This window comes from Aegilops tauschii, chromosome 2 (genome assembly GCF_002575655.3).
Source record: "Aegilops tauschii subsp. strangulata cultivar AL8/78 chromosome 2, Aet v6.0, whole genome shotgun sequence".
In the NCBI taxonomy this organism is placed as follows: domain Eukaryota; kingdom Viridiplantae; phylum Streptophyta; class Magnoliopsida; order Poales; family Poaceae; genus Aegilops; species Aegilops tauschii.
Window position 1 is genome coordinate 166234192 of NC_053036.3, and position 72089 is coordinate 166306280.

General features: G+C 45.7%; 1 long non-coding RNA gene across 2 annotated transcripts; it reads right to left on the bottom strand.

Moving 5' to 3' along the window:
- Positions 1-35552: 35552 nt before the first annotated feature.
- Positions 35553-44489, bottom strand: LOC109773589 (uncharacterized). Of its 2 annotated transcripts, XR_002235357.4 has the most exons (5): positions 43746-44489; positions 43555-43636; positions 40322-43446; positions 37998-38097; positions 35553-37342 (listed from the first exon to the last, which is right to left on the bottom strand). It is a non-coding gene; the product is annotated as an uncharacterized lncRNA (long non-coding RNA). The 2 variants fall into 2 exon arrangements; XR_006669666.2 differs by lacking the exon at positions 37998-38097.
- Positions 44490-72089: the final 27600 nt, after the last annotated feature.

The following is a 72089-nucleotide window of genomic DNA, read 5'->3' on the forward strand; positions in this document are numbered from 1 at the left end:
GAAAAGTATGATGCTACTCTTTACAAATATGAAATTTTTGCCATACTTAAATATTGTTATGATAATTATGCTTCTAATGCCTATGTTAAACCATATATTGAGGACTCCTCCGCTGTCCAAGAAGAGACTAATATTTTGCAGGAGTCTATGGAAGAAGGAATTGATGAAACCGTGGGCTCATTGGATGAAAATGATGATGAGGAGAGCAAAGAACAAAAGGAGGAAAAGCGGATTAGCTACCCATGCCCACCTTCTAATGAGAGTAACTCTTCAACTCATACGTTGTTTAATTTCCATTCGTGTTTACCGAAGGATGAATGCTATGATGATTGTTATGATCCCGTTGATTCTTTTAAAATATCCCTTTTCGATGATGCTTGCTATGCTTGTGGCCAAGATGCCAATATGAATTATGCTTATGGAGATGAACTTGCTATTGTTCCCTATGTTAAACATGAAATTGTTGCTATTGCACCCACACATGATACTCCTATTTTCTTTTTGAATTCTCCAAACTACACTATATCGGAGAAGTTTGCACTTATTAAGGATTATATTGATGGGTTGCTTTTTACCGTTGCACATGATGATTTTGATGAATATAATATGCATGTGCTTGCTGCTCCTACTTGCAATTATTATGAGAGAGGAACTACATCTCCGCCTCTTTATGTTTCCAACATGATAGAATTGCAAGAAACTGCTTATGCTATGTATTGGCCTTTACTTGATGTTCATGAATTGTTCTTTTATGACATGCCGATGCATAGGAAGAGAGTTAGACTTCGTTATTGCATGATATATGTTACTTTGTGCTCACTACTAAATCACAAATCATTGTTAATTAAAATTGACTTTGATATACCTTGGGATCCGGGTGGATCCATTACTTGAGCACTTTATGCCTCGCTTAATGGCTTTAAAGAAAACGCTGCCAGGGAGACAACCCGGAAGTTTTAGAAAGTCATTTATTTCTGTTGTGTGCTTTTATAAAGTTTAAAAATAAAAATAATGTGCCAAGATTTGCCTTTAGGATGTTTACATTGCTTGTTGGTTTGTGCGGTGCAAAACAGAAACTTTAGCTGTAGTGCGCGGTTTTACATTTTTTTACTAGAACGTCGAACGGTTCTGAAACTTTTTGCACTGTCTTTCTATACAAATGGTTTATTTTTTTCTAATTTTTTCAGAATTTTTGGAGTACCATAAGTATGGTGAATGTTCAGATTACTACATACTATCCTGTTTAAGACAGATTCTGTTTTTGATGCATAGTTTGCTTGTTTTGATGAAAATATCGATTTCTATCAGTGGATTAAGCCATGGAAAAGTTATATTACAGTAGCTATAATGCAAAAACAAAATATCAATTGGTTTGCAATAGTACTTACATTAGGATTTGCTTTATTATACTAACGGATCTTACCGAGCTTTCTGTTGAGTTTTGTGTGGATGAAGTGTTCGAAGATCGAGGATGTCTCGATATGAGGATAAGGAGGAGAGGGAAGAGCTCAAGCTCGGGGATGCCCAAGGCACCCCAAGTAAATATTCAAGGAGACTCAAGCGTCTAAGCTTGGGGATGCCCCGGAAGGCATCCCATCTTTCTTCAACAAGTATCAGTATGTTTTCGGATTTGTTTCGTTCATGTGATATGTGCAAATCTTGGAGCGTCTTTTGCATTTAGTTTTCACTTTTCTTTTATGAACCATGCTGGTATGAGATAGTCCATGGTTTATTTATAGAATGCTCTTTGCACTTCACTTATATCTTTTGAGTATGGCTTTATAGAATGCTTCATGTACTTCACTTATATCATTTGAAGTTTGGATTGCCTGTTTCTCTTCACATAGAAAACCGCCATTTGTAGAATGCTCTTTTGCTTTACGTATATTTGTTAGAGCATGGGCATATCTTTTTTAGAAAGAATTGAACTCTCTTGCTTCACTTATATCTATTTAGAGAGTTGACAGGAATCGGTCATTCACATGGTTAGTCATAAAATCCTGCATAAAACTTGTAGACCACTGAATATGATATGTTTGATTCCTTGCAATAGTTTTGCGATATAGAGATGATAATATGTGGGAGGTACTAGTAAATGGTTGTGTTTAGTAAGAACATTGGTGTTAAGGTTTGTGATTCCCGAAGCATGCACGTATAGTCTCTCGTTATGCTACGAAGTTGGAGCATGATTTATTATTGATTGTCCTCCTTATGAGTGGCGGTCGGGGACGAGCGATGGTCTTTTCCTACCAATCTATCCCCCAAGGGGCATGCGTAGTAGTACTTTGATTCGAGGGCTAATAAACTTTTGCAATAAGTATATGAGTTCTTTATGACTAATGTGAGTCCATGGATTATACACACTCTTACCTTTTCGCAATTTGCTAGCCTCTACGGTACCGTGCATTGCCCTTTCTCACCTCGAGAGTTGGTGCAAACTTCGCCGGTGCATCCAAACCCCGTGATACGATACGCTCTATCACACATAAGCCTCCTTATATCTTCCTCAAAACAGCCACCATACCTACCTGTCATGGCATTTCCATAGCCATTCCGAGATATATTGCCATGCAACTTCCGTCATCATCATATACATGACTTGAGCATTCATTGTCATATTGCTTTGGATGACCGTAAGGTAGCTAGCATGATATTTTCATTGCTTGTCCGCTTTTTGATGTCATTGCTACGCTAGATCACTGCACATCCCGGTACACTGCCGGAGGCATTCATATAGAGTCATATTTTTGTTCTAGTATCGAGTTGTAATATTGAGTTGTAAGTAAACAATAGTGTGATGATCATCATTATTAGAGCAATGCCCCAGTGAGGAAAGGATGATGGAGACTATGATTCCCCCACAAGTCGGGATGAGACTCCAGACTTAAAAAAATAAAAGAGGCCAAAGAAGCCCACCAAAACAAAAAAAACAAAAAATTGAGAGAAAAAGAGAGAAGGGGCAATGTTACTATCCTTTTACCACACTTGTGCTTCAGTGTAGCACCATGTTCTTCATATAGAGAGTCTCTTGAGTTATCACTTTCATATACTAGTGGGAATTTTCATTATAGAACTTGGCTTGTATATTCCGATGATGGGCTTCCTCAAATGCCTGAGGTCTTCATGAGAAAGCAAGTTGGATGCACACCCACTTAGTTTCCAGTTTGAGCTTTCATACGCTTATAGCTCTAGTGCATCCGTTGCATGGCAATCCCTACTCCTCGCATTGACATCAATTGATGGGCATCTCCACAGCCCGTTGATTAGCCGCGTCAATGTGAGACTTTCTCCTTTTTTGTCTTCTCACACAACCTCCATCATCATACTCTATTCCACCTGTAGTGCTATATCCATGGCTTGCGCTCATGTATTGCGTGAAGGTTGAAAAAGCTGAAGCGTGTTAAATAGTATGAACCAATTGCTCGGCTTGTCATCGGGGTTGTGCATGATAAATACTTTGTGTTAAGAAGACAGAGCATGACAAGATTATATGATTTTGTAGGGATAGCTTTCTTTACCGTTGATATTTTGAAAGACATGATTGTTTGTTGGGATGCCTAAGTATTGATGTCTTTATATCAAATTATAGACTATTGCTTTGAATCACTTATGTCTTAATATTCATGCCATGATTAGATATATGATCAAGTTTATGCTAGGTAGCATTCCACATCAAAAATTATCTTTTTATCATTTACCTACTCGGGGACGAGCTGGAATTAAGCTTGGGGATGCTGATACATCTCCGTCGTATCTATAATTTTTTATTGTTCCATGCCAATATTCTACAACTTTTACATACTTTTGGCAACTTTTTATACTATTTTTGGGACTAACATATTGATCTAGTGCCCAGTGCTAGTTCCTGTTTGTTGCATGTTTTTTGTTTCCCAGAAAATCCATATCAAACGGAATACAAACTAACGGAGATTTTTTTTGGAATATATGTGAATTTTGGGAAGTGGAATCAACACGAGACGATGCCCGAGGGGCCCACGAGGGTGAGGGGCGCGCCCCAGGGAGTCAGGCATGCCCTGGGCCCTCGTGGCCACTCCGTAAGGCGGTTGGTGCCCTTCTTTCGCCACAAGAAAGCCAATATCCGGATAAAAATCGTGTCCAAATTTCAGCCCAATCGGAGTTACGGATCTCCGGGAATATAAGAAACGGTGAAAGGGCAGAATCTGAACGCAGAAACAGAGACAGAGACAGAGAGACAGATCGAATCTCGGAGGGGCTCTCGCCCCTCCCATGCCATGGAAGCCAAGGACCAGAGGGGAAACCCTTCTCCCATCTAGGGTGAAGGTAAAGGAAGAAAAAGAAGAAGGGGGGCCTCTCCCCCTCTCTCCCGGTGGCGCCGGAACGCCGCACGGGCCATCATCGTCATCGCAATCTACACCAACACCTCCGTCATCTTCACCAACATCTTCATCACCTTCCCCCATCTATCTACAGCGGTCCACTCTCCCGCAACCCGTTGTACCCTCTACTTGAACATGGTGCTTTATGCTTCATATTATTATGCAATGATGTGTTGCCATCCTATGATGTCTGAGTAGATTTTCGTTGTCCTATCGGTAATTGGTGAATTGCTATGATTGGTTTAATTTGCTTGTGGTTATGTTGCTGTCCTTTGGTGCCCATCATATGAGCGCGCGCGTGGATCACACCATAGGGTTGGTTGTATGTTAATAGGACTATGTATTGGAGGGCAAGAGTGACAGAAGCTTCAACCTAGCATAGAAATTGATGCATATGGGATTGAAGGGGGGCCAATATATCTTAATGCTATGGATGGGTTTTACCTTAATGAACGTTAGTAGTTGCAGATGCTTGCTAATAGTTCCAATCATAAGTGCATAGAATTCCAAGTCAGGGATGACATGCTAGAAGTGGCCTCTCCCACATAAAACTTGCTATCGGTCTAGTAAAGTAGTCAATAGCTTAGGGACAATTTCGCAACTCCTACCTCCACTTTTCCACACTCGCTATTAAATTTATTGTGTCCTTATCTAAACAGCCCCTAGATTTTATTTACGTGCTCTTTACTATCTTGCAAACCTATCCAACAACACCTACAAAGTACCTCTAGTTTCATACTTGTTCTAGGTAAAGCGAACGTTAAAGCATGCGTAGAGTTGTATCGGTGGTCGATAGAACTTGAGGGAATATTTGTTCTACCTTTATCTCCTTGTTGGTTTCGACACTCTTACTTATCGAAAGAGGCTACAATTGATCCCCTATACTTGTGGGTTATCATGCTCCCAACCATTGATGACCTACATCAACCTTGAGCACTCCACGCAAGTTCAACTACATGATCAAGTTCAACACCACCACCCAAGGTATGGTATTCCATCTTAGAGAAGCTTTACCCCAAGATATGGGTCAAAGCAACACAACAAGATGTGAATACATCAAACTACTTAATCGAAAAACGGTAACCTCATTTTGAGCTTAAACGATGAGTATGACCTATGATCAAGTGTTATCACTTGACTCCTCGGTCAATATACTCAAACATAGGTGACTTTGTCGCCGCCCAATTCTAGATGAAGTTCTCTAGTGTTTCTCTGAGTTCTTGTATTTGTTCCTTGCATATTTTTCCCCTTCCTTTAATAAAAAAACTCCATCTAGATCTCTTTTTTTTGTTTTGTTCTGCATTTCCTGCATCCAATTCATTGCAAATCCTTCTGTTAATTCCTTGCAAATCTTTGTGAGATCTTATTTGCCTAGAGAGCTGAGGTGACAAACATTTTCTCTGTGTTGAACTCGGTTACACCGGATTGCCACTCTCGGTCAAACTGAAACATTTCGGTGCTACCGAAGAATATAACTCGGTGTCACCGATTTCACTGCAAAGAAGACAATTTGCCACTTGTTCCTGCACATTTGTTCCAGCTCCACTCGATGATTCTTGTCCTCTACCTGCATCAAATTCTACATACTGCTTTGTTATGTGACTCAAGGACCAAACCTATTTTGACTCACATCCCAGAAGGTCCCTTCTTGGAAATTGATGTCAAAGGGGGAGAGAGAGCTCACATCAAAGCTTGATCACATCGAAAGGGGGAGAGAGGTAATCACATCAAAGGCCCCAGATGCTTGGTATTCAAGAGGAGAGAAGACACATGTCTTTAAGAGAGGAAAGACATATTAGTTTGTGTTATGTCCTATGATCTGATCTGTTTTGGTGTGATTTTGTTTCCCTATTTTCTCCCATTATCCAATATAAGATTTAGGAGGAGAAAGACTTCTAGGGAAGGAAACCTTTGAATTCATTGCATATCTTTTACCTTTGGGGACATGTCTATATCCAATAGAGTACCTAGTACTCACTCTCTACATGTCATCCCAATCTTGGTACTCTTGTGGCTCTTTTGTTTGCTCTATCTAGTAGATGTATCTGTGTTATCTAACCCTGTTTACTCAGGCTCATCTCTTCCTAAGCCAGCTCAAGACCACAAGGTAAGTATATACATCACATTCATGTGCATGAAGATCTCTTGCTAAATGTACATATTGTTTGCAAGAAGGAATCATGAACATGAAGTTACAACTTCATATATTCACATCATTTGCTCTGATGCATATAGCCAAGATACATGTAACGCATTGCTTGCCTGTCATGATTATGCATTCACATGCTCCTAAATTCCTATTTACATGATTGCATACATGTAGGGGGAGCCTATGCATGTTACATGTCTATCCAAAGTTGTACTTGCTTTTCTCTATATATTTATCTAAAGCTTTGATGTATGTTGTCATCAATTACCAAAAAGGGGGAGACTGAAAGCACAAGTGCTCCCTGGGTGGTTTTGGTAATTAATGTCAACATATCTCTTGTTGGACTAATGTTTTCATCTAGTATATTTCAGACAAGTTCAACAGATGGAGTGGCGTGGACAAGAGGATGTGGAACCCCTTCAAGATGCTAAGGACAAAGGATTGGCTCAAGCTCAAAAGCTCAAGACTCACATTTTCATTTAGTGATCCAAGATCACATTGAGTCCATAGGAAAAGCCAATACTGTTAAAAGGGGATGTGATGTCTACTACACAACCTTCTTCTTGTAGACGTTGTTGGGCCTCCAAGTGCAGAGGTTTGTAGGATAGTAGCAAATTTCCCTCAAGTGGACGACCTAAGGTTTATCAATCCCTGGGAGGTGTAGGATGAAGATGGTCTCTCTCAAACAACCCTGCAACCAAATAACAAAGAGTCTCTTGTGTCCCCAACACACCCAATACAATGGTAAATTGTATAGGTGCACTAGTTCGGCGAAGAGATGGTGATACAAGTGCAATATGGATGGTAGATATAGGTTTTTGTAATCTGGAAGTATAAAAACAGCAAGGTAATTAATGATAAAAGTGAGCACAAACGGCATTGCAATGCGTTGAAACAAGGCCTAGGGTTCATACTTTCACTAGTGCAAGTTCTCTCAACAATAATAACATAATTGGATCATATAACTATCCCTCAACATGCAACAAAGAGTCACTCCAAAGTCACTAACAGCGGAGAACAAACGAAGAGATTATGGTAGGGTATGAAACCACCTCAAAGTTATTCTTTCTGATCGATCTATTCAAGAGTCTGTAGTAAAATAACACGAAGCTATTCTTTTCGTTCAATCTATCATAGAGTTCGTACTAGAATAACACATTAAGACACAAATCAACCAAAACCCTAATGTCACCTAGATACTCCAATGTCACCTCAAGTATCCGTGGGTATGATTATATGATATGCATCACACAATCTCAGATTCATCTATTCAAACCAACACAAAGTACTTCAAAGAGTGCCCCAAAGTTTCTACCGGAGAGTCAAGACAAAAACGTGTGCCAACCCCTATGCATAAGTTCACGAGGTCACGGAACCCGCAAGTTGATCACCAAAACATACATCAAGTGAATCACGTGAATATCCCATTGTCACCACACATAAGCACATGCAAGACATACATCATGTGTTCTCAAATCCTTAAAGACTCAATCCGATAAGATAACTTTGAAGGGAAAACTCAATCCATTACAAGAGAGTAGAGGGGGGAGAAACATCGTAAGATCCAACTATAATAGCAAAGCTCGCGATACATCAAGATCGTAACACCTCAAGAACACGAGAGAGAGAGAGAGAGAGAGATCAAACACATAGCTACTGGTACATACCCTCAGCCCCGAGGGTGAACTACTCCCTCCTCGTCATGGAGAGCGCCGGGATGATGAAGATGGCCACCGGTGAGGGATCCCCCCTCCGGCAGGGTGCCGAAACAGGGTCCCGATTGGTTTTTGGTGGCTACAGAGGCTTGCGGCGGCGGAACTCCCGATCTATTCTATTCCCTGATGTTTTTAGGGTATATGGATATATATATATAGGCGAAAGAAGTCGGTCAGGAGAGCCACGAGGGGCCCACGAGGGTGGGGGCGTGCCCAGGGGGTAGGGCGCGCCTCCCTGCCTCGTGGCTTCCTTGAAGCTTCCCTGACATCTACTCCAAGTCTCCTGGATTGCTTCCATTCCAAAAATAACTCTCCCGAAGGTTTCATTCCGTTTGGACTCCGTTTGATATTCCTTTTCTTCGAAACACTGAAATAGGCAAGAAAACAGCAATTTGGGCTGGGCCTCCGGTTAATAGGTTAGTCCCAAAAATATTATAGAAGTGTTTAGTAAAGCCCATAAACATCCAAAACAGATAATATAATAGCATGAATACATTATAATATATAGATACGTTGGTGACGTATCAGGATGAGGTGTTTCTTAATGGCTTGCTTGCTCAAAGTGCTTAGTGATATGCTCCAAAGCCCTCAACCACTTTCTCATATCCACTTTTGTCCCAAACCAAAAGTCAAACTCGGCCCCACCGATTTGATCTATCCGGCGCCACCGAGTTCATTTGACATAGCCACTGCCAGAAACCCTAGTCACTTCGATCTCACCGATAGGGATCTCGGTCTCACCGAGATGGGCTTGCAAACTCTCTGGTTCCTATTGCAATAAATTCGGTCTCACTAAGATTTGTAATCGGTCTCATCGAGTTTGCTTGACCAACTCTCTGGTTAGCTCATTACCAAAATCGGTTCCACCGAGTTTGTGTAATCAGTCAAACCGAGATGAGGTTTTACCCTAACCCTAGCACATCGGTCCCACCGAGTTGATCATATCGGTCCCACCGAAAAGCCCAACGTTCACATTTTGAACTGAATTGTTCTTACCGAGTTTTCTGATTCGGTCCCACCGAGTTTGGTGAATTGTGTGTAATGGTTAGATTTTGTGTGGATGCTATATATACCCCTCCACCCACTCTTCATTCGTGAGGAGAGCCATCAGAAAATGCCTATACTTCCAGCATACATTTTCTGAGAGAGAACCACCTACTCATGTGTTGAGGTCAAGATATTCCATTCCAACCACATAAATCTTGATCTCTAGCCTTCTCCATCTTGCTTTCCACTCAAATCATCTTTCCACCAAATCCAAATCCATGAGAGAGAGTTGAGTGTTCAGGAGACTATCATTTGAAGCACAAGAGCAAGGAGTTCATCATCAACATACCATCTATTACCTTTTGGAGAGTGGTGTCTCCTAGATTGGTTAGGTGTCACTTGGGAGCCTCCGTCAAGATTGTGGAGTTGAACCAAGGAGTTTGTACGGGCAAGGAGATCGCCTACTTCATGAAGATCTACCCTAGTGAGGCAAGTCCTTCGTGGGCGATGGCCATGGTGGGATAGACAACGTTGCTTCTTCATGGACCCTTCATGGGTGGAGCCCTCCGTGGACTCGCGCAACCGTTACCCTTCGTGGGTTGAAGTCTCCATCAACGTGGATGTACGATAGCACCACCTATCGGAACCACGCCAAAAATCTCCGTGTCTCCAATTGCGTTTGCACACTCCAATCCCATCCCTTTACATTCTCGTAAATTGCATGCTTTACTTTCCGCTGCTCATAAACACTTGTCATGCTTGCTTGATATGTATTGTGAATGTTTAAACTTGTGCTAAAACTCCACCTTAACTTAAAGAAATTCAAAACTGCTACTTTTCTTGGCTAAGAGTCTATTCACCCCCCTCTAGACACCTCTTCTCGATCCTTTCAATTGGTATCAGAGCATTGGTCTCCATTGCTTTGGTTTAAACACCTTTGGAGGAAGATGGATGAGTCTACGTTGGGGAGTCTTAGACATAGAGTTCCTATGCTTGATGGAGAGTACTTCCATGAGTGGAAAAATGAGATGCTTGTGATTTTCAATGAATATCAATTGAGCAAGTATATTACTAGCCCTTGTGCACCTCATGTTGATCCTTTGCATCCTACCCTTGATGAGTCCATTGACATGATCCGCAACCTTAGAACTGTTCATCTTATCACTAGAGGTTTGCCTAGAAACTTGATTGGTTGCTTGCCTACTCTTGATTGTGCCTACACTATATGGAGATTTCTTGAGGAACGATTTCCAAACTATTCTTTGAAAAACTTAGATGAGATCCTTCATAAGTCTATTGCTTTGACTAAAATAAGTCCTAATGATCCCAAGTATGGTGATTACTTGTTTGAGCTTCATGACCTTATGCGTGCCAAAGGAGATGTTGGAATCATTAGCAATATCATCTCCGAAGTCATTAGAATCCATAAAGATGCACATTGTCATGGTCATAAATCTAATGAATCACTCTCTCTAGGAATTGACCCATCACAAGACGATGTTGAACAAGGATACTATGATGAGGATGATGATAGTGACTTCGATCTCGATGAATCTATGAGACACTTTTGTCTTATGGCTAATCTTCACAGCTACATGGCTGGAGGAGACACTTCAAAAAAAAGACACATCCGTGACATTTTGGGCCGAACGAAATTTTTTTCTGTCATACTTATGACACTTCTATGACAATAATTGTGACAAAACACGGTATCATCATACATGTGGCGGGGTCCTACTTCTATGACAAAAAATCATGACAGAAAATGGGCTTTTCGCCCTGGGCGGGCCGGAGACGCAGCTGCATGACATTCTTTGGGCCGTCCATGATGGAAAAAACCATGGTAGAAGTGAGGGCGAGGAAAATATCGGGGTGTTCCCGGTTACGGTGGGTGGTAGGGGCCGAGCGATGCGCGTTTCTCTCGTACACGCGCGCGCGTGGGTGTGAGGCGTTGGGCTCTAACTGAACCAGAGCGAGGCGTTGGGCTTTGATAATCCCCAAGTGCAAGGAATCATCGTAGCAATTCCCAATGGTGGAAGTGATAAGTATGAGTGTCAAACCCACAAGGAGCTAAAGGTAACATCAATATTATCTCAAGTCCTATCTGCCACTGATACGACTCTACGTACACCGAATGTTTGCTTCCAACTAGAAACGAGAAATAAAACTACGTTGTGGGTATGAAGAGGATAACTTTGCATGATATCGGAGAGCTAAAACATAAAAGTAGGTGCTGTTATCATAAAGTTAGAATATATCACTAAATATTATAAATAGCGAGTGTGGAATAATGATGTCTTGGTGTGCGGAATTGTCCTAGGCAATTGTTAACAAGACCGATAGTCGTCATTGCAATTTCATCTGAGGGAGAGGCATAAGCTAACATACTTTCTCTTGTTGGATCATATGCACTTATGATTGGAACTCTAGCAAGCATCCGCAACTACTAAAGATCATTAAGGTAAAACCCAACCATAGCATTAAAGCATCAAGTCCTCTTTATTCCCATACGCAACAACCCCCTTACTCGGGTTTGTGTTTCAGTCACTCACCAACCCACTATAAACGAATCATGAACGTATTGCAACACCCTATAGCGGGAGTCCCTCATGCTTGCGCGACACGGAGAGCACCATAGGACAACACCAATAATAAAACATACAACTCATACCAATCTAGATCATCAATCAACCCAAAGACAAAGGATATCTACTCAAAACATCATAGGATGGCAACACATCATTGGATCACAATATGTGGCATAAAGCACCATGTTCAAGTAGGGATTACAGCGGGGTGCGGGAGAGTGAACCGCGTAAAATAGATGAGGATGGTGGTGATGATGGTGATGTTGATGAAGACGATCACCGCGGCGATGATTCCCCTCCCGATGGCACTCCGGCGCCACCAAGAGAGAGGAGGAGAGGTTCTCCCCCTTGTGCTTCCTCCTCCATGGCCTCCCCCCTAGATGGGGAGAGGTTCTCCCTCTGGTCCTTGGCCGTCATGGCGATGATGGCCCCTCCAGGGTCCTCCTCCATGGCCTCCGGTGATGATGGCCCCTTCGGCAGGGTGCCAGAGAGGGCCTAGATTGATTTCTCGTGGCTACAGAGGCTTGCGGCGGTGGAACTTCCGATCTAGGTTAATTTCTGGGGGTTTCTGTATTTATAGGAATTTTTGGCATTGGTTTCACGCAGGGGGGTCTCCAAGTCGTCCACGAGGCAGGGGCCCACGCCCAGGGGGGGTGGGCACGCCCCCCACCCTCATGGACAGCCCAAGACTCTTCTGGCCCAACTCTTTTGCTCCAGGGGCTTCTTTTGGTCCATCAAAAATAACAAAAATTGGCACGTCAATTGGACTCCATTTGATATTCCTTTTCTGTAAAACTAAAAAACAAGGAAAAAACAGAAACTGGCACTGGGCTCTAGGTTAATAGGTTAGTCCCAAAAATCATATAAAATAGCATATAAATGCATATAAAACATCCAAGGTTGATAATATAATAGCATGAATACTTCATAAATTATAGATACGTTGGAGACGTATCAGCATCCCCAAGCTTAATTCCTGCTCGTCCTCGAGTAGGTAAATGATAAAAGAAATAATTTATGAAGTGTGAATGCTAGCAGGTGCACAAGTTTGATCAATGATAATATCAATCACCTTTTCTAGCATCATTATATGTCATAACAGTAGCTCATCTCATAAAACTTTTCATGATCAAGTAACAAGCTATTCACATGTTAAAGTATAGATCATAAACTTTCTTGAAAACTAACAAACAATGCTCTTAGTCCTCAAACAATTGCAATTCATCTTATTTTCAGGAAGGGTCTATGTCAGAGCTTTGATTTAGCAAACTCCACATACTCAACTATCATTTAATCTTTCGCAATTGCTAACACTCACGTGATATTTATGGGTTCAAAGTTTTAATCGGACACAGAGAAAGATAGGGGCTTATAGATTCGCCTCCCAACCTTTTACCTCAAGGGTAATGTCAACAATAATAACTCATGATAACTTACATCCAATTGGATATATATATCAGGATCTTTCCAACACAATGTGCTTGCCAAAGGATAAACTATAAAAAGGAAAGGTGAAGATCACCATGACTATTGCATAAGGTAGAAGATAAAAGAAAAATATAGGCCCTTCGCAGAGGGAAGCAGAGGTTGCCATGCGCTTTTATGGTTGGATGCACAAAATCTTAATGCAAAAGAACGTCACTTTATATTGCCCCTTGTGATAAAGACCTTTATTATGCAGTCCGTCACTTTTATTACTTCCCTATCACAAGTTTGTATAAAGCTTATTTTCTTCGCACTAATAGATCATACATATTTAGAGAGCAATTTGTATTGCATGCACCGATGACAGCTTACTTGAAGGATCTTACTCAATCCATAGGTAGGTATGGTGGACTCTCATGGCAAAACTAGTTTAAGGGATATTTGGAAGCACAAGTAGTATTTCTATTTGGTGCAAAGAATTTGGCTAGCATGAGAGGGGAAGGCAAGCTCAGCATGTTGGATAATCCATGACAATATACTTTATTTCGGATATAAGAAAACATAACCCATTACGTTGTCTTCCTTGTCCAACATAAAACTTTTAGCATGTCATATTTTAATGAGTGCTCACAATTGCAAAAGATGTCCAAGATAGTATATTTATATGTGAAATCTCTCTTCCTTCAATATTCTTTCATGAATTGTTCAAGTGACCAATTCTACGTTTGCTAACTTTCAATAAGTTTACTACCTATACTTATTATGTGTGAAGTCATTACTCCCCATGCTATAAGCATATGAAACATATATGAATTCAGATTTATGATATTCAATTCATTCAACCATTTACTCCTAGGATATATCTGAAGCACGTGAGTAAATGACAAACTACTCCGAAAGATATAAGTGAAGAACACTGAGTAGTCAAATAATTAACTAGCCATGGGAGGATTCTTTTTCATTCAAGATTTCAGATCCAATGATTTTATTCAAACAGAAAGTAAAATTGAAAATACGCTCCAAGCAAAACACATATCATGTGACGAATAAAAATATAGCTCCGAGTAAGGTATACCGATAGTTTTGAAGACGAAAGAGGGGATGCCTTCCGGGGCATCCCCAAGCTTAGGCGCTTGAGTCTTCCTTGAATATTACCTTGAGGTGCCTTGGGCATCCCCAAGCTTAGGGTCTTTCCACTCCTTATTCTCCTCATATCGATATCTCACTCAAAGCTTGAAAACTTCAATCACACAAAACTTAACGGAACTTCGTGAGATAGGTTAGTATGATAAAGAGTAAACCATTCACTTTGGTACTGTCAAAGACAAGGTTCATAATTGTTCTCACACAATGCATACTGTACCATACCATTTCTATAATTTATATTGAGAAATATAAGCTATAGAAACTAGAAAACAAGTAAATTATGCAATGAAAACAGAATCTGTCAGAAACAGAACAGTCTGTAATGATCTGAACAGCAACCATACATCTGCTACTCCAAAAATTATGAGATAAATTGGTGGACGTGAGGAATTTGTCTATTAATATTTTTCAAAAAGAATCAACTCAAAATTACTCTTCTGTAAAAAATGGTAGCTAATCCCGTGAGCGCAAAGTTTCTGTTTTTTACAGCGAGATCACATTAACTCTCACCCAAGTCTTCCCAAAGGTCTTACTTGGCACTTTATTGAACAAAATCTATAAAACATGATTAATACAGTAGCTTAATCATGTAAACACACAAAAACAGTAAGGGTAAATATTGGGTTGTCTCCCAACAAGCGCTTTTCTTTAATGCCTTTTAGCTAGGCATGATGATTTCAATGATGCTCACATAAAAGATAAGAATTGAAACATAAAAAGAGCATCATGAATAATATGACTAGCACATTTAAATCTAACCCACTTCCTATGCCTAGGGATTTTGTGAGAACACAATTTATAGGAACAAGAATCAACTAGCATAGGAAGGCAAAACAAGTATAACTTCAAAACTTTAAGCACATAGAGAGGAAACTTGATATTATTGCAACTCCTACAAGCATATATTCCTCCCTCATAATAATTTTCAGTAGCCTCATGAATGAATTCAACAATATAACCATCACATAAAACATTCTTTTCATGATCTACAAGAATAGAAATTTTTCTACTCTCGACATAAGCAAAATTCTTCTCATTCGGAATAGTGGGATCACTAATTCCTAAAGTTGACACTTTTCCAAACCCGCTTTAGATGATAGTATTATTCATACTCCAAAAGATATAAGTGAAGTTCATGGAGCATTATTTAATTAATATAGACTAACCAATATCCAAGCTCAAAATATATAAGTGAAGCACACGAAGCATTCTATAAAACCATACTCAAATGATTTAAGTGAAGCACAAAGAGCAATTCTATAAGATCATACTTAAAAGATATAAGTGAAGCACATGAATTATTCTATAAATCAATGAAGGGATATATCATACTAGCTTGGTTCTTAAAGGAAAAACAAAAACACAACGGACACAAATCATGTGAACAAAACAAAAACCGAGGTATACCGATATTTGTTGAAGAAGAAAGATGGGATGCCAACCAGGGCATTCCCAAGCTTAGATTCTTGAGTATCCTTTGAAATATTTAATTGGGGTACCTTGGGCATCCCCAATCTTGAACTCTTGCCTCTCTTTATTCTTCTCATATTGATAGTTCCTCGATCTTCGAACACTTCATCCACACAAAATTTTAACAAAAACTTTGTGAGATCCGTTAGTGTAATAAAGCAAACTACCACTTTAAGGTACTGTAATGAACTCATTATTTATTTATAGTGTTAAACCTACTGTATTCCAACTTCTCTATGGTTCATACCCCCCGATACTAGCCATAGATTCATGAAAATAAGCAAACAACACGCGAAAAACAGAATCTGTCAAAAACAGGACAGTCTGTAGTAATCTGGAAATTTAGTAAACTTATGTAACTCCCAAAATTACGAAATAAATTTGACAATTAGAAACATTTGTACAGAAGTAATTTGCAAAAAGTTTCAGACCCATTTGACCTTCCAGTAAAAAATGTAAAATCATGTTTTTGTTCTGCACATAGTAAACAAGCAATCTAATCATCCTAAAACCAAAGCTTGGTACATTATTTTTATAATACAATGGATATACACAAGGGGATAATTATTTACAGAGAAACTTCCATGAAAAAATCTACATTGTTTCCGAGAGCATGAACACAAGTGCTCAAGGTCGACCCTCACTTCTTCAATGCATAACTTTCCAATCACTTCTCTTTTTGAAAAACTTTTTAGGCATGAGAGGCAAATATTTTTTTTTGTATTTTTATTCTCTAAAAAATTCTTTTTGTATGTTTCACCCACAACTAAACAAAAACAAAAAGGAAAAACGAAATCTCCTTAGTGGAGAAAGCAAACAAGCACACACGAGAATATCAACCCCATGCTATTGCTCCCTGGCAACGGCGCCAGAAAAGAGCTTGATAATCCCCAAATGCAAGGAATCATCGTAGCAATTCCCAATGGTGGAAGTGATAAGTATGGAGTGTTGAACCCACAAGGAGCTAAAGGTAAGATCAATATTCTCTCAAGTCCTATCTGCCACTGATACGACTCTACGTACACCGAACGTTTGCTTCCAACTAGAAACGAGAAATAAAACTACGGTGTGGGTATGAAGAGGATAACTTTGCATGATATCGGAGAGCTAAAACATAAAAGTAGGTGCTGTTATCATAAAGTTAGAATATATTACTAAATATTATAAATAGCGAGTGTGGAATAATGATGGATCGGTGTGCGGAATTGTCCTAGGCAATTGTTAACAAGACCGATAGTCGTCATTGCAATTTCATATGAGGGAGAGGCATAAGCTAACATACTTTCTCTTCTTGCATCATATGCACTTATGATTGGAACTCTAGCAAGCATCCGCAACTACTAAAGATTATTAAGGTAAAACCCAACCATAGCATTCAAGCATCAAGTCCTCTTTATTCCCATACGCAACAACCCCCTTACTCGGGTTTGTGTTTCAGTCACTCACCAACCCACTATAAGCGAATCATGAACGTATTGCAACACCCTACAACGGGAGTCCCTCACACTTGCGCGACACGGAGAGCACCATAGGACAGCACCAATGATAAAACATACAACTCATACCAATCTGGATCATCAATCAACCCAAAGACAAAGGATATCTACTCAAAACATCATAGGATGGCAACACATCATTGGATCATAATATGTGGCATAAAGCACCATGTTCAAGTAGGGATTACAGCGGGATGCGGGAGAGTGAACCGCGAAAAATAGATGAGAATGGTGATGTTGATGAAGACGATCACCGCGGCGATGATTCCCCTCCCGATGGCACTTCGGCGCCACCGAGAGAGAGGAGGAGAGGTTCTCCCCCTTGTGCTTCCTCCTCCATGGCCTCCCCCTAGATGGGGAGAGGTTCTCCCTCTAGTCCTTGGCCTTCATGGCGATGGTGTCCCCTCCGGGATCCTCCTCCATGGCCTCCGGTGATGATGGCCCCCTCCGGCAGGGTGCCAGAGAGGGCCTAGATTGATTTCTCGTGGCTACAGAGGCTTGCGGCGGCGGAACTTCCGATCTAGGTTAATTTCTGGGGGTTTCTGTATTTATAGGAATTTTTGGCGTTGGTTTCACGTCAGGGGGTCTCCGAGTCGTCCACGAGGTAGGGGCCCACGCCCCCCACCCTCGTGGACAGCCCGGGACTCTTCTGGCCCAACTCTTTTGCTCCAGGGGCTTCTTTTGGTCCATAATAATCAACAAAAATTGGCACATCAATTGGACTCGATTTGATATTCCTTTTCTATAAAACTCAAAAACAAGGAAAAAACATAAAACTGGCACTGGGCTCTAGGTTAATATGTTAGTCCCAAAAATCATATAAAATAGCATATAAATGCATATAAAACATCTAAGATGGATAATATAATAGCATGAATACTTCATAAATTATAGATACGCTGGAGACGTATCAGACTCTAACTGAACCCGAGCAGTTGCACTGCAGGCTACGCGTTATAAACCCGAGCGATCGATCGATGGCTGATAATTGAACCCGATCGAGCAATTGCTTCGCTACTGCTGCTAACTGAAGCCGATCGATGCTGCCTTTGGATGAACACTGAGCGTTGTGGGGGGTGGATGAACAGTTCCCGGTGGGGGTGGATGAACAGGACCCCGTGGTGTTGCCTCTGGATGAATAGTGAGCATTGCTGGGGGGTTGGATGAACAGGACCCCATGGTGTTGCCTCTGGATGAACAGGATCCCGATCGATCGAGCCAATTGGGGCTGGATGAACAGGACCCCGTGGAGGGCTGGATGAACAGGACCACCCCGTGGAGGGCAGGATGAACAGTAGACGGTGGAGGGCTGGATGAACAGTAGCCCGTGGAGGGGTGGTTGAACAGGAGCCCGTGGAGAGGGCTGGTTGAACAATAACTGGTGGAGTAGCGCACGGTGGAGGCTGGATGAACAGGAGCCCGTGGATGAACAGTCACATGTGGAGGCTGGAGGAGGTCGACGGTGGATGAACAGTAGCCCGTGGAGGCTGGAGGGGGTCGACGGTGGAGATGAACAGTATCCCGTGGAGTCCAGTTTTGCGGTACGCCACACCCCTCCCGATGAACAGGACCCCGTTTCGACCGTAGCGCTCCAACACAAGTCCGTTTCCTCCATTTTGTGGTACACCACATCCCTCCCGATCAACAGGACCCCCGTTTCGACCGTAGGAGGTCCGTTTCCTCCGTTTTGCGGTATGCCAGACCCCTCCCGATGAACAGGATCCCGTTTCGAACGTGGCCGGTCGAACACAAGGCCGTTTCCTCCGTTCTGCGGTACGCTAGGCCTCGTTTCCATCAGCTGTTCCGTCCAAGCCGGTTGGCTCCCACGCGTTCCGTTGCCTCCCGATGAACACGACGCATTCCGTTGCCTCCCCATGAACACGACAACGACACAGTTTCTCCGTTCCGACCCAGCCATGTACATGAGCCCTGGCCGTACGTATGCGCGAGTAGGTGTTCGAGACCCCGCCCGTATGTACGTACGTGGCCGTATTTTCTTTCTTGCACACTGGCGTTGTACGTACGTGTACATGCTACATGCGCGCCTCAACTACGACACGTGCGCGCTCTACATCGACCAGTATGTACGTACACGTTCGCGACCAGAATGACAACGCTACGTACGCTTCGACCAGGTGGGTCCTGACTATCAGGCACTTCCTTGCGTGCGAAGATATAGCTGGTGGGTCCCAGCAGTCAGGGGGGCGAATCATTTTTTTTTTGCCCGGACGTACTTCCTTGCGTGTGAAGATGTAGCTGGTGGGTCCCAGCAGTCAGGGGGGAAACGTTTTTTTCGTGAAATACGGTGGCCAGTCCGGTGAGTCCCCGCTGTCAGGTACAGGAATAATTATTTTGCGCGTAATAAGGAGGCACTTCCTTGCGGCTGTCGTGGACCTAGCTGTCAGCATCTCCATGTACAGTACTCTTCCGATGGAAGTTGGTCGTTGACCACATTGACCACGCCGCGCCGAGAGCACCAAGGCGGTGGACGATGATAACCCACAAGTATAGGGGATCAATTGTAGCCTCTTTCGATAAGTAAGAGTGTCGAACCCAACGAGGAGCTAAAGGTAGAACAAATATTCCCTCAAGTTCTATCGACCACCGATACAACTCTACGCATGCTTGACGTTCGCTTTACCTAGAACAAGTATGAAACTAGAAGTACTTTGTAGGTGTTGTTCGATAGGTTTGCAAGAATATAAAGAGCACGTAAATAAAAAACTAGGGGCTGTTTAGATAAAGACACAATAAAGATATAGCGAGTGTGGAAAAGTGGTGGTAGGAGTTGCGGAATTGTCCCTAAGTAATTGACTATTTTACTAGACCGATAGAAAGTATTATGTGGGAGAGGCCGCTGCTAGCATGTCATCCCTGACTTGGAATTCTATGCACTTATGATTGGAACTATTAGCAAGCATCCACAACTACTAACGTTCATTAAGGTAAAACCCAACCATAGCATTAATATATATTGGTCCCCCTTCAATCCCGCATGCATCAATTTCTATGTTAGGTTGAAGCTTCTATCACTCTTGCCCTCCAATACATAGTCCTATCAACATACAACTAACCCTATGGTGTGATCCACGCGCGCGCTCATATGATGGGCACCAAAGGACAGCAACATAACCACAAGCAAATTAAATCAAACATGCAATTCATCAACCACCGATAGGACAACGAAAATCTACTCAGACATCATAGGATGGCAACACATCATTGGATAATAATATGAAGCATAAAGCACCATGTTCAAGTAGAGGGTACAGCGGGTTGCGGGAGAGTGGACTGCCGTAGATAGAGGGGGGAAGGTGATGGAGATGTTGGTGAAGATGGCGGAGGTGTTGGTGTAGATCGCGGTGATGATGATGGCCCCCGGCGGCGTTCCGGCGCCAGCGGAAGCGAGAGGGAGAGAGCCCCCTCCTTCTTATTCTTCCTTGACCCTCTCCCTAGATGGGAGAAGGGTTTCCCCTCTGGTCCATGGTCTCCATGGCGTGGGAGGGGCGAGAGACCCTCCGAGATTGGATCTGTCTCTCTGTCTCTCTCTGTTTCTGCGCTCTCGTCTCCTGCCCTTTCACCGTTTCGTGTATATATGGAGATCCGTAACTCCGATTGGACTGAAACCTTCGCCGTGATTTTTTACCAAAAATTAGCTTTCTTGCGGCCGAAGAAGGGCATCAACCGCCTTATGGGTGGCCCACGAGGGTCAGGGGCACGCCCAGGGGGCAGGCGCGCCCCCCTGCCTCGTGGCCACCTCGGGCACCGTCTCGCGTTTCTTTTTCTTCCGGAATTCTCCAAATATTCCAAAAATATTCTCCGTCCGTTTTTATCCCGTTTGGATTCCGTTTGATATGGATATTCTGCGAAACATAAAACATGCAACAAACAGGAACTGGCACTGGGCACTGGATCAATATGTTAGTCCCAAAAATAGTATAAAAAGTTGCCAAAAGTATATGAAAGTTGTAGAATATTGGCATGGAACAGTCAAAAATTATAGATACGACGGAGACGTATCAGCATCCCCAAGCTTAATTCCTGCTCGTCCTCGAGTAGGTAAATGATAAAAAAGATAATTTTTGATGTGGAATGCTACCTAGCATAATCTTTATCATATGTCTAATCATGGCATGAATATTAAGATACGAGTGATTCAAAGCAATAGTCTATCATTTGACATAAAAACAATAATACTTCAAGCCTACTAATAAAGCAATCATGTCTTTTCAAAATAACAAGGCCAAATAAAGTTATCCCTACAAAATCATATAGTCTGGCTATGCTCCATCTTCACCACACAAAATATTCACATCATGCACAACCCCGATGACAAGCCGAGCAATTGGTTCACACTTTTGACGTTCTCAAACCTTTTCAACTTTCACGCAATACATGAGCGTGAGCCATGGACATAGCACTATAGGTGGAATAGAATGGTGGTCGTGGAGAAGACAAAAAGGAGAAGATAGTCTCACATCAACTAGGCGTATCAACGGGCTATGGAGATGCCCATCAATAGATATCAATGTGAGGAGTAGGGATTGCCATGCAATGGATGCACTAAGAGCTATAAGTATATGAAAGCTCAAACTGAAACTAAGTGGGTGTGCATCCAACTTGCTTGCTCATGAAGACCTAGGGCATTTGAGGAAGCCCATCGTTGGAATATACAAGCCAAGTTCTATAATGAAAATTCCCACTAGTATATGAAAGTGATAACTCAAGAGACTCTCTATATGAAGAACATGGTGCTACTTTGAAGCACAAGTGTGGTAAAAGGATAGTAACATTGCCCCTTCTCTCTTTTTCTCTCATTTTTTTCTTTTTTTTCTTTTTTTTGGGCCTTCTCTTTTTTTTCGTCCGGAGTCTCATCCCGACTTGTGGGGGAATCATAGTCTCCATCATCCTTTCCTCACTGGGGCAATGCTCTAATGATGATCATCACACTTTTATTTACTTACAACTCAATATTACAACTCGATATCTAGAACAAAGATATGACTCTATATGAATGCCTCCGGCGGTGTACCGGGATGTGCAATGATCTAGCATAGCAATGACATCAAAAAAGGACCATGAAAACATCATGCTAGCTATCTTATGATCATGCAAAGAAATATGACAATAAATGCTCAAGTCATGTATATGATGATGATGGAAGTTGCATGGCAATATATCTCGGAGTGGCTATGGAAATGCCATAATAGGTAGGTATGGTGGCTGTTTTGAGGAAGATATAATGAGGCTTATGTGTGACAGAGCGTATCATATCACGGGGTTTGGATGCACCGGCGAAGTTTGCACCAACTCTCGAGGTGAGAAAGGGCAATGCACGGTACCGAAGAGGCTAGCAATGATGGAAGGGTGAGAGTGCGTATAATCCATGGACTCAACATTAGTCATAAAGAACTCACATACTTATTGAAAAAATCTATTAGTCATCGAAGCAAAGTACTACTATGCATGCCCCTAGGGGGATAGATTGGTAGGAAAAGACCATCGCTCGTCCCCGACCGCCACTCATAAGGAAGACAATCAATAAATACCTCATGCTCCAACTTCGTTACATAACGGTTCACCATACGTGCATGCTACGGGAATCACAAACCTCAACACAAGTATTTCTACAATCCACAACCACCCACTAGCATGACTCTAATATCACCATCTTTATATCGCAAAACTATTGCAAGGAATCAAACATGTCATATTCAGTGATCTACAAGTTTTATGTAGGATTTTATGACTAACCATGTGAATGACCAATTCCTGTCAACTCTCTAAATAGATATAAGTGAAGCAAGAGAGTTTAATTCTTTCTACAAAAGATATGCCCACGCTCTAACAAATATAAGTGAAGCAAAAGAGCATTCTACAAATGGCGGTTTTCTATGTGAAGAGAAACAGGCAATCCAAACTTCAAATGATATAAGTGAAGCACATGAAGCATTCTATAAAGCCATACTCAAAAGATATAAGTGAAGTGCAAAGAGCATTCTTATAAATCAACCAAGGACTATCTCATACCAGCATGGTGCATAAAAGAAAAGAGAAAACTAAATGCAAAAGACGCTCCAAGATTTGCACATATCACATGAATGAAACGAATCCGAAAACATACAGATACTTGTTGAAGAAAGAGGGGATGCCTTCCAGGGCATCCCCAAGCTTAGACGCTTGAGTCTCCTTGAATTTTTTACTTGGGGTGCCTCGGGCATCCCCAAGCTTGAGCTCTTGCCTCTCTTCCTTCTTCTCACATCGAGACCTTCTCGATCATCGAACACTTCATCCACACAAAACTGCAACAGAAAACTCGGTAAGATCCGTTAGTATAATAAAGCAAATTACTACTCAAAGTACTGTTGCAAACCAATTCATATTTTGTTTTTGCATTATGTCTACTGTAATATAACTTTTTCATGGCTTAATCCACTGATATAAATTGATAGTTTCATCAAACAAGCAAACTATGCATCAAAAACAGAATCTGTCTAAAACAGAACAGTCTGTAATAATCTGAACATTCACCATACTTCTGATACTTGAAAAATTATACCAAAATTAGGAAACATAAAAAATTTGTAAAGAAAGACATTGCAAAAAGAATCAGAACCATATGACGTCTAGTAAAAAATGAAAAATCGCGCACTACAGCCAAAGTTTCTGTCCTGCACCGTACAAACCAACAAGCATTGTAAACATCCTAAAGGCAAACCTTGGCACATTATTTTTATTTCTAAAATTTATAAAAGCACACAACATAAATAAATGACTCTCTAAAACTCCGGGTTGTCTCCCTGGCAGCGCTTTCTTTAAAGCCATTAAGCTAGGCATATAGTGCTCAAGTGATGGATCCACCCGGATCCCAAGGTATATCAAAGTCAATTTTAATTAGCAATGATTTGGCATTTAGTAGTGAGCACAAAGTAACATATATCATGCAACAACGAAGTCTAACTCTCTTCCTATGCATCAGCATGTCATAAAAGAACAATTCATGCACACATAGTAAAGGCTAATGCATAGTATAAATAGTTTCTTGCAATTTTATCGTGTTGAAAACATAGAGAGGTGGAGATATAGTTCCTCTCTCATAATAATTGCAAGTAGGAGCAGCAAGCACATGCATATTATATTCATCAAAATCATCATGTGCAACGGTAAAAGAAAACCCATCAATATAATCCTTAATAAGTGCAAACTTGTCCGATATAGTATAGTTGGGAGAATTCAAAAAGATAATAGGACTATCATGCGTGGGTGCAATAGCAACAATTTCATGTTTAACATAAGGAACTATAGCAAGTTCATCTCCATAAGCATAATTCATATTGGCATCTTCGCCACAAGCATAGCAAGCATCATCAAAAAGGGATATCTCAAGAGAATCAACGGGATCATAACAATCATCATAGCAATCATCCTTCGGTAAGCACGAAGGGAAATTAAACAATGTATGAGTTGAAGAGTTACTCTAATTAGAAGGTGGGAACGGGTAGCTAATCCACTCTTCCTCCTTTTGTTCTTCGCTCTCCTCATCATCTTTTTCATCCAATGAGCTCATAGTTTCATCAATTTCTTCTTCCATAGACTCCTGCAAAATATTAGTCTCTTCTTGGACAGCGGAGTAGCCCTCAATATATGGTTCAACATAGGCATTAGAAGCATAATTATCATAACAATATTTAAGTATGGCAAAATTTCCAGATTTGTAAAGAGTAGCATCATACTTTTCAATCAAAGAAGCAATTTCGTAAGCACCCTTAAAAGCAACAAATTCTTCAATTTGTTGAACATCATAGTAATTATAAACACCCTTAGCATACGAAGATACGATTCCATTATCACTAAACTCACATTGATAGGGAAGGTGTTTCTTAGGGTTTTCAGAACAACAAGTAAAATCAGATATATAACATAAATTCCAAGCATAGCATTGCAAACGATGAATTTGACCCAGCAAAAGTTTCCCTTATTCAGATATACGGTGTCGCACATAACAAGCATGCTCATCTAAAGATTTGCCCTCAACTAAGCTAGTTGGGGTTTCAGCACGAGCACATAGGGATCGAAGATGATCCAAGTAATAAGTTTCAGGAGTGTGATAGATTTTGAGTGGTTCTTCAACCATTGGTTCAGTAGGTACAACTATTTTTTTTGGTATTTTGCGTTTCCTACCCATAACAAAAGATAGAAAACAACTAAGAACAGCAAATAAAAATTACTTAGTGATAAAGCAAACAAGCACACACGAGAATATTCACCCCACGCTATTGCTCCCCAGCAACGGCGCCAGAAAAAGGTCTTGATAACCCACAAGTATAGGGGATCAATTGTAGCCTCTTTCGATAAGTAAGAGTGTCGAACCCAACGAGGAGCTAAAGGTAGAACAAATATTCCCTCAAGTTCTATCGACCACCGATACAACTCTACGCACGCTTGACGTTCGCTTTACCTAGAACAAGTATGAAACTAGAAGTGCTTTGTAGGTGTTGTTGGATAGGTTTGCAAGAATATAAAGAGCACGTAAATAAAAACTAGGGGCTATTTAGATAAAGACACAATAAAGTAAATATAGCGAGTGTGGAAAAGTGGTGGTAGGATTTGCGGAATTGTCCCTAAGCAGTTGACTACTTTACTAGACCGATAGCAAGTATTATGTGAGAGAGGCCACTGCTAGCATGTCATCCCTGACTTGGAATTCTATGCACTTATGATTGGAACTATTAGCAAGCATCCGCAACTACTAACGTTCATTAAGGTAAAACCCAACCATAGCATTAATATATATTGGGCCCCCTTCAATCCCGTATGCATCAATTTCTATGCTAGGTTGAAGCTTCTGTCACTCTTGCCCTCCAATACATAGTCCTATCAACATACAACTAACCCTATGGTGTGATCCACGCGCGCGCTCATATGATGGGCACCAAAGGACAGCAACATAACCACAAGCAAATTAAATCAATCATAGCAATTCATCAACCACCAATAGGACAACGAAAATCTACTCAGACGTCATAGGATGGCAACACATCATTGAATAATAATAATATGAAGCATAAAGCACCATGTTCAAGTAGAGGGTACATCGGGTTGCGGGAGAGTGGACCGCTGTAGATAGAGGGGGAAGGTGATGGAGATGTTGGTGAAGATGGCGGAGGTGTTGGTGTAGATCGCGATGATGATGATGATGGCCCCCGGCGGCGTTCCGGCGGCACCGGAAGCGAGGGGGAGAGAGCCCCCCTCCTTCTTCTTCTTCCTTGACCTTCTCCCTAGATGGGAGAAGGGTTTCCCATCTGGTCCATGGTCTCCATGGCGTGGGAGGGGCGAGAGCCCCTCCGGGATAGGATCTGTCTCTCTGTCTCTCTCTGTTTCTGCGCTCTCCTCTCCTGCCCTTTCACCGTTTCGTGTATATATGGAGATCCGTAACTCCGATCGGACTGAAACCTTCGCCATGATTTTTTACCAAAAATTAGCTTTCTTGCGGCCGAAGAAGGGCATCAACCGCCTTACGGGTGGCCCACGAGGGTCAGGGGCGCACCCAGGGGGCAGGCGCGCCCCCTGCCTCGTGGCCACCTCGGGCACCGTCTCGCGTTGCTTTTTCTTCCGGAATTCTCCAAATATTCCAAAAATATTCTCCGTCCGTTTTTACCCCGTTTGGATTCTGTTTGATATGGATATTCTTCGAAACATAAAACATGCAACAAACAGGAACTGGCACTGGGCACTGGATCAATATGTTAGTCCCAAAAATAGTATAAAAAGTTGCCAAAAGTATATGAAAGTTGTAGAATATTGGCATGGAACAATCAAAAATTATAGATACGAAGGAGACGTATCAGACGACGGCGAGGCCTAGGAAGGTGACGACGCGGAGCCAGGGAAGACGCGGCAATGGATGCCCGTGCGTAGAGGAGTATGGGGGTTCACTGGTTCGTTGCGGTGTGAGGCTGCCGTTGCCGCAGAATAACAGGGGGTGTGGGTGAGTAGAGGGATGGCATGGCCGGTGGTGGGAGTAGTAGGGGACGGTGAGGCCTCCGCCGCATCGCAGCCGGCCACGGAGGCAGGAGCACGAGGCACGACCGGCGCTGGTTTGGGCGGCTGGAGCAAGAAGACCAGAGGTTGAAGAAGCACTACGGCCGTTGGATGGACTTCGTACGGTCACTGGAGCTAGAATCGTGCATATTGACTAAGTTGACAAAGCCCTCCGTCCCCGTCAACTTAGTAGGCGCACAAGTCAGCCTGCCACTATACTGGGTCCCAGCTAGCAGGGGGAGTATTCATTTTTTTGTGCGTAATAAGGAGGCACTTCCTTGCGTGCGAAGATATAGCTGGTGGGTCCGAGCTGTCAGTGGCGGTAATGTTTTTTTCACGAAATACAAAGGCCCTTCCGGTGGGTCCCAGATTTCAGGTGGAGGAATCATTATTTTGCGCGTAATAAGGAGGCATTTCCTTGTGTGCGGCCGTGGACCCAGCTGTCAGCCTCTCCACGTACAGTCCACTTCAGATGCACGTCGGTCGTTGACCACGTTGACCAGGCCGCGCCGAGAGCACTAGGGCGATGGACGACGGCGAGGCCTAGGAAGGGAACGACACGGAGCCAGGGAAGACTCGGCAGTTGTTTCCCACGCGGAGGGGAGTACGACTGTACGAGGGTTTACTAGTTCGTCTGCCGTCGCCGGAGAATAACAGCAGGTGTGGGTGAGTAGAGGGATGGCTAGGCCAGCGATGGGAGTACGGAAGGGCGGTGAGGCCTGCGCGGCAGCACAGCCGGCCGCGGGGAGAAGGGAGCAGGCAGTCTCGCCGGCGCTTGTTTGAGCAGCTGGAGCAGGAAGAGTAGAGATTGAAGAAGCACGATGGCCGTTGGATGGAAATCCAACAGTCACTGCTTGTGCATCAACCTTTTTTTAGGAAAGCCTCAAATCTGTGGAAAACAGCATACAACCCATCTGCCATTATTTCTAATAATTTACAGCCCATTTGCTAATTCTTAAGGTTTTTTTGGAGCCCATATTCTTTTTGTTAGCATTACAGCCCATATTGTGGCCATGGTTAAAAAATTATACGAAATTTTGCATATTTCGGTGCGGTCCGAACTGTTTTTAATCCCAAAATTTCGAGTCACTTTCAAACTGATTTTAAAAATAAATGTATATCAATGTAAAATCCAACAAATTGTCCACGCATAAAAATCAATGCAATTTAAAATCTTGAAATGAAAAAAAAAAGAAATTTGAAACTAATTGCCGGTTTTATGTGTTTTAAAAATGTACAACCCATTTCTCATTATTGATAGGCCATTTTCTCGGCCAGCTGAATGAATCTCTCCTCGTCTTGAAAGATTTGCAGCCCAACAGGCCTGACAAAGCGACTTACTTGGCAAATCACAAAAAAACTGGGTTGTGGCCGTGGACCCAGCTGCGGCCGTGGACCCAGCTGCCAGCCTCTCCACATACAGTACTCTTCCGATGGAAGTCGGTCGTTGACCACATTGACCACGCCGCGCCGAGAGCACCAAGGTGGTGGACGACGGCGAGGCCTAGTAAGGGGACGACGCGGAGCCGGGGAAGACGCGGCAGTGGATGCCCACGGAGAGAGGAGTATGAGGGTTCACTGGTTCGGCTGCGGTGTGAGGCTGCCGTTGCCGCAGAATAACAGGGGGTGTGGGTGAGTGGAGGGATGGCCTGGCCAGTGGTGGGAGTAGTATGGGGGCAGTGAGGCCTCCGCAGCAGCACAGCCGACCACGGGAGGCAAGAGCAGGCGGCACGACCGGCGCTGCTTTGGGCGGCTGGAGCAAGAAGACCAGAGGTTGAAGAAGCACTATGGCCATTGGATGGACATCGTACGGTCACTAGAGCTAGAATCGTTCATATTGACTAAATTGACAAAGCCCTCTGTCCCCGTCAACTTAGTAGGCCCACAAGTCAGCCACCCACTATGGTGGGTCCCAGCTAGCAGGGGGTATTCATTTTTTTGTGCGTCATAAGGACGCACTTCCTTGTGTGCGAAGAAATAGCTGGTGGGTCCGACCTGTCAGCGGGGGGAACGTTTTTTTCATGAAATACAGAAGCCCTTCCCGTGGGTCCTAGCTGTCAGGTGGAGGAATCATTATTTTGCGCGTAATAAGGAGGCAGTTCCTTGCGTGCGGCCGTGGACCCAGCTGTCAGCCTCTCCACGTACAGTTCACTTCCGATGGATGTCGTTCATTGACCACGTTGACCAGGCCGCGCCGAGAGCACCAGGGCGGTGGACGACGGCGAGGCCTAGGAAGGGAACGAGACGGAGCCAGGGAAGACTCGGCAGTTGTTTTCCACTCGGAGGAGTACGAGGGTTTACTGGTTCGTCTGCCGTCCCCGGAGAATAACAGCAGGTGTGGGTGAGTAGAGGGATGGCTAGGCCAGCGATGGGAGTACGGTGGGGCGGTGAGGCCTGCGCGGCAGCATAGCCGGCCGCGGGAGGATGGAGCAGGCAGTCCCGCCGGCGCTTGTTTGAGCGGCTGGAGCAGGAAAAGCAGAGATTGAAGAAGCACGACAGCCGTTGGATGGACATCCAACAGTCAATGCTCTCGTGTGCATTATTTCTAATAATGTACAGCCCATTTGCTAATTCTTAAGAATTTTTTTGGAGCCCATCTTCTTTTTGTTAGCATTACACCCCATATTTTGGCCACTGTTAAAAAGTATACGAATTTTTGCATATTTCGGCGCGGTCAACTGTTTTTAATCCCGAAATATCGATACACATTCAAACTAATCCAAATAATTGTCCACGCATAAAAATCAATGGAATTTAAAATCTTGTAATGAAAAAAATTGAAGCTAATTCCCGGTTTGATGTGTTTTAAAAATGTACAGCCCATTTTTGGGCAAACCGAATGAAACTCTCCTCGTCTTGAAAGATTTGCAGCCCAGTAGGGCAGATAAAGCAAGTAGGCCTCGTTTGGGTATTTCTTAAAAAAATAGAACTGGGCTAGCCATTTTCAGCAAGAAAAAAACACAACTGAGCTCATGATGTGGTAAACATAAATAAAACCCTGGCTAGACGGGCCACAGCCCCCGCACAGCCCCGTTGTTACCCTGATCCGTCGCTAAAACTAGTATAAATAACAACTACTTGTTCCTCAAAAAAATAAACTGCGCGACCTGCTGGGTCCCTGGTGTCAGCCGCTCGTAGTGTAATTCTCTCGTTTATTGACTACGTTGACAATGGCGTGAGCCCCAGATGTCCAACCATTAGGAGGAACCATATTTTTGGGCTTGTAATATAGAGGCACTTGCTTGCGTACTACCATGACGCTGGTGGGTCCCTACTGTCATCCTCTCCACGTATAGTCATCTCCTTGTTCCTCTCGGTTGTTGACGACGTTGACAACGCAGGGTGGCGCACCACGCATGGCGAGCGAACCAAGGCCGCAAGGCGGAGGACGACGACGAGGCCTCGGACGGAACAAACAGGAGCCGTGGAAGATGCGCCGGTCCAGTCGCAGGCGGAGGGGAGTACGAGGGTTGACTGGTTCGCGTGCGGGTGCGTGTTGGGGCTGACGTCGCCGGAGAATAACAGGACGTGTGGGGGAATAGAGGGAGGGACCGGCCAACGTTGGAGGGTACGTACGGTAGGGCGGCGGAGGCGCAGCTAGCCATGGGAGGCGGGAGCAGGCAGAGCCGACAGGGTGGTTTGGTTTGGGTGGCTGGAGGAAGAAGAAGACAAGAGATAGAAAATACACGACAGATGTTGGATGTCAATCCAACGGCTGGTAGGCAGAATCATTTGTTGACTGGCTAGTAAGTCCACACTGTTGGGGAACGTAGCAGAAATTCAAAATTTTCCTACGTGTCACCAAGATCAATCTAGGAGATGCTAGCAACGAGAGGGGAGGAGTGCATCTACATACCCTTGTAGATCGCGAGCGGAAGCGTTCAAGAGAACGGGGTTGATGGAGTCGTACTCGTCGTGATCCAAATCACCGAACATCCTAGCGCCGAACGGACGGCACCTCCGCGTTCAACACACGTACGGAGCAGCGACGTCTCCTCCTTTTTGATCCAGCAAGGGGGGAGGAGAGGTTGATGGAGATCCAGCAGCACGACGGCGTGGTGGTGGAAGTAGCGGGATCCCGGCAGGGCTTCGCCAAGCGCAAGCGGGGAGGAAGAGGTGTCACGGGAGGGAGGGAGGCGCCAGGGCTTGGGGTGCTGCTCCCATGCGCCTCCCCACTATATATAGGGGTGGAGGGGGCTGGTTTCTTGCCCTCCAAGTCCATTGGGGCGTTGGCAAAGGTGGGGGAAAGAAATCCCATCATTTCCCTTCCCCGCCGATTGTTATCCCCCTTTTTTAGGGATCTTGATCTTATCCCTTCGGGATATGATCTTATTCGTTCTAAGGTGGGATCTTGGTGCGCCTTGACCAGGGGTGTGGGGCCTTGCCCCCACTACCCACGTTCATGTGGGTCCCCCCATGCAGGTGGGCCACACTTCGGAACCTTCTAGAACCTTCCCGGTACAATACCGAAAAATCCCGAACATTTTCTGATGGCCAAAATAGGACTTCCCATATATAAATCTTTACCTCCGGACCATTCCGGAACTCCTCATGACGTCCGGGATCTCATCCGGGACTCCGAACAACTTTTGGTTAACCGCATACTAATATCTCTACAACCCTAGCGTCACCGAACCTTAAGTGTGTAGACCCTATGGGTTCGGGAGACATGCAGACATGACCGAGACGACTCTCCGGTCAATAACCAACAGCGGGATCTGGATACCCATGTTGGCTCCCACATGTTCCACGATGATCTCATCGGATGAACCACGATGTCGAGGATTCAATCAATCCCGTATACAATTCCCTTTGTCAATCGATACGTTACTTGCCCGAGATTCGATCGTCGGTATCCCAATACCTTGTTCAATCTCGTTACCGGCAAGTCACTTTACTCATACCGTAATGCATGATCCCGTGACCAAACACTTGGTCACATTGAGCTCATTATGATGATGCATTACCGAGTGGGCCCAGAGATACCTCTCCGTCATACGGAGTGACAAATCCCAGTCTCGATTCGTGCCAACCCAACAGACACTTTCGGAGATACCCGTAGTGCACCTTTATAGCCACCCAGTTACGTTGTGACGTTTGGCACACCCAAAGCACTCCTATGGTATCCGGGAGTTGCACAATCTCATGGTCTAAGGAAATGATACTTGACATTTGGAAAAGCTCTAGCAAACGAACTACACGATCTTGTGCTATGTTTAGGATTGGGTCTTGTCCATCACATCATTCTCCTAATGATGTGATCCCGTTATCAATGACATCCAATGTCCATAGTCAGGAAACCATGACTATCTGTTGATCAACGAGCTAGTCAACTAGAGGCTCACTAGGGACATGTTGTGGTCTATGTATTCACACATGTATTACGGTTTCCAGTTAATACAATTATAGCATGAACAACAGACAATTATCATGAACAAGGAAATACAATAATAACCATTTTATGATTGCCTCTAGGGCATATTTCCAACAGACACCACCTTGGATAGGCTATTTCCTCGCGGGTCCCAAATGTCATAATCCAAATCTGTCACGGTCATGCAGCCTTTCCTATGAAAATTTACAACCCATTTGATGTGCTAGTTCGAAATAAGTTTGTGGGTGCTGGTGGGGGCTAATCACTTGGCTTCTGTAATGCACAGTGAGCTCAGGAAGCCGGCGAGAGTGATGTTATTTCCCTTGGTTGGGATTTGTTAGTTGTTACAATATTTCACTCTATATTAAACGACTGGCAAGCCATTTGCCTTGCTTCAAAGAAAATATGACAGTCACAGCCGAGTTGGAAAGGGCAAGAACATCTAACTCTAGCTTACAAACAGTACAAAAGCACGAGGGTTAATTATTCATCAGGTTTACAAAAAAAACCAGGTTGAAAAGGGCAACAACATCTAACTCCAGCACTGTTTTCGGCAGTCACAGTCAAATGGATCGGTCAGGTCCATAGAATGAACATCTTGGGTCGTAAAATTTACTGGATTATGCCCACAATATGTTGTAAATAGAAGCCCGACACGTTCAGAAGCTCTTTTGCCCACCTGAAACTCCTTTTTTTGCTCTTCCACATACCCATCCGTCAAAACCATGCTGCTAATAAACTTAAGCCTGATGGACAATAGTAACCTCGCATTCAGCAGGAAGAATGTGACAAATCTAGTGTTTGCACGGTTGGCTACATATCGTTCTAGCGTTATTGTCTTCAATTGAATCTCATGAGAAGTGAGAAAATGCCGATGCTTACGAATCCACCGATTGGTTATAACTTTCTTACCCTGTCATGTTGCCTAAATAGACATGAAGATTGAAAACAGTTAAGGTCTAGAAAAAAGAGTGTCGAAAGAGCAACAGCTGAACGGTTATTCTAGTACACTATATGCGGGCTTCCAATGTGCATGAAATTATCACCTTTATATACAACTTCTCCAGACATGAAAAGCATTGCAGCAAGCCAAAAATCTTGTTCAGATCAAAACTATTCATTTGGATATATAAGATCTTGACCGAATCCAGCACCATTGATAGGCCATCCATGGAGAAACTCTTCATTGAGCATAGAACATAATATTAGTACAAAATGTGTACTCCAAGATGACATATAACTTATGCGCAGAAATTTAAAATGCAGCTTATGGTTACAAGTGTAGATGATAATGTAAAGTACCTGAAGAACTGTGGAGCCAAACACCATATTGAAATGAGCACAGAGATCATGTATTACACCCAAGGTCTCCGGTTTAGGCGCAGAGGGGACGGTTATTTGCAACGGTGAATAACTAGAATTAAGGATCAACCTTTGAAGTGAAGGGGCATCTTGGATGATGAGCTGCCTTCCGTCAAAACAAATTCCAATTCTTACAAGGTTAGGCGACTTTATTTGGAGACAACCGATTCTAACTGTGAAAAAAAGCACCAAGCACTCCAGGGCAGGGCAACTGGTGAAAGTGCGTTATATCGACTAGAGGGGGGGTGAATAGGCGATTTTTATGAATTCTTCACTGAGGAATTTGCAGGTGAGGAAATTCCTTAGCGAAGAACTACTAGCAGCGGAATAAGTACTCAAAAGTAAACATAACAGAACACAAGCATGGTCATCATGATGAACTGAAGATGAGCACAGCTGTGGCACCCCGGCTCAGAGGAAACCGGAACGCCCCGTATTCCAGCCCAGAGATCGAGGAGAAGTCTTCTGGAATACGGAACTGCTTAGCATAGAACAAACCAGCTTTCTATTATTACACGAATATGATTACAAGGTCTCCGATATTACAATGAATAACATCGGCACGGCGACACTACGCCATCCTCAATTGCTCTATGCAAGAAGTAGAACAACTCGATGCAGCGGAATAATTCTAGCAGCGGAACAACAACGATAGTGGTGAACTCCACTCCGCAGGGACTCTGGCTGGAACGCTTATCCTAGCTCGCAAACAAAGAGCAAACAAGCATGCAATCCAGGCACGACCTGCAAGCTGACATGACACGCCAGGTCAGTACATTGAATGTACTTGCAAGCTCACAATTAACCAGAAGCATCTATTTCATAATAATTAGAAACATCCGGCCTTTAATTAGGTGGGGCAATTTCCAATCAACAAACTAAGACCATTAGATCTTCGTAACTAGGGTGGACCCATAACCTACGCTCCAATCTCATAGTCAATCTCCCAATCCAAAGTATGTTAGGTCATCTCTCACGCTAAAAAAATGACCATGTAAAAAAATGTGACATGTTGGGTCACCTCACGCTAAAAAATAAAATGACCATGTAAAAAAAATGTGACAACTAAGTCACGATCAGGTACACATCGATATGGTACACCATATTTAAGTGGAATTCCTTAAAAAAAGACACAGTCAGGTTGGACGATCCATGATACATTTGCATCGTCCTATAACAACCAAAATTGTCACGATCCCAGAAAGAAATCTAAACTAAAAATAATATATATTTTTTGCAGGGAAAAAACTTTTTAATTCAGTTGGCATATTTCCAACAACAACAACAACAAAGCCTTTTGGGTTTCATCTCCATAAGAGTGGCTGAGTTTTCACGTTGGCTCGCCAAGCCTATCACAACCCACCTCCTTTATCTGGGCTTGGGACCGGCTATGTTGGGACAACATAGACGGAGTTCAGTTGGCATATTTCCAATAATTAAAAAACCGAGGGATACAATCTCCTTTTTTTAAGCAATAAGGGATACAATCTCAATAGAAACAAACTCTCACGGTCGTGTAGAGATACAAGGGCAGTGCTGGGCGCCGGCGCACCGGCCGAACCGTTCGGCCGGTCGACCCCTAGCCATCAGATGCGCGTCTTATCAGCCGTTTGATCAAGCTCCTTTTTTTCTTTGTCCTCCCCGCATCTCCCACCTCGCGCCGCCGCACGCCAGATGCGAAAGAACCCTCCGGCCGACGACTGAGCCCCCGCTGACCCCACCCCTCCCCCGCCATAGACGAGCTCGACGCCGGCCTCGAAGCTCACCGCCACTCCATTCTCGCTTTCGGGGGGCAGCCCCGGTTCCCAAAAAAAAATCCATCGCCACCGTTGAGCAACGCCGCCATGAATGGAAGTAGCAAAAATTGACTTCGGTTCCAGCAAAATCAAACATGATTGTAGCAATAAAAAATTGACCGAAGAAAACAGGGATGTGGCATCTTGTGAGAATGAATGTAGCAATCATCAATACCTGTGGTAACAAAAACTGACAAAAAGGTTGCATCAAAAGACACAGTCGTGGGTCTCGCATGTTCATGGAGATGGGATGTAGCAAAAATTCGACAAACAACATAGTTGTAGCAAAATTGTTAGCCGGTTCCAGCAAAAATACGGTGGGAGCAGATTTTGGGCGGGGTGGGTGGTAGCAAAAATATGAGTCGGTTCCAGCAAAAATTATCTTCGGTTCCAACAAAATCATAACATGGTTGTAGCAAAAAATCGACTGGAAAAACAGCGATATCATGGAGATGGATGTAGCATAAATGCACAAAACACCGGTAGTAACAAAAACCAAAACGGTTGTAGCAAAATGGTTCACCGGTTCCAGCAAAAACTAACGTGGTAGCAGATTTTGGATGGGTGGGTGATAGCAAATACATGGGCTGGTTCCTGAAAAAACAAAGCATGCTTGTAGCAAATCCTGCGGCGGCGGCCATGGACAGGAGCGCAACCAGCTGCGGTCGGCCATGGCGACGAGCGCTGGTTGCCGCATGGTCGCGCTGATGGATGAGCGGCCGCCGTGGGGCTTGGAACAAGAGACGGAGGATGGGGACGTGGAGGTCGTTGGGCTAGAGGAGGTCACCGGCGTTGCTGGAATTTGTGGCAACAGTAGTCGTCGGGATTTGGGGCTCGTGCTCGTTGCGATTTTGGGGTTGATTTCTAGAGATGAGAGAAATGGGACGAGGAAACTGAATGGATAAGGTCGAGCGCTGGTAAGGAGATAAGGCAGGGGAGGGGAGGGGAGGGCGACGCGCGGAGCGGTGCATGGGCCCAATGCCAGGTAACCTGTCTCGTAATCGTACGATCTGCTACAATCGGACGCACGCGGCGCGACCGGCCGAACGCTCGGCCGGTCCGCCGTATATAAACATTTCCCTTTTTCAAAATATAACCAACCTCTCACGATCGTGTAAAGAGATAAAATCTGTCTACAAATAGAACAAAACTCTCACGATCGAAACAATCTCTCTTTCCGTCGTGCACATGTCAAATAACTCAGCCAACCTAAAATACCTTCCCTTTAAAAAGCGTCAATTATTGATTGTCCTGTCTGACTTCAGATCACCCCGCATATCCAACAAGTGGCACTTTGACATTGTCTTCCTCCAGCGGCAACCAGCCCTCCAATGGCCCATTCTCCTGTTGACTCGCCTCAACTGCAATCGGCTCAGTTGAGCGATCAAACCACCTCCAGTAAGTACCATCTTCACAGAATTATAGCCTTGCTCAACTGAAGATATTTCACATGTTAGCTCTGAAGGTCGATTATATTGGAATAGAAACATATATTATGTTATTCTAGATTAATTATTGCAATTCTATGGTGGCACATTCATACTTTTACTTATCTAGAGAAGGCTGATGCGATGGATGTTGATTCCAGTGTATTCACATTAGGATAATACACTTTAGAAGATTGTTCTTCAAAACCACTCTAGGAGACTAGAATTATGCTACAAGTTTAACTGAAACAAATGTAATTACTTGCTGTGATATAGAGAAACTTATATGGTGTATCAGAAGGTTTTGAAATTTGAAGAACCTCTAATTCTATGGTGGGTTCCTGTGGAATATTTTAGCAAATATGGTGAATAGTACACGCGATAGTGACTGTCATTTCAAATTTGATCAGGAAATTCAATGGTGAGAACTTTAATCTCTTTGTGTAAACCCAAACGAATGAAGAGCAAATGGTCTACAACGGAAAAACATGAAGCAAAATTATGGAACTGTGATATAGTGATGTTAAAAGAAAGGTTTACCTCTAACATTGGTCATCATATAGTATCTAATCTCATATCTTTTCTCTTGAATTATAATAGGAATTTGTATGCACAACAAAAACAACAATTGATGTCATTATAATGGATAAAGGTTGGTGGTACCAGAAGTGGTGTCATGTGTTATTGCAGTGCTGCTTCTACACAAAGATGGAACGGCACACTCAAGGTTCCACATCCACCTAATTCTTAAAGAAGAGTCAACCTGTGACATCAAACAAGGTTCACACTTGATAGACACACTAAAAAAGATGTCGCTAATACTATGGGACGAGGCTCCAATGGCAAACAAGATATATTTTGAAGCGCTAGACAGGACTCTCAGGGATATATTAAGGCATAAAAATGTGAACAACATTGAGCGACCATTCGGGGGCATGACAATGGTTCTAGGAGGGGACTTCTGCCAGATCCTTTCTGTTATACCAAAGGGAAGAAGACACAACATAGTAACTGCATCCATTAAAAGGTCATATCTTTGGAGGGACATTCATATAATTTTTTGAGAAAACGCAAGAAGACTTTGCGTTTCTCTGTATTGAAAAGAGAGGGACATTCATATAATGAAACTAACAAAGAGCATGCGACTCAACTGCACAACACATGATGAATCAGAGAAACAAAGGTAGCAAAATTCACAGAGTGGATTCTGAATATTAGTGATGGAAAAAAATACAACATCAGAAGGTGAGGAGATGATAAAAATACCAAGTGCCATACTACTAAAGAAAGGAAATAATAAAAAAAATGTGGAAAGCATATCCAAATTTGCAGGGGAGGTACTATCGCAAGCGATATTTCTCAGAAGAAAGAGCAATATTATGTCCAAGGAACGAAACAATTTACGATATAAATGATTATATAATGGATCAACTACAAGGTGAAGAGAAAATTTATTTAAACTGCAACACAGTATGCAAGGCAACAACCTTAAATGCATAAACGGAAATGTTATATCCAGCAGAGTTACTGAATAGCTTACAATTTCATGGAATCCTAAATCACAAGCTCGAATTAAAAGTGGAAATACATGTGATGCTCCTATGTAATATCAAGCAAAGTGATGGGTTATGCAATTGTACAAGGATGATAATTTTAACTTGGAAGAAAATTCATCAAAGCACAGATAACAACAGGAACACATGTGGGAGAAATGGTATATATATTCCAAGAATAGTCATGTCACCAACTGAATCCACATGGCCGTTCGTTCTAAAAAAGGAGACAATATCCAATATCGGTTTGCTCTGCTATGACTATCAAGAAAAGCAAGGGGCAATCTCTAAACAAGGTAGAACTATTTCTACCTAAACAAGTTTTCACACATGGACAACTATACGTAGCCTTCTCAAGAGTCACAAAAAAGGGATGGACTGCAGGTAATGATAAATGATGAAGATAGCAATGAGGATGATGTGGTCAAGAATGTACTCCATCCGTTCCATTTAGTTGTTGTTGATTTAGTACAAATATTGTAAAGGTATGAAAAAATAACAAAATTTCAGCATGACACTTCTTTCACTAGCTGAGGCGGCCTATTACATAAGAATTGCATACATAGAAATTTAGTACATTGCAAACTATCATGAAAAATACAAAGCGACTTCACTATGCTCACATGATATGGCAGGACAAATATGGTCTCCAACAGTGCCGATGTATCGCAAACACGAATCGACATTTGGTGGAAATAGTTCATTGCTACAAAACATTGACTATATTATGTGATATCTGATTCTTCAGGCTTATTATTTAGTGCAAAGCAATAGTGAGAGCGTCGGGACATTTTTTATATTTAATATGTAGAATGCAATCAGACCTGATTTAATCTTCCTTTTTCTTTTAAAATTATTAAAACTATAGCTAATCACAAATGTACTAATTAATTCTTAAGTTTTTTGAATAATAATATGGGTAGGGGGGGCCTAACACTGCCAATGCCGGTCCCATGCCCGAAAAAAGTGGAGGGGGCATAAAGAAATTAAAACTATGCCTTGAGATGTATTTGACATTCAAAACTTATTGTCATCATTTAGTAACTTCAGCATAAGTCAATCGAATGAATACGAAGAGCAGCCAGTATACAGGATGATAAAATGGCTATAAATATAGTATATAAATACACTCTAAATTCATATTCAATTTAATACAGTAAATAAATCACTAAAAATATGTCAATCTTGCACAGCATTAGCAAATTTACTACCTTTTTTGGTGGCCAAGCAAATTTACTCAGACATACACTTACATTTTCTAAATTTCACAAACTTAATAGTACGTACCTCATTCGACACTTATAGAGCACTTAAAAATAAAATCACATGTTTCCCCAAGATTTAAAGGAAAATGAAGAAACATTTTCCACTGACAGACATTTCCTAAATTACATTATAAATATGACAGAGTAGGGAAAAGGGAAAAGGGAGTACCAGCAGGTCGAAGTTCTAACTTCGAAGAATGTTGACGCAGTGGAGGATGACGACGACTTGCCGAGTAGCATCGAGCAAGAATAGCCACGATGCGTCTGCCTCGCACTTGGGGAAGACAACGTTGCCTCCTTCCTCATAATCGAGCTGGATCCAAGACAGTAGCGAGAGACAAAATCCACGCCCAAATCAACTGCACGGACACCGATGGCGACGGCACCCAGCTGCTAGGAGACCGAGGAGTCGTACGAGGAGCTAAGCCAGCCGCCGTAGATGATTACCCTGCGTCGGCACAAACGAGTCGAGCTGCTGCCATGGCTGCTCGTGAGGACGACAAGCTTATCCAGCGGCAGAAATTTTGTAGTCAACGGAGGAAAGGAGAAAGGGGATCTGGACTGTGTGAAAGTGTAAGTGGGAAAGAAGATGTGTGGACGCTATGTGCATCTACGAAATCCTGTTTGGCTAACTCCAAAATAAGCATACCGGCAGGAATTTTTTTTGTTTTGCCAAAAGGTATCCTACTAATAACCTATGATTTATCCTAAAAAATAACCTATGATTACATACAGTGTACATACTGTATAAATATATACATCGCATATATGTGTGTTTGCCTAAATATATTTTTTACCCTACAAATTAGTTAAAACATATCCAACCAAACATATAGTGCATTATCTTTTGAAAAAAAAAATCACGAAACCGTACGAAGAGTTTATGTTTTGACTTATACTTAATAATCCATATGAAACCTCTCCGCGGGACAACTTATAAATTAAGAATGAAAGAATTTACTACGGCGCGACGTGTGTCAGCAACATAAACTACCATCGAAGAAACACCACAAACATGATCAACTGAACCCACGTTCTCTCCAAACAATTCAAAGCAAAAGTGCCCTCTCGATTTTTCATCTAACGCGAAAGAGGAATTCCTCTTATATTGAAAGCCCCAATTCAAGGCAAACCCATAACGCTATAGCGCTACTAAATATTTGATACTTGAATTCGGAGCCCAGGCTCATATATATCCGGTGAAGAGTACACTAAAAAAATTAGCAGAAAAGTTCAAAAAAATCTGAATTTTTTGTTATCCAAGAGGCTCAAATGTTCGATGTCTGTGCAAAATTTCAGGGTGTTTGGACATTCAAGGAGGTCATGGCAAAAAAATGATAAATTTCCCAAAATTTATCACGAGCACCACACACTTCAACATCTTGCACCCAAATTTTTTTTTCCAAATTTACTGGCTATATAAAATTATTTTATTATTCAAACCATTAAACTTATTTTAACAATAAGTCAATATTTGGGAGTACAAAATAGGCACTCTCCCAAATATTAAGTTATTTTAACCAACTGTACCTTAAGAAAATTATATTTGTAGAAGACTTATATTTGCATCACATTTGGTTCAAACGTTTTCCTACAAATCAAATAATATGTCCTCATTATTAAACTTTTAAAAAGTCTAGCCCGCGCATCGAGCGGGCCACTTTGCTAGTTCAAGACAAACAACAACATGGCAATTACAAGTTAAGCAGGAATTATCATGAGATCATCAGAATAACATGGCATGAACAATATGGACATGATACAGGTAGAACAACATGAGCATGGCATGAACATATAGATCTGACGCTACTAGCAGGCAACATGATGACACTACATGCACTATTTATTCTGCTCGGGTTACTTCGTAACCATCACATGCATCACTTACCATCCTCGGACATCACACGATCATCTCAGGATCAAATCAAGCTTGGTATAAACAATACCGTAGTAATCATTAAATGACCACAAGGAGCTTGATTTTTACCCATGATTCTCGCACAATATCACGAATATCCAACAACTCGGTATCCTCGATACCACGGTGATCATTCCGACGATCACAACCATGACCAACACTTGGTCTCAAACGGTGATCTTTCCGGCGATCGCAACCAACGCATCTCATCGTCGAACCAGGGTTGTCATTAATCAAGTTATTATTAATACTGTTGACTCACGGTGGGACCGACACGAACTGGGCCCTTATCCGCGGGCGCGGCTATCGATAGATTTAATATACACTCTGCAGAGGTTAGTACACTGTACCCACACTACGGAACCCATGGCCTCGCACTCCCATTCGGGTGGACCAACGGCGTTCCACAAAACCGATCTACTGCCATGACACTCTCCCGGCCACTCCGACTCACTACCCATTGGGCTAGTCCTGGGTGGCCCCGTGTCTACCAAAGACACAACGACCACCGTCGTGGTCCGTCCCAAACAGGGACAAAAGCGCTTAACATCCAACCTACGGGCACACAAGGTTATGTCCGCCTACCTGATCAGGGTAAGCACGCCCATAACCTTCCCTAGTTGGAGGCACCGGCGAGAGGCACGGCAATAGACCTAGTTAGGACCTCCTCATAAGGTAAGCGTGGTTGCACTGGTCAGTTTCGATATGGTGGCACCATGACTCAGTCAACAGTTGTTCAAGTTCAATTAAATCCGGTTAAACTTGAATGCGATATGCTGAGCCATGATAAAATAACATGATGCATTTACAAAGCATGAGCATGATATCAACATAAGCATGAGAGTACGACATAACTATCCACTATATCAACAATGAATCATATCCAACTGAGCATGGCATACTGACTAACATGAACATCGCAAGTACATACTTCTCTGAAACATAGCATGACCACTAGCATCAACAATAAATATCATGCAAGAACATAACAACAATGCAAGCATTTAACCAACATGTATAACAATGGTACCCGGGACAGACGGCAGTTATGCACCGAAAACCATCACCAACATCAACATGTACTACTAGCAAGCATAAGCATATGAAGGGAATAGTAGCAACTAGCAGGGCATGAAAACCAGGGGCATAACAACATAGCAAGCAAGTAAGTACTAACCCAGAAGCATTACCGAAACAACGATAACCATATTTTAAACAAGCAATCATTTATTAAATATTCAAGTTGAAAACCATGGCTACTGCATGACTATCATGCAAGTGGGTATTGTGGCTTGCCTGGGGGTGAAGAAGGCATCGGGGAGAAGTGCGAGAAGCTCGCGGAAAGATTTGCTAGAAACAGTTCTCTCTCGGAGGGGCTGTTTACGTGCAAGGACAAAAAGGTCATTTTCACAGTGTCAAACCATAGTGAAAATGAAACCAACAGAACGAGCTCGACGAGATGAAGAAGTGGGCTTTGGAATCACCTTATTTGGAGTTGTGGTTAAAAAGATATGAAGGGTTGAAGTTCAGGGACTTTTTTGCAAAAACATCATCACAAACAAGTCCCTGGGTGGATAGGGCAGAAGCCTAAAGTTAGAAATACGCTTTCTGTTTAAGAAAATGCATTCTGGGCTGAAACAGAGAGGAAATACGCTTTCAGTAAAAGAAAGCGTACTTTGAGCTGAAGCAGAGGGAAAATGCGCTTTCCCGAGATGAAAACGTACTCGACCGAGTACGCCTCCACTTAAACACGTGGCAGAGGCGGGGCAGGGGCTTGAGCAGCTGACGTGCGGGTCCCACAGGCTGCGGGGCCCGTCACTTATCCAGCTAGGCAGGCGGGGTCAACGCGTGCGGCTGCCAGGTGGGGTCGGGAAGGAGATGGGGCCCGCCTGGACTCTGTCTTCTTCTTCCTCGCCTTGCTCCCGCACGGGACAGAGGAGGCAGGGGAGGGCGCGTCACCGGCGATGGGCCGGCCGGCTCCGGCCGTCTCCAGCGAGGGCGACGCCACCGGTGGTCTCGGGAGACCACACCGCCTCCATTCAGGGAGGAAACAGGTGCCGGGGAGGGCTACGGCGGCCGCGGCTGGAGGCAATAGAGGGCACAGCCGGCAGCGGCCGTTCTACGGGGGCGCGGCCACAGGGCCTCCGGCGACGAGGCAAGTAGGTGGGGAGGCTCACAGGAGCATGGAGAAGACGATGGTGGTGGTGGGATGGAGAGAAAGAGGCTACACTGCCCGAATTTAGGAGGGGGCTGGCGACGGGCACGGCGGCCATGAGAGGGACAGAGAGCTCTTGGAGCTCGGGCGAGTGGTTGGGGAGGGGCAGTGGAGTGAGGCAAAGGCGATGGTGAGGTCGAGAGGCCTCGGGGTGGCTTATATAGCCGAGGGGAAGGGGAGCCGCGCTGGCGTCGCCGCGGACGCGTGCCCACGCGCATGAGCTCGGAGATAGACGACGATGGAGGCACAGGGAGAAAGTTCACGGGGAAGAGGCGGCCAAGGGAGCGCAGGGAGAAGGATCCGAACGCCATTAATGCCTTGTCGGCACTGTGTGCTCGTGGACGCGCGGCGGCTTGCGTCGCTGAGGAAGCGGACGAAGGGGGAGAGGGGTCCAGGGCAACGGCGACGACGAGATGCAGCCACTGGACATGCTCACGCGTGCGAAGACGACAAGTGGGAGCGGTGCCAAAGCACAAACAGTGCTCTGGACACGCCACAACGCACAGAGCACGTGCACAGGCACGCTATTGTCGTGGTCACCATGTGAACGAGGGCATTCAATGCTCAACAGCACCCAAAACGTTGTCTAGCTGATAGTCCTTCCAAAATAGGTTGCAACTGCGGTGGTAGTTTGGTTAAAAGTGCTCTGGTTAAGTGGTAAACCACCTCTGAAGTTTACCGCAGTAAACTTTGATGAGCACTGGCGATCCACAGGAGAGGGATTGTGTCAAATGGAGTTGCCTGGGTGGTTGAGGGTAAGAAGGACTTTCACCCCGGTAACTTGGAGAGGATTAGGATCAAGATTTAATGTAGTTGCTTAACAACCACATAAACTGGTCCAGAAACTAGATTAGGATGACGCACTCTGATGAAGCATCAACTTGAGCTCAAATTGGGCAAGGTAGAGTCATTTGGTCCTATGAAGATGCTCAAAAAGTCTAATACCAATTGGCCAAGCCAAACTGGTACTTGCTTCACAAACATCTCCTCTGGACAGAAACTTGCAAAAATTCTAGAGGAATAATGGCTTGATGGACCATGCCCAAAATGGGTGGAGGTAGGTTATATGGATAATAGAAGGCCTAGAAAAATTGGCGGCCATAATGGAGCAAGATAAAATATACTTGCTTCACAAACTAAAATTTTGGACAGAATCAAAGAATTGAAGATGAGCTCACATGGAGGCATGACATGAGCTCTACTTTGGTGGAGGGCTATCATATGATTATAAGAGGGATCATGCAAAATGGCAACTCATTTGGATATGACTAGCTTGCACCTCCTTCACAAAGCTTCTTTCTGGATAGAAACTTTGGAAAATCACAATTAAATAATTACTAGGAAAATGAGGTTGCATTTTGGCATGTGGCAATTATATGGACGGGAAAATGTGTCCAAGAAGTTTGAGGTCAATTGGGAAAAGGAAAATAGCACTTGCTTCACAATGTGCCATTTAGGGCAGAATAGGAAATGAATTATTTGAGCATGATGATAAACAATAAAATGAAATATTTTGCCATATTTGAGAAAGATATGACCCAAAAAATTTATGAGAATTATTTGGGAATTTTAGGAGTGATGGAAATAAAGGTTGCTTCACAACCTAGGGCAATTTGAGTTATTCCTTTAATAGAAAAGGAATATTCCCAATAAAAAGAATATTGGGATTTGGGCTAGGATGAAAATGACAGGGTCTAGGGAAGGATTTGGGTATGACAAGCCACTCTGGAAGCAAAGAAGAGTTCATCTTCTTCACTTTCCAGACCACAAAGCCACGGAAAAAGAAAACTCAAGCAAAAACCTCAGAAAAACAAAAGAAAAAGAAAGGGCCAAAAATCAGGCTGTCACAAGAGAGTACAGAAAGCATAAGCATAGGATACACACAGGATGAAGACAAACAGACTGAAGAAATTGAACTGAGGAGATTGAGAAAGTCTTCAGTCAAAGTCTTCAAACACAGATATGAACAAGTGCACAACACAGTAATGAGGAAATGAAAGAGTTGAGGAAATAGAACCAGTAAGCTTGGTGAAGACAATGATTTGGTAGACCAGTTCCAAATGATGTCTCAGTTGTACATCTGGTTGGAGCGGCTAGGTATTTAAACCTGAGGACACACAGTCCCGGACACATAGTCCTCACCATATTCTCCTTGAGCTAAGGTCACACAGACCTCGCCCAATCACTCGTGGTAAGTCTTCATGTGACTTCCGAACCTTAACAAACTCGGTCACTCGGCGATCCACAATTCCTCTTGGATGCTCTAGACCATGACGCCTAACCGTCTGGAAGAAGCACAGTCTTCAAAGGTAACAAGCGTCGGATCCACGCAGGATCAATCTCTTCAGTGATGCTCAATCACTTTGGGTTTGTAGGTGTTTGGGTTTGGGTTTTCCTCACTTGATGATTTCGCTCAAAGTCCTCGGAGGATGGGATGCTCTCAAATGACAAGTGTCAGTTTCTCTCGGAGCAGCCAACCAGCTAGTGGTTGTAGGGGGCGGCTATCTATAGCCTATGGAGCAGCCCGACATGATAAGACATAAATGCCCTTTAATAATATGACCGTTAAGTGGGTAGATATTTTGGGACAGCTGGCGCGTAGCACATCAACGGTCGGAAATTTGAGTATCAAATTCCTCAGGGCTATCATGTTCCTCACTGTGTAGGCAATCCGCACTGGCGAATTCCTAACTCCTTAGTCAGAACAAATTCCTCAAAGACCAGAAGAACTTCGTCTCTGTCACTGAAGAATATGACTGAACTGTATGAGATTTCCAATGGCTTCACTCGAAGGGATTGGTAGGTGTAGGATTTTGAGTTGAGCATCACATGGAAATTTTCCTTAGTATTTCCTCGACCCCCTTTAACAGTACGGTGTTTCCTATGACTCAAGAACGAGAAAATGAAACTACGAAAACAAAAGTCTTCACGCTTCATATTCCTCGAATGAATACCAAGTCTTCAAGGTCACACTACTTTCTTCACTTTCAAAGTCTTTAGAAAGTCTTCAGAAATCCAAAGTCTTCAGTCGAAGAACTTCATTTTTAGGGGTCGACTTTCTCTGTAAATATCAAACTCCTCATAGACTTATAGACCTGTGAACACTCATAAACGCATTAGTCCCTTAACCTATAAGTCTTCAATACACCAAAATCACTAAGGGGCACTAGATGTGTCGGATGTGGGGTTCCAGCAAACCCAAAAGGTTCGAACACTGGGGTGTGCGCGAAGTCTCTCCCTCCTACCGATCTACGCTCTAGCTCGCTAAGATCTCGTGGATGAACTCGACGAACTTGCAACGCAGAAAGACACGGGGTTTATACTGGTTCGGGCCACCGTTGTGGTGTAATACCCTACTCCAGTGTGGTGGTGGTGGATTTCCTCTTGGGCTGATGATAAACAGTACAAGGGAAGAACAGCCTCGTGAGGTTGAGGTGTTCTTGTGCTTGTGTAGTTGAGGATGATCTGAACTGGTCCGGGATCAGTCCCCTCCTACTGTGGTGGCTACACCTATTTATAGAGGCCCTGGTCCTCTTCCCAAATATCGAGCGGGAAGGGAGCCAACAACGGCGGGCAAATTTGAAGGGGGACAGCTAGTACAAGCTATCCTGATAAAAGCGGTCTTCGCCTACGAAAAGCTCTGGGGTGACGCCATCTTGGGCTCCACGATGACCTCCGCCTTGCGGTCCTCCGGTCTTGGTCTCGTTGCACCAATATGGCAACCTTTGCCTGATGCCTCAGTACTCTTCACTTGCACTGGCCTCCTTAGCACCAAAGAGGAAATAGAGACGTTGCGCCCGCCTGGCACCCGCCTAGTGCCGTTCGTCATGGCTCACGTCACGAGAGCCTCGTGAGGCTTGCCTCGCCTTGATATCTCCGCTCCTCGTGAGCCTGCCTGGCTAGGCCACTCCAGAGGAGGTCTTGCGTCGTCCGCCTCACGAGGCTTGGACCCTCGCGAGGGTCTTGGGTGCCTTGTTGACGAAGATGGGCCGTACGGCCTGCTGCTTAGCCATGTTGTGGGCCGCAGGCAGGCAAGTCTGGGGACCCCCGTTCCCAGAACGCCAGCAGTAGCCCCCGGGCCCAAGGTGCGCTCGGGCTTGGCTTCGCGGCGAAGCTAAGGGTCAAGTTCGGAGCACCGCGGGCCCCAAAAGCCCGCGGCCTCAATCGACGTGTGGCGGTTGATTGGACGTGGGCGTCTCCGCTTCCCCACGCTTCCTTTGAATCCGCCTGGCTATGCGGCCCCTGCGGCCTACATAGTTATTCCTCCGCCTCCTGCGCCTCGCTTCCCCAATTCCCCTACTTCCTTGTGGCTCTGCTTCTCTTCTCCAATCTGACTTGCGCTGCGCCTGCTCCATCGCCATGGCGCCGGAACAATCTGAGAAGGGGAAGAGTCCTCTGTCTCTTCCAGCTGCACCTCCATCCTTTGCGCCGGCGCTCGGCCGGTCTCGGGTGCTCAACGATGAGGCCATGGACAAGGTGTGACCGATGCTTGCTTCCAGCTTCAATGAGTGGGGGGAGACGGTGGCTTGGCCCGCGTCTCGCACTCGCACGGCTCAGACGGCCACCGAGGTCCCAATCTTCATAGATGCCCTCTGGGCTAGCCTGATTCCTCCCTTCTCTGCCTTCTTCAATGCTGTGCTTGAGCATTATCAGATCCACATGCTGCATCTCGACCCTCAGTCTGTGACTCTTCTTGTTGTCTTCGCCTTCGTGTGCGAAGCCATGGTGGGGATCGCTCCTTCGGTGGCTCTCCTCCGTCACTTCTTCTCATTGCATCTGGCCGACCCTCAGCAATGCTCGAGGTGCGTGCGCTTACAGGCCGTGGCTGCGACGGTGGGCGAGGGGATCGATTTCGAGCTTCCTCCATCCACGAGCGAATTCCGGATATGATGGGTGTTCGTCGATGCCGGTGTGCTCAGTCCTCTACTTCAGGCTTCGTCGGGGCCCGCTGTTCCTAACTCCGGCTGGAGCCATCAGCGGCTCGCGAGCCCCGGCCTTGCTCATGTCTGGCTCAGGTTGAGGTTGCTGAAGGATCGCGGCGTAACTGCACCGATGGTGGTGAAGGAATTCGTCCAACGCCTGGTCGCTCCGCTTCAGCGCCATTCTCGCCCAATGTGGACCTTGCTCAGCAGCCAGGACCACATGAGGTTTCAGGAGTCCGGGCTCCTCCTCAGGACGCGGCGAACAATGCTCAAGGTCCTGACGGGTGTCTTTCTGCCGGCCGAACTGCCTGGGAAGAACTGTTTGATGTACCGCTGCAAGAATAAGGATGAATTTGTAAAGGACATGCCTCTCTTCGATGAATGGGGGCCGCGGCCGATTGGCCTAGAGGGGCCTCGTGAGAACCCCGTCATCGTGGTTCCCTTCCTTGCCCCTGATGCTGAGCTCGCCCCAAGTGATGGTGCAGGTGGGCGAGCTCAGGCGGAGGCCGGCGGCTCGAGTGCTGAGGAGCACGTGCCGAGTGGTGATCCTGGGGCATCGTCCTCAGGAGCCTGCCACTCCCCTCCTGAGGCGTCGGTTGCTGAGGAGATGCTGCATGCGACTTCCGAGGCCAAGGCTCCAGGAGCCTCGGGAGGTTGTGGTGGAATGGTGCCCGACTGTTCTCCGCAACCGGGCACCCCTGAAGATATTCTTCCAAGCTCTTCTTCGGCCCCGCTGCGCGCCGGCCGTCACGTCCAGCGTTTCGGTCGTCTTTGTGTGGACTTCGAGGAGCTCAGCAAGAGGAAAGGATCTCCCAGCGGCAGCAACATCTTTGGACCGCTGAAGCGGAGGAAGTACATCGCTGTCGACGTGTAAGTATCGTACTGCTGTGGCTCTGTGTGTGCTGCTTTCTTCTTCTGACGCAAGTCTTTCAGGGCTCCTTCCACTGAGGCTGCTGAGTCTCCTGAGAAACGGCCTCCTTCTTCCTTAACTCTTCCGCCGGTCTCGAGTGCTCCGAGTCCGCTGGTTGCCCCTGGAGCAGGGTTGGTTGAAGCGGCACTCCTACCTTCCTGGTGCGCTGAACCTGTGGCCTCGTCGCTCCTCCCCCTTGGTCTGGCGTGGAGCTTGGCAGGCGTGCCCAAGACTCCTCCGCTGGTCTTTGACGGCAACTTGTTGGCTTCGATATTCGGCTCCTCTTCGAGCAGAAAGCCCCAGCCGGCTTGGGCTTCTACCGAGGACGAGCTGGTGTCGGGTGTGGCGCCAGCCCCCAGCCCCCTGCCGAGGGGTGGCGCACCGCTTGGCGCCCCGCCCGCAGCCCCTGAGGTGGAGGACGAAGAAGGCCGGGCGTTCGAGCTTGAGCGCGGGCGGAGCGTGGTTCGCCATGAGCTCTTCCAGGAGGCGATGAACGCGATTAGCCGACTTGGTGAAGAGCTCGCGAGTGTCGATTCGCATCTTGAGGCTGAAGGTCTCCGGCTGGCGGAGGAGCGGCGCAAGCTGAAGGTGGCCATCAACCTCGGCCGCTATCAGCGTGACCTTGAGAACGCGAAGGCCGAGGCGTCTCTCAAGGTTTCCCACGAAGCCCGCGCACGAGCCTTGGAAGAGGCTCGCGAGGCTGCGGAGAAGCACGCGTGGGAGCTCCAGGCCTGGAGCGCGTCTCTTGAGCAGCAAGTGGAGGTGCGCAGGGCCGCTCTTGCGTCGCTGAGGGGGACGCCCGCAGAGGAAGAAGAGGTCCGGAAGCGTGAGGAGGCGCTGGACCTGGAGGCCATGGAGCGTAGCCGCGAGCTCGAGCAACTGGAGACGAGGGAGCGTCAAGTTGCCCAAGCAGAAGACCCCGTCGGGGCTCGCGAGGCTGGAGTTGAGGAGGAGGTGAACCGCCGGGTGGCCGAGGTTCGCACTAACCTGGAGGGCAGGTACGACCTGAAGTTGAAGCTCGCAGGCGTGGAGGATGAGGGCAGGGCCGCTGCCCTCAGGCCCAGGTTGGATGAGGCTGAGAGGTGCGCGGAAGCCACGGCCGCCGCCCTGGTCACAGCGCAGGCGGACTTGGCCTCCGCCCGCGCCGAGCTCGTTCCCTCCGGAGGCGGGTTGATGACGCAGAGGCTGTCGCGAGGCAAAACACGGAGGAGGTGCTCCAACATCGAACGCTGGAGCGCAAGCATGCCCCTATGCTTCAGGATCTCCGGAACAGGGCCAATATCGCTCTGGTCCATATTTGCGACGTGGAGGTGCCGACCCCTCACTCAAATGATTATGCCAGCCACCTGACCTTCTTCACCGAGGTGGTGATGCGCCTGGAGGCCTGATCTGCCAAAGTTCACCAGCTGGTGGAGGAAAGGGGGCGTGGACTGCTCGAGCGCGTTTTCTCCCGTGTCTTTAGCCACCTCCCGAATGCCGACCCCAACTTTGACTTTGACGCTGCCATCGCCTCCGTACCCACGGTTGTCCAGGGCGACCTAGCGCGCTGGGTTGAGGACCATGTGGACGCGTTGGTCAGGGCCTTCGCTTTGGAGGATGACGCGGTGGTGGTCGTCGCAGACAAAGGCGACATGGTCGACGGTGGCGACGGGGGCGTCGCCGATGGCGGCGATGATGCCGATGAAGACGACGACGACGCGAGTGACGCGTCTGCGGGTGATGCAGCGAGCGACATTTCTGGCTGATCCGTTGTTCTCCTATCATTTCTTCCTGCGCACAAACTCGGGCGTGGCCCTTGGAAACTTGTAAGAGCATTTTGAGAGGGGGAGCCCCTCATGTAAGCAAATTGTAGTTTTTACTTTTCCATGCGATGTGAGTTTGTGTCCTCGTGAACTTGTGAATCCTGATGCGAGTTTTCTGTCTTGGTTTACCTTAGCCAGCGCCGGCTTTGAGCTGGATTGCGATGTGTCGAGTTCCTGAGAACCTTGCGGAGCTCGTCGCCCCGTCGGAAGGGGCCCCACGAGAGGTGAGCACCAGTTGCAGTGTTAGCGCGTGCTTCGCGCAGTCCCACTCGCGAGGAGCTCGTGAGGGAAAGGCGACAGACATGAGTCCCAGACAAAAGGAGATCCAGAAGGCAAGAAATTGCTCAAACGAGAAAAGGCTCCCCCCGCGTGCATCGATAAAAACTCAGCTTCAACTCAAATCCAGATCCAGAAAGCAAAGCTACAGAAAGAGAGATCCAAAGCAAAAGGCCGCGTCCGGCACCTAGTCTAGTCTTCTGGTCTTCAAGTCTTCTCACCAGCGCGGAGCTAAGTGCTGCCACTGGGCGTTGGAGGGAGCCTCAGGGCCTGAGGCCGGCACCCCTGAGACTCCGGGGCGTGTACAGCCCCAACTCATTATTACGTGAGAGTGTCACGGGCGGCAAGCTTCACAGGCACTGGGCCTTCTTCATAGGTACCGGCCTTGCTTCATATCGCCAGACGAGGGCCCCGCCTTGCGCCACTCTTGACCTCCTCTGAGCCGACCGGTCACCAGGACGACACTGAGGAGGGAAAGAGGACGCCAGCGGTTCCCTCGGCGACCACAGGTCCTCTGCCGGGGGAAAGGTTGACGAGGCCTCCTCGGCAGAGGGCCTACCTCCGGGTGTCACCAGGCGTCGTGCGCCGCGGGGTGGAGCCTTGCTCTTGGCTCCCTCCCGGCGGCCCCCAGCGTGTCTCCCTTGCTGGAACCGGTGCCGTCGTGCCTGGGTCGTCGATCGACGCTGCAACCTGATTCATCTGTAGTCCATGGTTAGCATAAGCCTGTTCCTGAGAGACTAGCGGTACCCTATAGTTGCCGCTGCCGGCGCGGTCGTTGTGGTTCTCCGTTGGTTCTTGGAAGGCTTCAGCTCCTAGCGCCCCCTCTCCCACTCTTCTCCAATGAGTGAGTCGAGGTCGTCCTCTGGTGCGTACCCTTGGTCCATCATGCGGGGCACGTAGGCTTCCGGGGCCGTCACCCTGAACACCTCGCCGTGGTGCCCCACGCTCCATGTTGCTCCGCCCATGACGGCGTCTTGGGGATGACAATACGTCATCCGGCCGGGACCATGGGGGGGCGACGCTTACTGATGTTGATGAAGCCTCCGGGCATAGTTGATGGCGTGCAGATGTGGTGAGGTTCGCCGCGCGAGGAAGCCGATAGCAGAAAGGTGGTGCCCCCGACGCCGCTGCATCCAGTAGCTCGGCAACACGCTCCAGCAGTGTATCCCGGCCGCTTTCCATCAGCCTGCACCGCAGCAGCTCCCTTGCCACGGTGAGCGCTGCCCGCATGTTTGCTTGCTCCCACCGTGAGTGCGCCAAATGTCGGAGAGCTGACTGGCGGAGAAGAAGCTCTGGGGCACCCCTACCTGGCGTGCCAAATGTCGGATGTGGGGTTCCGGCAAACCCTTAAGGTTCGAACACTGGGTTGCGCGCGAAGTCTCTCCCTCCTACCGATCTACGCTCTAGCTCGCTAAGATCTCGCGGATGAACTCGGCGAACTTGCGACATAGAAAGACACGGGGTTTATACTGGTTCGGGCCACCATTGTGGTGTAATACCCTACTCCAGTGTGGTGGTGGTGGATTGCCTCTTGGGCTGATGATGAGCAGTACAAGGGAAGAACAGCCTCCTGAGGTTGAGGTGTTCTTGTGCTTGTGTAGTTGAGGATGATCTGAACTGGTTCGGGATCAGTCCCCTCCTACTGTGGTGGCTAGCCCTATTTATAGAGGACCTGGTCCTCTTCCCAAATATCGAGCGGGAAGGGACCACTAGTACAAGCTATCCTGACAAAAGCGGTCTTCGCCTGCGAAAAGCTCCGGGGTGACGCCGTCTTGGGCTCCACGATGACCTCCGCCTTGCCGTCCTCCGGTCTTGGTCTCGTTGCACCAATATGGCAACCTTTGTCTGATGCCTCGGTACTCTTCGCCTGCGCTGGCCTCCTTAGCACCAAAGAGGAAATAGAGACGCTGCGCGCACTGGCGCCTGCCTGGCACCCGCCTGGTGCCGTTTGTCATGGCTCACGTCACGAGAGCCTCGTGAGGTTTGCCTCGCCTTGATATCTCTGCTCCTCGTGAGCCTGCCTGGCTAGGCCACTCCAGAGGAGGTCTTGCATCATCCGCCTCGCGAGGCATGGACCCTCGCGAGGGTCTTGGGTGCCTTGTTGACGAAGATGGGCCGTATGGCTTGCTGCTTAGCCACGTCGTGGGCCGCAGGCAGGCAAGTCTGGGGACCCCCCACTACTGGAATCTGCTACTTTGCCATCTGCCAGCTCTTTGCCGTCTGCTAGCTGATGGCAAAGAGGCTCTTTGCCGTCTGCCTTGGGATAGCGGACGGCAAAGAGCTGGCAGATGGCAAAGAGACTGTTTGCCATCAGCTGGCTCTTTGCCGTCTGCTGGCTGACGACAAAGAGGGAAAAGGCAGACGGCAAAGAGCCTAGTGGGCCCCATGGGGCACGGCGTGGCTAGGTCAACTTCTTTGCCGTCTGCCAGCAGACGGCAAATAGGTTAACTTTTTTGCCGTCTGCTAGCGGACGACAATGTCCAACCTTTGCCGTCTGCTAGCGGACGGCAAAGATCAAATAGCAGACGGCAAAGCCGGGGCGGACGGCAAAGAAGAAGCACAACACCTGGATCGATCATGCGGATCGATGACATGGCATTCCCACCCACACCCCATCGGACGCACACCCACGCACGCACCCACGACGCACACCCACGCACGCACCCACCACGTCCCACCTCACCCCACCACGTCTCTCTCTCTCTCTGTCCCTTATCCCCACCTCACCCCACCACATCTCTCTCTCCTTTCTCTCCCTCTCGATCCAAATCGGCACACCGGCCGGCCGGCGCCCGCCACCGCCTTGACCCCCGGCCTTGCCGGCCAACACCTCGCCCGCCGGATCCAGCCTCGCCGGCCACCACCTCTTCCGCCGGCCGCGTCCACTTCCCCCTTCACCGCCGGCCCCGGCCACTTCACCCGTCGCCCCCGCCAGCCTCCATTGGCCCGCCGGCGCCCTCCACCACCTCGTTCGCCGCCATCTCGCCTGCCGGCCCCGACCTCACTGGCCGCCTTCTCGTCCGCCGGCCCCGGCCCCGTCGCCCGTCGCCCCCGCGTGCCTCCGCGTCTCGTCGCTCGTCGACCGCGGCGGCCTCCGCGCCCCGTCTCCCCTGCCGGCCTCCATTGGCCCCGGCTCCGTCGGCCCTGGCTCCGTCAGCCCCGCCGGCCTCCGCCGGCCTCGAACCTCGGCCCCGGCCTCGAGGAGAAGTGAGAGGGCGCGGCTGCTATTTTCTCCGGCGACCACGAGCACAGAGGAGTCCGTTCGTTCTTGGAACAAAGTGTGGATGGATAATGTCGTGTTCGTATTGTGAAATTTGTGAAATTTGTCCGTTCGTGGATGATGTATTCTTGGAACAAAGTGTGGATGATGTATTCTGTGTAAATATTGTAATTTTGTATTGTGAAATTTGTCCGTTCGTCTTCGATTCTTGGAACAAAGTGCGGATGGATAATGTTGCGTTTATTTATAGCCTCTGCACTTGGACTGTTTATTTATTTTAATAAACAGACAAACTTCTTTGCCGTCTGTGATTGTAGGAGGCTGACGGCAAAGCCTCCCGTTAGCGGCTAACGGAGCTAACCCTATCCAGTTGCTTTGCCGTCTGCTGCTGATGGCAAAGGTCCCTTTGCCGTCAGCCGCCGAAAGCAGACGGCAAAGTAGCTCTTTACCGTAGCCTACTTTGCCGGAGCCTTTTGCCGTCCGCGGCTGACGGCAAAGGCCTTTGCCGTCCGCCATTCATGCCTTTGCCGTCCGCCGTGGCAGACGGCAAAATAGCTGATTCCTGTAGTGCCCATTCCCAGAACGCCAACAAGATGCACTTACAATCTCCCCCTTTTTGGTGATTGATGACAATATAGGTTAAGTTTTCAACGGGGATAAACATATGAAGTGTAAATACTGATATTGAGAAGTTTGATTGCAAGATATAGAAGAACTCCCCCTGAAGATGTGCATAGTGAGGAATTTGCTTTTGAAGCAATGCACACTTGAAGAGTAGAATCTTGGAGATCTCCCCCTATATCTTGTAATTCATACACGCATTTGACATATAATATGAAGAATTTGAAATGCATGATGAAATATGGTGACTGATGTAATTCAGCATGCGTGCATAAACATTAATGAGGAATAAGCATGCAGAAAAACCACAACAAAAGTATCATGCCACCATAGAGTTTAAGTTTACAACTCGATCCAGCAAAGTCATCAGAAGAACGAGAGTTGTAACTTAGCAAAAAAAACGCCCATATAAATAGACCCGCTTGAAGACTAACCCAAATTTCTCCCCCTTTGTCATCGAATGACCAAAAGGATCGAAACTGAGGACTAACGCCCCTGAAGAATCTCAAGTTGATGAAGGAGCGCAGCGTTGTTGGGGTCGTTTGTTGATGTAGGGTCTGCCGCAGTGTCGTCCAAGTCTTCATGCTCGTCAGTGTCGTGCGATGAAGAATAGGAGCTGGCTACCAAGGAAGAAACCTTGACCTTCTTGTATTTCTTCGATGGAGGAGCAGACCAGTCAAAATCTTCCTTGAGACCCATTTTCTTCAGATCTTCTTCGCTATAAATGTGAGACAGAATAGCCCAGGTACGGTTGAAGGTTTCATGGAGGTAGTAATGGTTTTTCTTCACTGCATTGTGGGTAGCAGTCATGTTGTGAAGAATTGAACCAAACAGACGCTTGACCCATTTGTGATTTCGATCAACCTTCTGGTGAAGACTGAGGAGAAGCTAACGATCAATCATCACCCTGGGAGCTGTGCCTTGAGGATTTGGCTTGGTTGCGTTGGCGGCAGAGTCATGAGTGGCAGAGTCATCATTGGTGGAATAAGATGCAGCTTTGCGAAATTGACCATCCAATGGACGAATGCCTTCATCAATAACAGCAGTAGCCTTGCCCTTGTCATCAGCTGAGGAATAGGTCCGTTTGAGGACTTCAATTGGGGGCAGGTAGCTGAGGTGATTCTGAAAATCAGCCTTGTAGTTGAGTGAAGGCCTTGTTCTGATGAATCTCATAATCCACGGAGCATAAGGCTTCAACTCAAATGGTGACATAGCGACATTGGCCAGAGTCCTCATGAAGAAATCATGGAAGTTGACGGGAACGCCATGCATGATATTGAAAAGCAGATTCTTCATGATGCCAACGACTTCTTCTTCATTCGAGTCGTGGCCCTTGATAGGACTCAATGTCTTCGTCAAAATGCGATAGACAGTCCGAGGCACATATAGTAATTCCTTCACGAGGAATTTTGTTCTTGGGGCCTGACCTAGCTTCAATGGCTTCATCAGCACTTGCATATAGTGATCTGTAAGCTCAGGCTCTTGGTACATGCAACGAGCAGCTTCAAGGGGAGGACTGAGAGGCAAAGCACGAAGCAATTCAGTAGCTGGTGCCTTGTAGTGAGCGTTTTCAGTCATCCAGTCCAGCACCCATGAATTCACATCTTCAGAGTCTCCGGTGATGTGCAACATTGCATAGAATTGAAGAATGAGTTCTTCATTCCAATCATAGATATCAGTACAGAAATTTAACAGTCCAGCATCGTGAAGAACACTGAGGACTGGCACAAAGCACGACAGAGATTCCATATCCACGTGAGGAATGTGCTCATGATCGAAGACTTTGTCTTTGTTAAACAGCACTGAGGAATAAAAATTTGCCTGGCTGGCTGTCCAGAAACGCCTCTTCCTAATGCGAGCAGAGTCATAGGGGTTGTAATCAGTGAAGAATACGTGCTCGCCGAAGAAATCATCAGTTTTGAATTTTTGCTTCCTTGAGAATGGATCCTTTGGCTTGGGTTGAGGAATGTCAGTCAGTTGCATCACAACCTCTGGAATCGCAATCTCAGGTTCTTCAGGCTGAGGAATTTCTGGTTCCTCTTCAGTGGCAGTCTGTGTCTTCAAAGATTCAGCAACAGTAGTTTCTTCAGCACTAGTGGCTGGAATTTCTTCATGAACAGATGCAATGGGTTGATTTTCTTCAGAGCCTATTTGAACAGTTTGTGCAGGGGACTAAGGGATTTGTTCCAATGGCGTGAACAAAGGGGAGTTGGGATGCTGACTATCCCAAAAATCATCATTCATCAATGGAGTAGTACTCCCAATGTCCACGTCAGAATTTTGTTCATCCAATTCCTCAACGCCGGCCTCTTCAGCAGTGAACTGAGGCATGGGCAAGGAGACAATTGGAGTTGAAGGGATTGCGTCCGCTTCAATTTCTTCATCCATCTGCTCTGAGGAAGCAGCAGAGGGAATGTCTTCATCAGATCCGCTGGCGATCACATATTCTTCATCGAAAGGTACAATTTCCTTTGATGGCATGCTGGAAACAGGAACAGCATCAATTGGATTTGCAAATGAGATTGTCAATTTCTTCATCTTCTTCGGTGTTGAAGAATCTGATGAAGTTGATGCCTTCCTTTTCTTCACAGCTGCACGCTTTGCAGCCTTAGTCTTCTTCACATCTGATGCAGATGGAAGGATCGGAGTTGGAGTAGGCGCAGGAGGAGCAGAGGAATTTGGTTGAGTTTCTTCAGGCACAACTGATGCAGTTGCCCTGACTTCTTCATTTTCTTCAGGCGCAACACTAGTGGATGCCCTGGCAATTTCTTCAGCGGCTGGAATGCAGTCATCAGCCCTGGAACTCACATTTTCTTCAGCAGCCTGATTTTCATCAGCGGTGCTGGCGTGCTCTTCAGTTGGTTGAGCAGATGCTTCAGCTTGAGGAATTTCTGGTTGCGATGGAGCTGCAACCTTTGAAGTGAATTTCTCAGTCAGTTTTACAAACCTGACCTTGGCTCCTTGCCAATCAGCATGGTAAGCATTGAAGTCATCACTGAGGCCTTTGATTTTAGCCTGGATCTTCACTAGATCTTCAGTTGTCATAGAGACAACATTTTTCTTCAGGAAGCGCTCCTTCCTATACTGAGCTTTCTTTAGCCGCCTAGCCTTCTCAAATTTCCATTTTTCTTCTTCAATGAAGGCAGTCAGAACATGACTTTGACCAGGTGTGAGGTTCATCTCAGGCAAAGGTGTGTTGGGATCCTTGTGCCAGAGATCGATGAAGTCTAGGATCAGCTTCGGATCCAAAAGCAGTGGCACGTTGCTTCCTTTGGCACTAGCGGCCTTGACTTGTCTGTCACTAATGATTTCAGCAAGTTCTTCATCATCAGCCTCATCATCATCAGAGGGCACTTGGAAAGCAACCTGCTTCTTGTGAGGACTTGGTCGAGGACCTCGTCCAGTAGTGGTCTTCTTCTTCAGCAGAGAGGGGCCAGCTGAGGAACTTGGAGCAGCTCAGGAACTTGCAGAGGCTCCTGAGGCAATAGATATGCCTGCAGTCCTTTGGCACGTGGCGAGATGCACATGTGCTGAGGATTTGGTCAGAGCAGCCGAAGACTTTGGCGGAGGAGCTGAGGACTTTGGAGGAGCAGGAGCAGTTTGAGGATTTGGCCATGAGGGCTTTGAGGAATCTGGCCGTGAGGGCATTGAAGGTGAAGCACTTGGCTTATGCGCAGGCTTCTTTGCCATGGCCTTCTTAGGCCTGACAGCAGAGGCCTCAGCAGAGGCAGCAGCAGCAGAGTCTTCGTTGAATTTCCTCACTGCTTCTCTGGCTTGTCTAGCCAACTTGGCCTGGCGCTTGGCCCATTCATCAGGATAATCCTCACCGCGCTTGAGGCTAGTGGGATCTGCTTCTTGGCCAGGTGCCAATGGAGGTCTTGGGCATGGAGGATTGAGTGCGAATTTCGTCATGTATTTTGGAGTAACATATCTGTACTCCCTCCACTCTCTTGCCCATCTCCTCTCAATCTTTTGAATGCGCACCTTGCGCTGATTTTTATCTTCCTCAGGGGTGTGCAGTACCCAGCATAGATGTCCTCAGGGATTTCAAAAGCAGTGTTGACCTCAGGCCTCTTTCCTCCTTTCTGTGGCTTCTTACCGTCAGCCATTTTCTTTAGATGAGGAATTTGAACAATGGAATTCTCTGAAGAAGTATGCAACTTTTCTTCGAGGAATGCTGCAAATGATTTAAGTTGATGAGAACCTAGTGATCCAGCAGCGGACATGAGTACCTTTGAACAGAGTATAGTTGCGAGGAATTTGGAGAGGTCATATGCGTTCTCAGAAGGTTTTGTAAAAAGAACAAGTTTGAGGAATTTGACCAGATGAGTCTTGAATAATTTTACTAAGCGTTCTTTGTCTTAGGTTCCAGAGTTGTACAGATCAGAAATCCACACAATTGAGAAATCTTGAAGAAAAATTAGCTTAGAGAAATGAATCAAGAACAGATGACATGAGAGGTGTTTAGTGTGTGAAGAATTTGAATAATAAACACCTTTGAAGATTTTGTAGAAATCATTTGAATCAAAGAGGGCAGTAAAAGTAACTTTTAATTACCCTGGACGAAGAACACGACGAACTGGGATGTGGAGATGTGAAGTTCGTTAGTGCAGATCAACCACGCCCTAACTCGGCAGATGAAGACAGCTACGACGGCGGCGGAGTGAAGAAATCCGCGGCCGGCGCGAGTACGACGGCGACGAGGTCGAGGCAGTGAAGTTCTTCCTCACCGGCGATGATGAAGTAGCGGCGGCGCTAGGGTTTGAGAAGCTTGAGCGGGAGTGAGGTCGAGCGGAGTAAAGAAGTGAGGAAGGGAAGGGGTATTTATAGCCACGGTGAAAAACTGTTCGCCCGAAGAATTTGGACGAACGTGCCCCTGACCCTTCTCATTCGCTTGACATGTGTCACCCACGTATTGAGAAGTGGAGATCGTGTGAGATCGTGGGTGAATAGATAAGTATTTTCGAGGGATGCGTAACAGTTTGAGCGGCGAAACCGAAATTTTTGGATAAGATAAGTTTAAACGTTCCGTTCGCAAATTCTTCAGCTGACAAGGACACAGTGAAGATTTTGAACGAGTTTCAAATAGAACGCGCATGAAGAATTTGTGAATAGATTGGGTTGAGTTTAGCATAGAGGGGGAAGGGTCCGATCACATTCACTTAGCAGAAAAAGCAACTTGAAGAAATAGCAATAAATGAATGTTGTAGAGGACATAAAGGTGAAGACAATGCAAAGTTGAATAATATGAACAACTGAGGAATTTCAGAAACTGAGAAAAAAACTCAAATTGAAGATTTTCAACTTTGGTGGTGGCGTGACCCACCGTATAAGAATGATGATTTCAGACACCGCGTACAATTGTCGTAGGGTTCTGAGAATCAAATTCTTCGTTAATTTCTTCACACTTAGAATGTTATTCTTCATTGATTGAAGAAAAATGTTTCTTCATGTGTTGCACATCTAAGTCATCAATTTTGCATAAGTGTTAGGATGAGTGTCCTTTTCAAAGAACATTCGAAGATTCTAAGATATTTAGCTCACACCGCAACTTGCTAAATCTCTTCTCATCCAAGGGCTTTTTGAAGATATCGGCTAACTGTTCTTCAGTCTTCACATGCTCAATAGAAATGTCGCCCTTCAACACATGATCACGAAGAAAATGATGATGAATCTGAATATGCTTTGTCTTCGAGTGTTGAACTGGGTTGTGAGCAATCTTTATGGCACTCTCATTGTCACAAAAGAGAGGCACATTCTTCACGTTGACGCCGTAGTCCTTGAGAGTTTGCTTCATCCACAGCAAGAACTAGCAGCAATGTACTCAGCTTCAGCAGTAGACAGTGATACGCAGTTCTGTTTCTTCGAGGACCAACAGACCAAAGATCTTCCGAGGAAATGGCATGTGCCCGATGTTGACTTGCGGTCCACACGATCACCAGCATAGTCAGAGTCTGAATATCCAATGAGATCAAAAGCCGAGCCCTTGGGGTACCATAATCCAAGTGTTGGTGTGTGAGCTAGATATCGAAGAATATGCTTCACAGCCTTATGGTGTGATTCCTTCGGTGTAGCTTGAAATCGGGCACACATGCAAACACTAAGCATAATATCTGGCCTAGATGCACATAAGTACAATAAAGAACCAATCATGGAGCGGTATACCTTATGATCGAAGTCAATACCATTTTCATCAGTGCACAGATGGCCATTTGTGGGCATAGGAATTTTGACCCCTTTGCAATCTTGCATGCCGAATTTCCTCAGTACATCCTTGAGGTATTTCTCCTAAGATATGAATATGCCATTACGCTGTTGACAAATTTGAAGACCTAAGAAGAATTTCAATTCTCCCATCATAGACATTTGATATTCTTCACTCATCATATAGGCAAATTCATCACTATAACGTTGGTCAGTACAGCCAAAGATAATATCATCAACATATATTTGGCACACAAACAATTCACCATCATAAGATTTAGTAAAAAGAGTAGGGTCGAGTGAGCCGGGTTTGAAGCCTTTCTTCATGAGGAATTCCTTCAAAGTATCATACCACGCCCGAGGGGCCTGCTTGAGGCCATAGAGGGCCTTATTGAGTCTGAAGACTTTGTCAGGATTCTTTGGATCTTCAAAACCCGGGGGTTGAGCAACATATACTTCTTCCTCAAGCTTACCATTGAGGAATGCACTTTTCACATCCATTTGATATAGAGTGATATCATGATGGTTAGCATAAGCAAGTAATATGCGAATAGCCTCAAGTCTAGCAACAGGTGCAAAAGTTTCATCGAAATCAATTCCTTCAACCTGTGTGTAGCCTTGAGCTACAAGCCGTGCCTTATTCCTCACCACAAGGCCATTTTCATCTTGCTTGTTGCGGTAGATCCACTTTGTGCCAATGATATTGTGCTTGCGAGGATCTGGACGTTTGACCAGTTCCCAGACGTTGTTGAGCTCGAATTGATGTAATTCTTCTTGCATGGCCTGAATCCACTCAGGCTCCATAAATGCTTCATCTACCTTAGTGGGCTCTGTAATAGAGACGAAAGCAAAGTGCCCACAAAAGTTAGATAAATGTGAAGCTCTTGATCGTGTGAGAGGACCTGGTGCTTCAATGGCATCGATGATCTTCTCAATTTGCACTTCTTTTGCAACGCGAGGATGAGCTGGTTGTCGTCGAGGAATTTGATCAGCATTTTCTTCAGCACCATTTTCTTCAGGTGCATTAGCTCGACGTTCTTCACGTCCTGGAATGAATTCTTCAGCAGATTCTTCGGTCGGAATGACATCCTCAGTAGTCTTGAACTTGATAGTTTCCTCAGGAGCTGGTTCATCTATCACAGAAGGTAGGTGCTCTCTTTGCGAGCCATTAGTTTCATCGAACCACACATCTACAGTTTCAACAACCTTGTGAAGAACGTTGTTGAAGACTCTGTAGGTGTGCGAGTCCTTTCCGTAACCAAGCATAAAACCTTCATGTGCTTTCGGTGCAAATTTTGAGTTGTGACGAGGATCTCTAATCCAGCATTTAGCACCGAAGACTTTGAAATAACTCACATTGGGTTTCTTGTCAGTGAGGAGTTCATAGGCAGTCTTCTTGAAGAAGTTGTGAAGATATACTCTGTTGATGATGTGGCACGCGGTATCAATTGCATCAATCCAGAAACGACGAGGCAATTTGTATTCATCAAGCATAGTGCGAGCCATCTCAGCAAGAGTCCTGTTCTTGCGCTCCAGGACGCCATTCTGCTGAGGAGTATAAGGAGCAGATAACTCATGAGTAATACCAAGTTCATCAAGATAGTCATCGAGACCAGAATTCTTGAACTCAGTTCCATTGTCACTTCTGATGTGCTTGATCTTCACACCAAAGTTGGTTGAAGCCCTCGAGGAAAATCGTGTGAAGACTTCCTGCACTTCATGTTTGTAAGTAACAATGTGTACCCATGTGTAACGAGAGTAATCATCAACAATAACAAAGCCATATTGAGATGCATCATTTGAAACTGCAGAATAATGGTTAGGACCAAAGAGATCCATGTGAAGCAATTCAAATGGTCGAGTAGTAGTCATGATAGTCTTCGCTGGATGCTTAGCCTTTGTCATCTTTCCAGCTTCACAGGCTCCGCATAAGTGATCCTTGAGGAGTTTGACATTCTCAATGCCAACGATGTGCTTCTTCTTCGCAAGCGTGTGCAAATTCCTCGTGCCTGCATGACCAAGTCGTCGATGCCATAGCCAGCCTTCTGAAGCTTTTGCAAGTAGACACACGGCTGGTTGTGGTCCTGTAGAGAAATCAACAATATACAAGTCTCCTCTCCTAAAGCCTTCGAAGACTTTGGAATTGTCAGCTTCCATGATCACAACACAACGATACTTGCCAAAGACACCTACCATATCAAGGTCACAAAGCATTGAGACAGACATGAGGTTGTATCCTAAGGACTCGACAAGCATGACTTTGTCCATGTGTCGATCCTTTGTGATCGCAACCTTACCTAGACCCAATACCTGACTTTTGCCTTTGTCAGTGAAGATGATATGCTTCAGATGTGATGGAGATAAGGGAGCATCCATCAATAGATTCTTGTCACCAGTCATGTGATTTGTACATCCACTATCGAGGACCCACTCAGTGGCTTTGGGTTGATCATCCTGCAGATGAATTAGTGCAACTTATGAACTTCATATACTTCATCAGTGAAGAATATGACATCAATTCATCAGATCAATTTCATCAAGCAATGCAACAGATAGAGCAGTATGAGGACGTGAGAAATGAAAGTTCATTTCTTCATGATTAGCCCGCGTCCTTTCAGGCACTCTCAGGTCTCCAGCAAATTCTTCAGACGTTTACGCACGTCTGGAGACCTGACCCTGCATAAGAGATTAGTTCTTTTTCTTCACCACCCACATTTGAAGGGGTGGCAAAGAGTTCATCACTCTGCGAGCTCCATATGAGAAAGGTGGCATAGAAGCCAGTCCATTTCGTTTCACATAAGAGGAGTTAGGGTAAGCATATGAATAAGCAGAGAAATTCTTTGAGGACTTATGAACATAATGGTTAGAAGAATAATGCTCATATTCATAGCCCTTAGCTCTTCCCTTTGCATCTTTTTCCATAAGGCATGGTGTAGAAGATGATGATTCTGGTTCGAATGTCATCGCTTTGAGAGATTCCTTGAAGTCCTCAAACCAAGGATCATGACGGGTTCGATGACCTTCATAGACCTCAGAGAGACGGTCCCAGATAAGCTTTGCATGATCGAGATGCATGATGTTCCTGAACTGATTTTGAGACAAACAGGAGCAGATGACGTCCTTCGCCGTGAGGTTGAGAAGAGTGTACTTGCGAATGTCATCAGCTTCCGCCATCTTGCACAGATCGGTAAGACCAATCTCAGTGACGGTCCACAGCTCGCTGTTCATCGCCATGAGGTGTTTCTTCATCATGGCCTTCCACTTGGGATACTCATGACCGTCAAAGATGGGGCATGACACAGTCTTCATTCCTGTGGTCGACATAACTAAAACTCTAGGCGGTTAAACCAAAATCACACAAAACAAGGGAGTACCTTGCTCTGATACCAATTGAAAGTGCGTTATATCGACTAGAGGGGGGTGAATAGGCGATTTTTATGAATTCTTCACTGAGGAATTTGCAGGTGAGGAAATTCCTTAGCGAAGAACTACTAGCAGCGGAATAAGTACTCAAAAGGTAAACATAACAGAACACAAGCATGGCCATCATGATGAACTGAAGATGAGCACAGAGTACAGAAAGCGTAAGCACATGATACACATAGGATGAAGACAAACAGACTGAAGAAATTGAACTGAGGAGATTGAGAAAGTCTTCATTCAAAGTCTTCAAACAGAGATATGAACAAGTGCACAACACAGTAATGAGGAAATGAAAAAGTTGAGGAAATAGAACCAGTAAGCTTGGTGAAGACAATGATTTGGTAGACCAGTTCCAACTGTTGTCTCAGTTGTACATCTGGTTGGAGCGGCTAGGTATTTAAACCTGAGGACACACAGTCCCGGACACACAGTCCTCACCGTATTCTCCTTAAGCTAAGGTCACACAGACCTCGCCCAATCACTCGTGGTAAGCCTTCAGGTGACTTCCGAACTTTCACAAACTCGGTCACTCGGCGATCCACAATTCCTCTTGGATGCTCTAGACCATGACGCCTAACCGTCTGGAAGAAGCACAGTCTTCAAAGGTAACAAGCGTCGGATCCACGCAGGATCAATCTCTTCAGTGATGCTCAATCACTTTGGGTTTGTAGGTGTTTGGGTTTGGGTTTTCCTCACTTGATGATTTCGCTCAAAGTCCTCAGAGGATGGGATGCTCTCAAATGACAAGTGTCAGTTTCTCTCGGAGCAGCCAACCAGCTAGTGGTTGTAGGGGGCGGCTATTTATAGCCTAGGGAGCAGCCCGACATGATAAGACATAAATGCCCTTCAATAATATGACCGTTTGGTGGGTAGATATTTTGGGAGAGCTGGCGCGTAGCAAACGGTGGGAAATTTGAGTATCAAATTCCTCAAGGCTATCATGTTCCTCACTGTGTAGGCAATCCGCACTAGCGAATTCCTAACTCCTCAGTCAGAACAAATTCCTCAGAGACCAGAAGAACTTCGTCTCTGTCACTGAAGAATATGACTGAACTGTATGAGATTTCCAATGGCTTCACTCGAAGGGATTGGTAGGTGCAGGATTTTGAGTTGAGCATCACATGGAAATTTTTCCTTAGTATTTCCTCGACCCCCTTTAACAGTACGGTGTTTCCTATGACTCAAGAAAGAGAAAATGAAACTACGAAAACAAAAGTCTTCACACTTCATATTCCTCGAGTGAATACCAAGTCTTCAAGGTCACACCAATTTCTTCACTTTCAAAGTCTTCAGAAAGTCTTCAGAAATCCAAAGTCTTCAGTCGAAGAACTTCATTTTTAGGGGTCGACTTTCTCTGTAAATATCAAAGTCCTCATAGACTTATAGACCTGTGTACACTCATAAACGCATTAGTCCCTTAACCTATAAGTCTTCAATACACCAAAATCACTAAGGGGCACTAGATGCACTTACAACTGGAGTGGATGATGCTGTGCAATGAGGCCTCTGATATACGAACCCGCACAAGTGAAAGTTTCTTGAGAAATGGGAGTCAAAGGTTTAGTACCAGATTGTCTGGTAGGTCGCACATCGCAAAGGTGGTGGTGTGGAGAGAGGAGGAAAACCGCGAGATGGACATCGGTGCTGAGGGCACAGGTAGATGGCGTTCGGTATCTGGTAGGTGATTTCCAGGGGAATAGTAGAACCCAAGCAACTGTAGTTCTGTGAATTCAGGGGATTTCAGCCAGGCGTCCACCGTGCAGGGCATGGTATGCTTGCTCAGGTAGCATGACAGGATGCAGAGGCTTTGAACGGAGCCCTGGTGGGAGGAGATGATGGCTCTGGGGATTTCAAAATCATTGAAGAGAGATAGCTGACGACAGTTGAGATTAAGGGGCACGACGTGCCATAGAAGGCGCCACCGAATTGAGAGGACTTGGGTGCGGCAGCAATCCTTGGTGGGGAGAAGCGAGATGATCTCCCCAAGGACGGCGTCCGAGAGATCGCTGATGCGGTCCACCCGAGATTCTACGGGTTCCTGGGATCCGGTGGGGCGGGGTCGCCGCTTCTCCCCGCGCTGCCGGGTGCGGGATCTACAACAGGCATCATCGCTGGCGGGAGCCTCAACTTCTTGGCGCTGGGGTCAGCCGACTCCATTTTCCTCGAGGGCATCGCGTCGCGCTCACGGATTTGAGCAGAGTAACAAATGACGAGCCTAGTTGTAGTGCGAGTGAAGAAGAAGGGGAGCTAGGGTTTTTCTATAGTAGTGAGGAAGAAGGGGAGCTGGGGTTTTCTATAGGAGTGAGGTAAGGAATTTGGGGGTACGAGTGGAGCGAGTTGACGTGAGGTGGGTGGGAGTGAGGAGGAAGAAGAACACCCATGTTTTTTTGGGGGGCGGTGAGCTGGGTGTGGGTAGCGCCTCTCATTCAGTAAATATATGGACTTTTGAATTGATTTTACTATTTACTAGGGTGGATGGGCTGTTTTGTCTTGGGCCCAGAGAAACAATTACTACTAGTACAGTGGAGACACTCTACAGCTACCCAGAAAAACAATTACTACTAGTACAGTGGATACAATACCGCTTTTGGCTCCTCCTAGGTCATCGAAACGTCTCCCTCTACCGAATGCCGTTATACTTTTGTTCACCGACATGCGGGCCATGCAGCGCGCGGGCCCAAATGCCATCCACCAAATTAGAAGGCAATATGCAGGCAGAGAGTCACCCCGGTCATGGCATGGCAGTAACGAGCCATCGTATCACAAAACCCCACCTCCCCGCAGTGTAAGTTTGACGGACAAAGCAACCATCATTTCACTCTTCGCCGAATCCCCTTCTCCCTCACCGTCTTCAAGAAAGGCGACACTCGCATCTGCCACTGTTCTTCTCTCCCAACGAAGGGAAGGTAAGCGGATCCGTGATGTTGGTATATTTTCGTTCAGAGAAAAAAAAGAACTTTTGCAAAGCAGTAACCGATCCTCACTCTCTTTTTTGTTTCATTGTCATTGCGATTGTGTTTTCCTTGCAGTGGTCTCCTAGTATTCGTTAGTTTCATGATGGACCAAGGAGAACCAGGCAAAGATCTGCCGATATTGGAGAAGACGCGGGAGGCTGATCCCCACGAGATAGAGAGCTCCAAGAAGATGGAGGCAGCCACCGAGCCGACCCCAGATACGCTCACGGCCACTACTGAGATGGTCAACGCCCCGTTTGAGGTTACAGCCCCCGTGGCACTGCAGGAACAGTTTTCCCCCTTCGAGGATGTGTCCCCCCCGTTGAGCTGCCCAAGGTGATTTTCTTCTTTGCCGATCTCGATTGTGGTTTTTCATCTAAGTATGTGTGATGAATAATGCAAAATTTTATTAGCTTCGATGCCATGCTATACATAGTGGTTTAAATAACTTGTGTTTCTTATACTGGAAAGTAATTCAGAATTTGTTTCTGTTTCAATTAGAGCCCTGATGCAGACAAGGATTGTGTGGTTGTACATGTCACTCGCTATGAGGCGGATGACCTGAATATACACACTGGGAAAACAGAGTTTTTAGGCTGTTGGATCCTGGAAGCCATTTGCGCTTATACCAACGAAGAGTTGTATTCCAGCCTCACTGTTGTCAGGCGTGTTGTCCAGGGTGTACTGAAGCACAAGAAGTTCAAAGCTACTCCTTCGTTTGTGAGGCATACTGTTCTTGTCAAGCTTATGCAGGAAGATGACGTGGCATGCCTCCACAAACAAGTTTATGAGTGGCAAGGCCACAAGGTTGTCTTCATGAAGGTTCACAGGATTGAGATGCTGCCGGACGTCCTCGATGATGTTCCTGGCAAGGTCCGTCTTGTGTCCAGCCCAAATTAGATCGAGGCATGAAATACTTGCCCCAGCTAGTGTTTAATAGTAGTTTGGATTCTGTCTAATTATCCAAACCTTGCCTGTTATCAAGCCCTCTGGGGCTAGTACTCTGTTTGAATCCGTCTATGGGAACTACTGCTACTTTTGTGTGCCCGTGAATCATCGTAATTGTTGCCGAAACAGATGCGTCCTCACTAGTTTTATCATACGAGCAGTGTGTGTTTTGATGAAATAGAGTACTCATTTGAGAACTGTGCGCCGATGTATACATAAGTACTTGTAAACACTGTTGGTGCTACCCCACTTGTAAGCAGTTGTGCAAAACACATCACATTGGCTCAGCTCGCTTCAACACTAGGCTATCGACCAGCTAACAATCAACAATATGCTATCTGACATATAAGCAACTATGTATCTTGTTACAGTGGTTCATGCAGTTAACTGAGGCCACAATGTAAATTCCAAACGTTCACACGCTAGTGCAGCGTTCATGTGGAACACTCACATTAAACTCGGCTTCATAAAAAACTTGAAAAGCATAAGTTAAGCAATTTTATACATCTCAATGATTCATAGAACATAACAAACATATACTAGTTCACAGCAAAAGACAAAGTTGTGAGAAGGTTTACAAATCAGGAAAAAACAAGCAAGGCTTCTCTGAGCAAAGGGCCTCCCGACAGGCTTAAATTTCCTGGAGTTCACTCTGGTTTTTTCTTGTTGCCACCATCCAGGGTTAGGTTCTCTCATTCCAGAATAACCAATTATAATTGTGTTCTCAGCTGGAATGCTGAACTGAACCATGTAGTGTACTGACCAGCTGAAATTCTTGTGCATTCCACTAAATTTAAGCACCGCCATTTGCAGAAATAAGTAAACCACAATGTCTCTTGTCCGCGCACCTGTCCAAAAAACCGCTGTGCAGCCGTGCCAGCTAGTCCTCGGTCCATGGATGAACTGGTAGAAAGTGCATTCTGGACTAGGATGCAGTTGTTTTCGCTCGTCCCTACACTGCAATCAGGAAGTAAAATGTATGAATCAACTTCTTTTATATTGCATTGGTCATTCTACCTAGTAACAACCAATGTAGGAATACCTGGAAGATGGGTGGTTAGACGACGACAACGAGGGATAGCCATCTCATTTTGCGCAGTTCTACCAAAACTGAGGTGTGTGCTTTTGATTGCGCGGATAGAAACGATACGGAGACAGACATCCCGAAACGATATGGAGACAGACATCCTTGTTTGCGCAAATACGAAATATATTTAAACAGTGACAGATATTTGTAGTGGCGTATGATTAACAGCAGCATCTATTGTGTTATAATTGGCACTAGATTGACAGTATGAAAGTGTCCTTAAGTAAGTAGCATCACATCACATCAACACTGCCACTAGATTAACATGCAGAACAATAGCACTAGTATTACTGTCATGAGAGTAGCACATGGTCAGTAAATGTGCAATCAAATTTGTGCAGTTCCACTGGGATGAAGCAATGTTAGCGGTGTGAGATTTAAGTGTAACTGCAAAAACACAATTCATGGGAAATAAAGCAAGATGGAAGCACTTCATAAAATGGTGGTGGCATTGCTTCAATTTATCGACGGCACTAGAGCATTACTTATAGTGGCATTAGGTGGCATTGCTTAATGCTTCATGTGATTTTACATTAACGGTAGCGATATGGGCGTAGGGACAGCAGGGGCATAAAGTGGTGAGGCATATGTGGTTGCCGAGAGCGGCAAACACTCAGGCAGCATGTCTGCATTTGTCCCATTTTTTATCTCCTCAGCGACATTTTCCTATGTGAGCATAGGAAATCTAGACCTGCTCATTCTCATTTGCGTTGTCCCCCAACACCCGTCACTTTCTTTCCTTTTTCAACCAAGAGATATGTCCACTTCCCCCCACCCTTCGCCATCCACCATGCTTTCTTCGTCTTTTCAACCAAGAGACCGGTTGGGTAGCCAGTATCTACTACTTTCCCCCGTTTCCTCTTAGAACCAAGTCCTAGATTCATGCTACAACTTTCCCACTTTCTTCCCTGTTTGAACCAACTCTTAGAGTCGACTGTATGAACTAGCTTTACCTCTAATAATAGTAAAAGTCTAGGTGGCTTTGGAACAGCGGACGGAAGTAGAAAAAGATCCACACGAAGCCAAGTGGGGAGCTGGGGCAGTAGAGCAAGGCAGGTTTCGAAGGAATATATACCTGAGGGTCGTCGGCATGTGTCAAAGACGGCGTTGGGAGGCCGTATCTTGGCCACAATACTGCAGGGAGGAAGAAGGGGTCGGAGGTCCTCCGGAGCCGACGCTCTCTCGGAAAGAACGGCATGGCTGCCGATCGAGACGCGTGGGCAGCCGTTGGTCTCCTCCCTCGCCGCCGACGACAGCGTGAATGATGCACCTACACCCCTGCCCCGGTCGAGGTTGTCCGTCCGGATTTGTGACCAACTGTGAGCTGAGAGAGAGTGTGGCCACCTATGTCTTGCTTAGATCTGGAGAGCATGAGAGAGTGAACGAGAGGAACCCTAGTAAAGCAAGCGCTAAGGCTCCTTCTTATATATATATATA